This window comes from Phaseolus vulgaris, chromosome 10 (assembly GCF_051622355.1).
Source record: "Phaseolus vulgaris cultivar YP4 chromosome 10, ASM5162235v1, whole genome shotgun sequence".
Taxonomy (NCBI): domain Eukaryota; kingdom Viridiplantae; phylum Streptophyta; class Magnoliopsida; order Fabales; family Fabaceae; genus Phaseolus; species Phaseolus vulgaris.
In genome coordinates this window covers 20,755,105-20,827,193 of record NC_143507.1, presented here as the reverse complement: position 1 = coordinate 20,827,193, position 72,089 = coordinate 20,755,105, and the positions used below count along the sequence as shown (strand labels likewise).

Here is a 72,089-nt window from a genome sequence, read left to right as displayed (position 1 = left end):
AGCATCCACTATCCATGAACCAGCTTCCCAAATTTTCTTAGGTCCTTTCATATTAGCTTTAGGAAGCTGCCTCTTGTGCTTACATCTAACACTTGTTAAATGCATGTTTGGAAGACGAAATCAAAGGATTTAGAGCTCTCAATTTTTTTTATCCTCGTAAAAAAGATCATTCGCATAATCTTCATCAGACAAAGAACATGATGATTCTAAAGCGATATAAAAAGAAAAGTTGGGATTTGAGAGTACCTCTTCCTCTACATTTGCCATAAGACATATTTACATGCTCAACATTTGATCCTAGGTTTGAATCCTCCCAGGTTTCCATCAAACTCATTTTCTTAGATGAGGCAGTTTCTATAGTATGGAATTTATGTCCTCATGTGCCTAGACTTTCAGAACTCATAACATACCATGCCTTGCGAGTCTTCATTATTCTTTCTTCGAACGAAGCTTTATTTTCTTTTATAAGGAAACTTCTTATTTCCTTGTTGTTAAGGAAAAGTCCAACACCTATATTTTATTTAAATGTTAAAATCAACTAAGTGTAAAACATGGTCATGTTTTGTCTATAAGACGATAATATTCATTCAAAATAGATTATGTAAGCCACAAGTATATAGTCAATCAGATGATATAACACTTTGTATTCTTATTTTATGTTAGATAAAACATTTGACATGCTCAAACAATACATGTATAGATTTAAGCTAACATCGTCCTTTATGAACATTTATTTGCTTATTCTATGTTGCAAGGAATGTTTGTTACTTCCGTCCACCAAAAAGATTTGTTCAAGCATAAGTCACATCAAATGATCTTTTGGATAAAGAACTAAAGTTAATTTTTTTTCAATAACTCCCCGACACTAGCATTGCCAACTTTGGAAAGGCGACATGCTTCGTATGAATATGTGTTTTACAGAAATTGAATTAAAGGCACAAAATCCAAGAAGAGACAAGTACATCCAACTATTGGAATATTGTGTAAAGAATATAAGAGAACTTAAAGTTGCATGAACTGCATTTAATGCATCTTTCATGTTCAAGTTCATCAAATGAACAAATGACACTCAACTAATAAAGGTGTTAAATGGCCCATAACAAATTAAGCCACAACTATATTTTTCAGCACCTATATAAAGTCATTATTCAAGTAGAAGAAGATAGAGATAATGTTGCATAGTGCTGAAATACTAATCAAATTTTTGTTCCCTAAGAAGCTTCATAGATAACACTTTCCGTGTTCACTTAACCAACTAAAAGAGGGAGCATAAATCTTGTATATGTCAAAAGACATTATCCCTCTCTATTGAGCAACCATGTGATTTGTTGATAACTATTCAGATGGATTCTTAATCTTAGCTAGAAGAGGTTGTTTGGCAAAGAATACTTGGTTAGCCAAAAGTGATTGTTGTTCAAAGAATATTATTAAACGGGTTAGCCAAAAATGATTACTGTGAGAAACAAGAAGGAAATGTTCAATTGTGTTTTTAAAATTTTCTTTGTTTTTGTAAAATTTATTTGATGTTCTACATTGAGACGCTAGCTTTAGTTTTCAAGCAGACAAAAGAGTTTGAAATTTGTAAACTTTGTTTTGACAGTTTACCTTCTTTAAGTTAGTTTTGTAGATAACATGCAATTTACAAAGAGATGAAAGAAGATATTTACACGATATTTCTATATTGGTTCATCTTTCACAACAGGCTATATCTAGTGTTTGACCAATCAATCATGTTTTATTGGGCAAACTATCCTTGTAAAGTACAAATGGGTACTATTTGATCAAGTCACTCCTAGTTGATATTGAGTATTATTTGGGTTCATTGCCACTCCTGACTAACCTCAATCAAGTATTCGTTACCCAAGCCACTTCTAGTTGACCACTGAGTATTTTTTTTAACACTAGCCATTTTTGGTTGACAACTCACGTATTGTTTACCTAATAGTCACTCCTAATTAAGATATAAAAGATACTCTAAAGGTTATCAATAGATCACTTTGTCTTGCTCACTAGGGAGGGTAGTGCCTTTCAATGTGTACAAGGTAAAACACTCTCTTTTAGTTTTCTATTTGAATACAACAATGTTCTTTTAAAGCTTTTAGGGCACAAGGAGATTTTATTAGAGTTTCAACACTTTACGACGTATATTTTCTTCTTTTCCTTGAGTTGTTTATATAGGCTTTAAAGTAAGTAGTTTTTGTACTCCCTAATTTGTTCATTGAGTAACTTTGGACTCTTTTCAACATATTTATCTTCTTACTTTATCGTTTATCGAGCCTGAGCATTGAGAAACTTTAAATGTGTTTCATACAACATTAACTTCTCTTTTTTTCTTAATGCGATCTCTCTTATAGCTGACAATAGTTATCTTTCTAAATAGCAGAACCTTTTACACCAAATAAGGTAAAAGTGCACATCGTACAGGACAAATAGTTAAACCATGGTTGAATATTTCATGTGTCGGGAGGGTTGGCGGACATTGTCGGTTTAGCTCGAATCCCATGAGATATTTGAATGAAGCTTTTAAACTTGGCACAAATCTCTTGATGATAGTTGGTGAAGACATTCCCTACTTTTCAGACTTAAGCCTTAGGAATATTTGTTGATCTTATGCCAACTTAGAGTTGTGATGGATGTGTAGTCCATGTTTAGAGATTTTGCATTATTTGAATAAAGGAGTGTAGGCAGCAAAAGGTTTTATAGTTGAAGAAGGAGTGATGCATGGTGCGGAATAAGGAATTGCTTCTCAAGGAAGTTAGTTGAAAAAGAAGTTCTTCTTCTAAGGACCCTAGGTTATGGTTTGAGCCTTAACAAGAGTTAGAGTGAGACTTTGAGAGATTTTTGTACTAAATCCAGCAGAGTTTCTTTACTCATTTCAAGTTGTTCCTGCCAGTTGACCTGGGTACGTCTTTCTGTGCGACCTTGCCCGTCTGCTAGGGACACCCTTTCCTGGTAATATGCGAACACCTGCAAAGAAGTGAACAAATGGGCGCCCTAGCGGCCGTTTGCACTCCGACGCTCAAGTAAGCTAACAAGAAACACCAAAACTCTGCACCTTCGTATCAGAGCACCGTCAAAGTCGCTCTGAAGGTGGTAAAGGACTGTGTATTGTGTGCTGTTTTCTCGTTCTGGCAAACAATCCTTCTCTAGTCCCTTGTGCGTAGCCTGAGGGTTCGAGCAAGCAACTAGAGTGTGTTCTGGGGAAAATTTGCCAAAAGTCCGATCTTTGCTTTTGAACGTTCAAAACCCCTTTAATGCCACCCTGCATTAAACACGTCTTAAAGTGCATTTAAGGCGCTTTAAGGCGCATTTAACACGTTTCCTTAATTTAATGGAGGCATTTAAAGTGTTTTTAAAGCGTTTGAAACGTTAACTGGAATAAAAACATACCTGATGAGGAAACATTAACGTTCCCTCATTTACTGCCTTTCCTAACTTCTCGCTGACTTGATTACTATCACACGTGGAGGGCCTCTCGACGCCGTATCCCAATCTTAGGGACATTCTGTCGTGTGAGTTCCCCCCTTCTCGAAGTGCCGCTGGCGCAGGGGGTGACATTCTGGGTGCCAACTCATGCTCCCCAGGTTTCAGTCACTCACCCTGGGAGTGTATCTACCTTCCTCTCGCACCACGCACCTGGTTCGTCCCTGGGCATGACCCTCTCTTGGGTCGTAACTATCCCAGGGATCACCCTGAGGTGGCGTGGGCTTCACGAGTCAGGATACCCCCCACTGGTACTGGAACTATGGCCTTGAAGCCACCTTTATTAGTATTATAACTACGGCCTTAAAGCCATTTTTCTCTTCTCCCTAACTTGGCTTCTGGTGATTTCGTCCCCTCCACATCTTTCCTACCCGTGGGTATCGGGGGGCGACGCCGTCAGCGCCTTATACTGGCGACGCCATCAGCGCCTTATCCTGGCGACGCCTCTTCTTCTTGGCGACGCCTCATCCTCCTTCCTCGGGCCCCTCACGGGGTCCCACCGTGTCTTTAACTTTGACTTTGACTTTGACTTTAGTCAACGCCCGGGGACGGGACGGTACACAAGTATACATTTTACATGAGGCAAAGTCCCTATTTATAAACTAAATGAGGGAGAGAAGTGTATGGGAGAAGCTACCTAAACCTTAACTTACATTAGAAGTTAGGGTTAGGGTTTGAGCCTTGTTGTCAAGCCTCGATAAACCCTAACTTGTCATGCAAGTTAGGGTTTGAAGTTTAGTGTTTATGGTTTAGGATTTATGGTTCAGTGTTTTGTGGCTTAGGGTTTATTGTTTAGGGTTTAGGATTTATGGTTTAGGTTTTTATCATATGCATCTAGGGTTAAGACATTTATCCTATGTTATCTTGTGACCCAAAATACATGGTCAAAGAGAAAGTAAACCCTAGTCTACTATTTACATTTATTAAAGAATAGAAGAATGTATTGTGCATGCAATAAAAGTCTTCAGATGAGGCTCTTCTATTTGTATTCTTCTAACCATTGCTCTGGTCAAGGGTTTTATATGTGTCTTCATGGATGATTCTTTATCAATTTGTGTTGAGCTTATCATTTTATCCTCATTACTCATTTATTAGACAAACTGGATGGTCTTAATGATGATATTTTCACGTTCATCAATACTTATTACAAAGTGGAAAATTTCTATACTGATCTATAGTATGTCAAATGCAACTTAATGCTTTGTTTGTTTAAACACTTAATCAAAAGCACATGGTGTTGTATTTTGTTATAAGAACTATGATTCGAAAGAATACTTGATTTTAGTCAGGAGTGATTAGGTGTCAAACAATACCTAAAAGGGGTTAACCTGTACTCTTTTTTGAAACATCTACTTAAATTTTTGGGACATAGGCGAGATTTTTTCATCGACTGACATACTTAACCTCATATATATTTGCTTCTTAATATAAAGCCTTTAGTTCTCTAGTTCTTGTCCTTTGACCTATATCTGCTTCATCTTAGCTTGAAGAAATTTGTAGACAAGGTGAATGCTTCCTTTTGATTATGATATTGAAGATTCACCTCATGCACTATAGAGATTTTCAAAAGGTCATCCCAAATGAGTTTCTTTAGATCACAGGAATCTGCAATAGTCATTGTTTTAGACTTCCATACGTTTGACATAATATCCAACAACTTTAGGTTTATTAAGAAATCGAGAAACTTTAACCAACTAGAACCTTTTGAGAAAAAATTGTATCCTTCCAAACATATCATTCATAATTTTTCCATCATTCATGATAAAAAAAATTGATTTGTCTTAAGAGAATAACAACTTTCCTCAAATGAAAATTAAAATTAAAATGTTAAATATCACGACAGACCATTTAAGAAAAACTAAAACTATGAAATAATAAAATTAAATGATGAAAGTATGTATAAATAAAAACTATAAATATTTCAGATTACTTTAACTTTATTTTTCTTTATATAACTTAGAGTATAATTAAAATTTATTGTACAATGGCTCTCTATTATAGTATACAAATTAAAAACAAATAAAACTAAAACTTTCATATTATATTGTGCTCTATTACATTATATTATGTATTGGTCGGACGTGCCCGAGGCTCCAACCTGAGCACTAAATGTGTTAGCTCGATTGGGCAGGTCAATTTGGGGAGGCACCTATCTCGACCCAAGATAAATGATAAGCCCAATGATACGTCAAGAGGTCAACCCAGACAACTGGGAGTCCGTATTGAAAAGATAATTAAAATAATAGAGGAATAACTGAATTAGTTAAGTACAAATGTCATTCTAAAATTAGGTAGAAATAAACAACTAGAGATAATGTTCTACATGTAACCATAAAATAAAGGTACACATTAACGAAATATTCTTGCTATTGAGATTATATTCTTGTTGTTTAAATTGTATTCTTGTTGTTGAAGTAATATTCTAGTTGACATAAATGATTATTATTTTTTAAGTTTGTTGTGATATTATTCTGAAAATGATAGATATAATTGTTGTTATTTAAATTTGTTATCATATTATTATGAAAACTGCATATATATGTAAATATATCATCATGTTATTCTGAAGATAACATAAATGATTAATTATTATCTTTAAGTCTGTTGTGATTTTATTTTGAAGATAACATAAATGATTATTATCATTTAAATCTGTTGGGAAATTTTAAATTTGTTATCATATTAGTCTGAAAATCATAGATATATTTAATCTGTTATCATGTTATTTTGAAGACAACACAAATGTTTATTATCATTTAAATCTATTGTGATATTATTATCATCATCATTATCATGATCTCTCACATGAGAGAAATTATTCTTGTTAATGGATATAGAGCGTAGTAGTGTGTAAGAGTACATGTCTAGGAAAGTTCTGACAAGGAAAGACTTGGTATTTAAGTGCGTCCATTGGTGACCCACCTCTCCTTCCTGGGAACTTATCTGGTATACTAGTTCACGATCTACTATCGTTGTTCTAGTTGACACTGAGATGCCACTTCATTATCATTATCATGAACTCTAACATGAGAGAAATTATTCTTGTATTGGATATATAGCGTAGTAGTGTAAAAGTACATGGCTAGGAAAGTTCTGGCAAGGAAAGACTTGGTATTTAAGTGCGTCCATTTGTGACCCACCTCTCTTTCTTGGGAACTTACCTGGTGTGCTAATTCACGGTCTACAATCATTGTTCTAGTAAACATTATTATATGCCATAACATTATTACGGCAAAAAAAAGAGATATATGCAACAAAGATCAAACATTTTGACAAATTTACCATAACTCATGTAAGAATGACAAATGATTATGTCCTACCGTAGCTCGACAGTAAAAGGCAGTACAACACCAAACTTTTATACTATATATGATCATAGAAGTGTTGGGCGATGGAGCTTATCAACTGGAAATTCAAGACGGTGTCATCCCACGAACGTGGAATGCAGCAAGCTTCAAGTTCTATTTTCAGTTAAGAAATTTATTCATAGTGTATTTTATTCATAGTGTATTTTATTCATAGTGTATTTTATTCATAGTGTATTTTGAGACATTTTAAAGTTTCTTTGGTGACGCTCTTTTTCCCTAAAAAGGGGTTTTTTAATGAGGTTACCAAGTAATAAATTTGTTTATGGGAAATTTACAGGGGTAAAGTTGTCCGATCTGACACATGGTAAGATGACCTAACTCGAAACAAACGAAGTTACCCATGTATAGATGCCCTGTGAGATGAATGGATTTGAATAGCTGAAGTTATCCGATTTAGCACATGGTAAGATGACTTAACTCAGTTACCCGATTATAGGCGCCCTGTGAGAGGAACGAATTTGAACAGATGAATTATCCAATTGAGCACTTGGTAAGACGACCTAACTCGGTTACCCGAGTATAGGCGCCTTGTGAGATGAACGAATTTGAACAATGAATTATCCAATTACGAACATGGAAAGATGACCTAACTCGGAACAAAAGAAGCTACCTGAGTATAGGAGCCCTGTGAGATGAATTGACTTGAAAAATGTGTGGTCATCTGAACTAGCACATGGTAAGATGACCTAGCTCGGAGTAGATGTAGCTATTCGAGCACGCGCCCTGTGAGATGAGTTAACCTGGAACAGATGCAGTGATCACATAGTAGGATAACCTGACTCGGGGGCAAGTGTAGTCAAAGTTCATCGTTCGACAAAGTTTGAGCTTAGATTATCCCGATTAAGTTGAAGTGATAGGTTGCTTGACCGACTAGTGTTAGAATTTCAGGGCTAAAACAGGAAGGGGGTGAATTGTTTATGCAAGATTTTCGCAAACTTTGAAGGTTAAATTTAAGTCAAAAGCAGAATCAAAGATACAGAACAAGTTCAGCCAAAATCAAATATGTTTTTAAATTGATTCCAGAAAATCAAGGTGTTTCTTCAATTCAACTGATTGTTTTTATCAGCAGTGTATAAAAACAAGGATTAAACAAATTTAAATGAGATAGGGGGAAGAGAAATCAACACAACAGGTTTATACTGGTTCACTCTTAACTAAGAGTTACATCCAGTCCCTAAAAACACCTGGGAATTTCACTAACAAATCAAACTCCTTTGATTTACAACACACACAATAAAGAGATGTTCTTGATCCCTTCAAGAACACGACCTTCTCCTTGCAAACATTACACAGATCAAAATACCATATTGATTTGTACCACACAACCTTACAAAAATACAAAGATTAAAAGAAGAGGAAAGAGTACACCTAGATCAATTCACATAATTGAAAAATGACTTAACACACAACAATCATATTCCTCTTGAAGAAAAGTCCAAAACCTTAGGCAATCTTGGAAAACTGATTTCAAAATTGCAATATGAATATCTTGTAATCGTATATTCAGTTAGGAGTATAAAACCCTTTTTATAGACTCAACGTAACCGTTAAAATTGTTAAAATCAAAAGCCAAAGTAGTTTGAAAACCAGCCAAAACAGATTTAGCAGGCTTAACAAAACTCTGTTAAGAAATTTCAAATATTAATCGGTTGATTTATCTAAACAACAGATTGAATTGGTTTGAGAGAAAAGTCAACCAAAGTCAAATTGTTTCAAACTCTTTCAAAAACTTCTAAGTGCAAAATAACCGATTGAAACGATAAATCAATTGGTTGATTTTCCACTTATCTTTGAAAACTTATATTTTTAAAAGGTTTCAAGATCAAATGGCATTGGATTAATTCTTGAAGTAAATTACAAATTCAAACACTACAAAATACCCAACTAAAGAAGCAACAACAAAACTTCACACAATTCTTCAAGATTTGGAGTCATCTAGCCGGTTGACCTCAGACAGATTGAATGCAAGCTCCTCTTCTGATTTTTCTGCAATTAGTGTTTCGAGGTACATGGTGCTCCACTGGAACAAAGGGGGGTTTACCTGTTGATCATACTCCGACGATCAAGTCAGTGAGAGCATTCAAAAGTATGAAATCAGCTTCAGTCTCAAGTATTCAAAAACAACATACATTTACTCGGGGTCTCAAGCCCCTTTTATAGATATCCCTTCAACAGTTTTCACTAATGAAAATATAATCTCAACAGAAAACATATAACCATAACAGAAAAAACTTCATGCTTCATGCACCTTTATTCTCGGGTGCTAACAACAATAAAACATTATGTTCACATGCACTTTTATTCTAGGGTACTAACTACTTTATTCCCAACAACTTTTATCGGTATTTAATTAGTGTATGTATTATAAACAATCAGAATATTCCTTCAATTTTAATTATCTTTTTCGAGCTGTCTAACAGCATCTGGGCCGAGCTCATGACACCCTTTGGGTCCATACTCGCCTAAAACCGAGCTGACCATACCTAAACGCTGGGAACGAGGTCCCGAGCACTCTTGGCCAATACAAAAACATAACACATTAATCAATCACATGATTCTAATATTTCCAACAAATTAAATACAATAATCAACTTCATCTTATTATCTTATTTTCAAGTTCAATTATGTATCATGTAAAAATTTGAATTGTGTAAAATTTTATTTTAAAAAAATATAACAATTTTAAGTTTATTTTAATATAATTAGTTTACACGTAATTAATTTTCTATTTATCTTTGAACAATGTATCATATGCAAGCTAATACAATTCATTAATAAAATTAGAATAGTAACAATTAACATCTAAAACATATTTGAAATTCTACGCTATTATTATGATCACATTTCAAAACCATCATGATCTACTAAATTTCACTCAAACATATCATACTTTTTTTTTTCTCATTATGTAATATAAATTCACATGATATTAAGTTAAAATTTAAGACAAATACTATTTATACTTAAAACTCAAATGGTAATTTAGAAAAAGATTAACTTCCTTTTTCCTTGCTTCCTAAGGAATTTAGGGATTCAAATCATCAAAATATACAAAAGTTAAACCTTAACTTAAAATCTCCCACTATTCTACACAACTTTCCATTCATGTCTCTCAAAGCAGAAGTGAAACTTGAAAACAAAAAGTAAGAAAATAATTACTAAGGTTTTGTTTGGATTAGAGGTTGTGGGGAAGTGAAAAGTTGAGGGTGTGGGGGAGTGGAAGTGTGGAGAAAGTTGAGGGTGTTTGGATGGGGATGTTAGAGTGAATGTGTGAAGAAAGTTTTTTGGAAAGCATCAATGATGTGATAGTTGTGAGAGTATTTTAATATATTTTAAATAGTGTAAATTGTAATATTACAAATTTACCCTTGTATATAAATAAATAGGAAAATGAAATATTAATTAATTTAAAGGACATTTAAGTTAATTAAAATAATTAGTATTATATTATTTAATTTTTATTACATTATGTTATATATAATAATAAAGTATACTTTTGTCCATGTGTGTAAAAAAATAATAAAAAAATATTATTAATTTTGTACATAATTTTGATAATTAAAATAATTGTAAGTTTCAATTATAACTTAAAAAATAATTTAAAATTGAAATAAATTAAAAAACAGAATATAGAAATGAAATATGATTTCTTCATTTTTAATTTTATTAATTGAAAATATTTGTATTAGTTAAATTTTTGTTCGTAGATAATTTTAATATTATTAATGATTATTTAATAAATGTTATGTTATATATATATATATAATTGTTATTAATTATGATTTTGATTACTATTAATAATAAAATTAATATAATTGAAGAAAAGATGTCATTAACATTAATTAGTTGCAAAAATATATAAAATCATTATATTTGTTGTAGAGAGAGATAAAGACATGTTAATTTGAAATTATGCAAAACTTAAAAACATAATAATGTTAATTAGAAAAAGAAAAGACATCCTCACTAATAACATTTTAATCCTTCTTGTGGAAACCTTCAAACGTGTTTCTAGAAGGCATATCTTATTCCATTGTTGATAATGATTGCATCTTTGTCATCGGCAACGTCTTCATTGCACCATTTGAAAAAAATACAGCCTAGAACAATGTCACTTGTAATTTGTTTTGAAGAAAAGAATAAAATTGAACAATGAAAAAATTTAAATAACCATAGTTAAGTTTGCATGAAACCAAATTGAATTAAATTTACCTTGTACTTGGGACAACCCCAAAATCGTTTTCCAGCATTTTTTTCAGTTGTTGTTGTTCTCAAAACAACAACGTGTCCACGATGACAAATAGGAGCAACAAACGCACTTGTGCTCCCAGCAGCATGGGTAAAAGTACGACGTGATTTTGCACCTCAACTAGTGCAACTAGAAGATGATGTCATGTCATGCGTAGACATTGAAGGTTACGTAATGAATGTTATTTATTTTTCAATTTAGATAATGGACCCGAAATATTTACTTTAATCATAAAAAAAACAATAAAAATAGCAATAATAATGTTCAACATGAAAAATAGAAATGAAAAAATGACAATAACATAATGCAAATAGGCAATCAATGGCCTTGATGACGATGAATCTGATTCAGAGTATCCTCCATTCTGTCCATCCTTTGATCAACCCGGTCCATCCTTTCATCAACCCTGTCAAAACGGATGTTAACGTTCCTCATGCTTTCTTTTATGTCTTGCATCCCCGCACAAATTTGGGTTAACATTTCAGTTTGATTGGGGATTGCAGGTTGAGGTTAAGCACCTTGAAGATGTTGTTCTGGCAATTGATCCTCTTCATCATCTCCTTCATCCTCCACTTGAGGCCTACCAAGTTGTCATAAACCATTAACCTGGAATATATTTAATTTGGTCATACTCTTTTTGCCGAAATAATGATTCCATCCAAGCATTACCGCTTGTTCATTTTCTAAGTCGAAGCCATACACCTGCAAGATGCGTGTTATCAAAATTGCATAGGGCAGCAACATGTTGTTATCCCGACATTTCATCATGTGTTGCATGATGTAATGTGGCCAATTAATGATTATGTTATTTTTTATGCACCAGAGCATGAAAATATCTTCATTTAATACTTGTGCGAATTTTCTTCCACGAGGGCACAAGATATGCACCCATGTGTAATGTAGTAGCCAGTCATTCATTTTTAGACTACCGACATTTCTAACATTCTGTCCCTGAACATCTCCACGGAGCATGGACAATAATGCTAAGGCTCGATCAAAATTACATTCCCCAGGGATCGTCCCAGGTGTTAACTTAACACCGTCATACCTCAGATCAGCAATATTCATCCAATCCATTTGATTGATGTGTATCCGCTTGCCACAAATCTCAATGGCTAGTTCACCAAGAGGTGGGATCTTCAGATTTGTATAAAACACTCGCACCAATTCCTCATAGTAGGGAAGTTTCATTCCAAGGAAAGGTTGTAAGTGTTGGAAGTTTAGAAGGTTTTGAAATTCAAACCCTACTGTAGCAAAAAATGGAGAATGCATGGCTTTCGGAGATATGACTGGTCTTCCATGAAACATTTTATCAAAGACCATCATTTGCCGTTTTGTACTAAAGTATCTTGAATAATCAAGTACTTCTTCAATCCCCGTTGGTGATGGAGGATTAACGGCATGACCTTCTGTTGACTCTTTACCCTTATGGGTTTTGTGGCGTTTCTGGGATGATGATGCCATCTATAATGCAAATAGTACAATATATAGAAAAAATGAAATATATGAAACTCAATTTTAAGTAAAGGAAAGTTATCACAATATCATAAACCAATTAAATGCAGTTATCAAACATAATAGTAGAAGTGCATAAACAAAATATTAGATGACGAATGAAAAGTGAATAGTTTAACTCCAAAAGTTCAATAATAACAGTTCTAGTGATAATTGTCCAACAAGAAACATACAGAAACAAATTACAGATCAAGTGAAATCAAATTAAGACATCATAAACTGAAGTAGAAGATATGGAGGAACCGTCGACGCATGAAATATCAAATCAATGGCTAGTCATGAATGCAAACAATTTGGTCATGCGACGCTCGTATGGCATTCCTAATAGTTGCTTAACTTTGGCTGGATGCTCACATAAGAACTCGTAGCATTGATCCATGACTTGTTCGTCCTAGATGTTAAGCTCCACGAGCATTGTTCAAATATCAGACCCTGAGTATTGGTATGAGGCATGGCGTCAATGGTGGTGTACATGCTCAGCATATAGGTCGTTTCTTCGTCTAATTTCGGCAGCTATATCTTGAGCTGTCATTGCCTGTGCACGAGCAATATCCACCAACTGAGAGGCATTTTCATTTCCATCCTTCATTGATGACACGCATTGTTGAAGATTAGTATTCAACAATGAAAAATGTTCATCAATGCCGTCCATAGTAGGGCCTTTTCTCTTTGATCCTCGAGATGAGGATGTGCCCGCAAAGCCAGTAGACGACATAGTAGGAGTGTTTGACGGCGTGTCAGAAGGAGTGTCACTAGATTTGAAGTGAGGAGCAGGTGATCGTGGGACGTAGTCATCTGCCTCCTCATAGTTCGGTTGGTCGGGGATATAATCCATATTATTGTCCCCAAGGTTGACACTGAAATTGCTCATGTTAGGAGGTGAATTGATGTCACGGGTTGTCCTGACCCGACTTCCCGTGGCTCTATCATTAGACCACAACTCCTCCATGAGGTCATAATGGCGAATGAGATTCACACTCCATTTCGCTGCAGATGGTTTGGCCTACATAGATGTCACATATTAGTATTTTATGCCAAATATGAAGTCAAATGTATTTGTTAAATAAAAAATACTTATCATCGTACCTTAATCTGCTCACTCCAAACTTCGTCCTCGGCTTCAAAACGTTTGGTGGTCTGGTTCCATGCGAAACCACTCAATCCACCAAACAAATCATGGACTTCCCTCCACCTGTCCTTGAGGCTTTTTTGGCGGTTCTTGACATGTTTTGTCTTAATACCTGATAAGCCAGCCTCATTTAAAGCCATAACTATGTTAGTGTATCCTTGAGTGGTCCAACTACCATCAATTCTACACCCTTTTCGTACCTTGTCAATCATTGCATTGAGCAAAATTAGGTCCATCTCCGTCGTCCACTTCGTCAACTCTCGATAAGAACCTGATGAATTTGAAGCAACATTTTTCTCGCGATCCATCTAATTAACTTAAATAAAGTTAGGATTACAAACATTGAAAAATATGAGAAAATATATTATTTCATGAAAATAATTGTTTACATAATCTTGCCACATTTCGTTTGCTATAGTGTCCCTAATATGACACCCTAGCCTATAATCATGTTCACGAGCATGGGCGGTGGTTGGTTGGACATCTTCTTGTAACAATTCATTATCTACTTCTTCAAGTAGAGACTCATCATTGTCGACCTCGCGTAGAAAGTTATGCAGAATACAACAAGCTAAAACAATTTTTGTCATATTATCCACATCATAATGTGGCTCAGTCCCACTGGCTATAATTGGAAAACGTTTTTTGAGCACCCAAAAGTTCTCTCAATTACATTTCTAAGTGATGAATGTCGATGATTAAACAACTCTTTTGCATTTTGTGGCCCTCTTCGCGAATATTCTTTCAAATGGTATCTAACCCCGCGATAAGGTATTATTATATTTGGTTTTAACATAAAACCTGCATAACCATGATAGTATTTTCCTACAAAGATTGTGGAAACCTGGGTTAGTATATAATACTACAACCTTTTAATTCTTCTGCACACCCAATCCCCTATAACTAACCTTATGGAATAACCAAAGGATCGTCTCGTACCAAAGCATCTTTCAATATCCTTTAATCGGAGGTAGTTCCTTCCCAACCGGCTAGGACATATGTGAACTTCATGTCAAAGTCACAACCTGCAAATATGTTTTGGGTTGACCAATCTTTTCTCCCTCGAAAACGAGGTGCATCAGGACGTGCAACCTTAACACGTACATGACTCCCATCTATGGCCCCTAAACAATCCTAATGTAAACAAAATTTCATAACTTTAATTCAACACAAAATAAATAAGACATTAGACATAATTTCAAGTAATGTTATCATCAACAAACCTTGAAGTAGGGAAAAATCGACTGTTGTTAAGGATGTGTGGTTTTATAACCGTTCCATTTGGTTGAATTAAGAACTCCCCCTCCAACCTTAAAATTGCAGTCAAAACATTATGAAAGTGGCGGGAAACTGTTTCTCCAAACTGATGGAAAAAGAATGACACACTTTGATTCTTCACATTATGCCCAATAATGTGCAGAAATTTCGCTACTTGTTCTTTCATGGTTGATCGATATGCATCTTTAACAAGTTCAGTTGCCCGTATTCGTTTACATAATTTAATGAAGGCTTCCGGTCCCATGCGAATAATATCACGAGATTGTTCGGTGTGAACCAAGTACTCCATCAATTCTTGTCTGCGACGCTCTTTTTGTGGTTGGGACTCACTCATACAGTTGCTTCTAGTAGGCACCGTGCGTAACAAATTCAATCCAAAAGCAATCATACAAAGGATGATCACTGATGCACCTTTATTATTATTTTTTATTTGTTCTTGGATTTCTGAAATTAAATTCATGTTCGCCGCAACAAGATCGTCATAAATTGCAACTGTTTCCTCAAAGTGTACCACCTTTGCCTCGTCATAATGTCTTTCCGAATTCATACCGAACACGATTACCGTTTCGGAGTAAAAGTACACCAATACAGTGACCCTAAAACATATTTTTAATTAATTTTAATCAAAATTTTATTATAAATTACTATATCATTTAATTTCGGTAATATATCAAAAATTATATAAATATATACATAAATTATATTTTTCAATCACATAATTTAATCAAACAACAAATAAATATAAAAAAACAAAATAAACAATAACATAAAATTAATCAACTATCATAACAAATATAACTATATACAAATATTCAAATTTTAGATATTTATGTCAAATGTATAAAAAAAAATCTAAAAATTTAAAAATTATATTTCATTTATTTCAAAATATTAATTTCAAATAACAAATTCTATTTTTTTCAAACAATTGTAATTTAGAAAAATTAAAACTATCTACATTTATTATTAAAAAATCATATTTCTTCTCTAAACTTTTACTGGTTTTTTTAAGTACTACAACATATTTTATAATGTTTTTAATTATAACATTAATAAATTATGTTAAATCTAAAAAAATTAAAACCGTAAACATTATAAATTTGTATTTCCATTCTGTCACAATTCTATTTTTAAATAATAATTTCTATTTTTTATAAACAATTCAAATTTTAATAAATAATAACTATCTACATTTATTATTAAAAAATTATATTTCTTGTCTAAAGTTTTACTATTTATTTTAATTACTATATCATTTTGTATAATGTTTTTAATTATAACATTAACAATTTATGTAAAATAAAATTAAAAAAGCCTTAACATTAGAAATTATTTTTTCCATTCTGTCAAAATTTTATTTATAAATAAAAAAATTCTATTTTTTAAAAGGAATTCAAATTTCAAAAAATAATAAGTAAAAATCATATTTCTTCTCTAAACTTTTAGAGTTTTTCTAATTACTATAATATTTTTTATAATGTTTTTAATTATAACATTAATAAATTATGTTAAATCTACAAAAATGAAAACCCTAAACATTATAACTTTTGAATTCCATTCTGTAAAAATAAATTTTTTAAATAAAAAATTCTATTTTTTATAAACAATTCAATTTTAAAAAAATAATTACTTTCTACATTTATTATTAAAAAAATCAGATTTCTTCTCAAAAGTTTTACTGGTTTTTTTAATTAATACAACATTTTTTATAAAGTTTTTAATTATAACATTAACAATTTATGTCAGATATAAAAAAAAACCTTACAAATTACAAATTTTTAATTCCATTCTGTAAACATCTTCATTTTAAAGAAATAAATATATTTACTTATAAATAATTAAATGTTTAAAACATAATAACTATCTACATTTATTACTATAAATTGAAATTTCTTATCAAAACTTTTTCTGCTTTCTTTACTTACTAAAACATTTATTTTTATTTTGTAATTTATAAGATTAATTTATAAAAACCCTACACATTAAAAATTTCTATTTCCAGTTGTAAAAATATTCATTTTAAATAAATAATTTTTTTCTTATAAACAATTAAATCTTATAAAAAAAATTACTACAACATTTTTTTTAATGTTTTTAATAATAACATTAATAATTTATGTCAAATTAAAAAAAATTAACTAAACATTATAAATTTTTATTTCCATTATGTAAAAATATTATTTACAAATAAAAAAACTATTTTTTATAAACAATTTATTTTTTAAAAACTAATAACTATCTACATTTATTATTAGAAATTCAAATTTCTTCTCTAAACTTTTTCTTCCTTTTTAAATTACTATAACATTTTTTATAATCTTTTTAATTATAACATGAATAATTTATGTAAAATAAAAAATAACCCAACACAATACAAATATTCATTTTAAATAAATAAATCTATTCTCTTATAAACAATTAAATGTTAAAAAAAAATAACTATCTACATTTATTATAAAAAATTGAAATAATATTTATCTAAACTTTTTCTGATTTCTTTAATTACTACAATTTTTTTTTAATTGTTTTAATTATAACATTAATAATTTATGTAAAATATAAAAAAAAAACTAAACATTATAAATATCTATTTCCATTCTGTAAATGAAATATTCATTTTAAACAAATAAATATTTTTCTCATAAAGAATTAACTATTTACAAAAGTTAAAAAAAAAAATCACATAAAGGACTTCAGAAACAAAATTAATTTACTAACTCATTAACATAATTAACTACTCTAAACCTAACATAATTAACTACTCTAAACCCCTGAACAAATTAAATTACAAAACCATAATCATCCAAACATAAATTTAAAACAAAAACCAAAAATAAATATAAAAATAAATAAATAAATAAATCTGAACAACAACACAATAGGATGAATAACACACCAGGAGAACACAATGCACTTGAAAACAACATTAACCAACACAAAAATTCACAAATATGAGAAAAAAATAGAACATAACCGATTATCCCATGAGTTATAAACACAGCATAATCGATTATACAAAGAAAATTTAACCCATAATCGATTATTGCAATAGCCTAAAAACAAACATAATCGATTATCAAACCTCATAATCGATTATCACCATATTTTAACGTTGAACATAATCGATTATGTTCCTCAAAATTAATAGATAATCGATTACTGCATATGCATAATCAATTATCAAATGGTTTAAAGCCCGTAATCGATTATGTGGGCAGAGCTTTTTCAACCATAATCGATTAACTACCATATGAAGCAAAGGCAATGCTCACCTGAGATGAACCAAGCACTACGTAAGTCACGCCCCTACTACACTCTGATGCCTTACGAATCTCTCCAAGCCCAATTAACCAATTTAGAAGTCATTACATATGAGGAGTAGGTTCAGTTTCTTTGATGAGTTAAGTGAAACAACAACCATGGTTAGTTTTATATAGTGAAACACCAACTTATTGCACACACCTACTCTCATCCGTCTCACCCACTGCATTCACAACCTTCAATGGTCAAAGGATTTCTGAGCCAAAGACAGGAATCTAATGTGCCATGCACAATGCATGCAGGCGTAGTGTTTTGTCGTGGCATGGATGAGAAAAGCAAGGATAGAAGGGTAAGTTGTTAGGTCTGACGTGGCATTCGCTGTGCTACTCTCTACTTTCTCTTCATTTTGGAGAAGATCCCATACCCCCTCCACTCTCTCTGCACTTCCTCCCTCACCCGCATGCAACAGTGGAAGCAAATGGGCTGGCACTGAGACTTTCGTCGTCGACAACAGTACCAAACCCCCCCAGAAACAAACAGGGCCTAAATGACAAAGAGTTTGCTCTGTTAGATTTTTTTTTTGAATAAAAATTTGCTATATACACTCCTATTATTTCTTCTCACACTATCTTTCTCACGCTCTTTTTGTTTTCTAACCCATCTTAAAGTCCACTCTATTCCCCTTTCCAATACTACTTAATTACTATTTTTAAATGTATTTTTTTAATAAAAACTAAACTAAAAATACTGAAATTTATTTCCGCAGTAATTAAAATTTAATTAAGCTATTAGTTAAACATTATGTGACCGTCACGAGAGCGAGCGAAACGACTACCCAACAGTGCGTTTAATAAGGTAGATTAGAACACGCAGCGCCTGTGTCCGTTGATTTTTCCTCTTCTTCTTCATCATCATCTCGAAACTCCGACCAAATAGCGTGATTGCAGCGATGGATTATTCGGGCTACAACTACCAGCAGCAACCGCAACAACATTCCTATGGCTATGACCCTTCTCAGATCCAAATCCAACCCTACGATCAGTCCTATGCTTATCAACAATACTACGCATACAATCCCCAATACGCCTATTTTCCCAACACACATCAAGGCCAGTTTCAATTCCAAGCCGAACCCGCTCCTCTTCACCCTCCCGGCGTCAACCCCACCGTTCCGGAGTCAGCCCCGGTAAAATTTTCCTTTGACCCCCTCCAATTATTGATTATGTTATGATTAAATTCAGCTGTTCTATTTAGTATTCATGTGCTTAGCTTGTTTGTGAAATTTTCATACGAAAGATTGTGTGAATGGGTCGTGACCTAATTGAAAATGTGGGTTGCATTGGCTGTGACTAGTGAGTTCGTGAAGTGTTTGATGTTTTTTAATGAAATAGGATTCGTTTAGCTGTAATTAGCAAGTTTTTGTTGTCGCGTTTGTGATTTGGTTGTGTTCATTGAGGCCACGATTGCCATGGAAATTGCAGCCACCATTTTGATCGTGATTTTGCTGCGTTCCTTGATATTATGGGAAATTGCAGACAAATGTGGTCGTTCTGGCAACAATTTTTAGTCAAAATTTCCTCCACAATTGTGTTCGTATTGCTGTCGGGGAAGCCTCAAAGACCTTGACATTGCAAATGAAACTGCGGTTGCTGATTGGTTTTTAAAACCTTTGGAATGAGTAGGGGTTTTTTGGTAGATTTAAATCGTATATTGGTGTTTGTCATCTTAAAAGATAATGTTTTGGTTGGGGTGAATTATGTCCTGCAACTCTCTGACTCTTAAATTTGACTCAGAAGTGGGATGGATGACCTACAAAATTCTTATGGGATAACGGTTTATGATTTTGTGACATGGTAGCATCATTTAAGTCCCATACCGACCTACCTATTTTCTTAGAGCTGGATGTGGTTTATAGGTACACAAATTTGTAACATCGTGTATTGTAATCACTATCAAATTAAGGGTTTAACTTCTAAATTATATAAAATTGCTGGCAGTACCCAAGTAGTGATGCACATTCCAGCTTCCATTGCTGTTCATTGTTGTCCCCAATTGTTTACAAAAGGCTTAAAAAAACTAAACTACCAAAACAAAAAGAGGCAAATATATTGATTTCACAAAGAAGAGAAGGAAGAATACAGCAAAGACTCTGGCTGTGAAGTACAAAGTCAGTGACATCCACACGTTGGCAGTTTTCCTAAGGCACAGTTTTGGCCAAAGAAGACATCAATTTTGCCACAACACAAGTCACATATACATATTCTCAATTGCTTAGGTCACTGAGCTTGTCCAGTGATGGTGCTGATGGCAAAAGACCCATACCTAGAGAGGCACAAGTTGGCTCAAAATCACAACTGCTTTCGAACTTGCTATGCTACGCTCCTCAGAGTCGCATAGCTTCAAAATATGTAATCACTATCCATGATTGGCCATGAAAGCAACGCAATTAGACTGCTTCGACTTTCTGCCAATAGCTGTCTTAGCTACCCATAACTCTCCAATTCTTATCTGTTGGCTCTCATGGATCAATTAATGTCATTAGGCTTATCAAAACTATTTTTTATGTATATTAATCAATGGTGGGATATAGTGGAGTATCATGCAATGCATTTGGCAACCGCTTTGGGGTTAAAACAGTGGAGTGGTTTTGAATTAAGGCCATTTTAGCTGCAATAGCGGCACTACCATGACAGCCTTTGAAAACACATTTTTAGCCTAGAACACTATTTAGGGTTTTTTGGGTAAAATTTTCCTCAAAAAGTTACCTCTGTTCTTTTGCACTTTATAAGACACTTCTTTTCCCCATGTGTTCTGTTTTTTTATTTCTTCCTCAGACTTCCTAAGTTCACATTTTGCTATTTTTTTTATTTAATTTGTTACATTCTTTTTATATTAATTTCTCCATTTTTGGTTAATTACTTTGTTCTTATTGATCCTAGATTGACGGTGATTCTGTAAACTGTGATATTATTTATCATGAACTTCTTTAATTTTTTTGGTTTTTATTTTGGAACTTGTATTATTACATTTAAAATAGTGGTCATCCTGTTCCTTTTTGCTTGTATCTCTTTTACTAAAGAAGATCAGTAGAACCAACAAATGCTATGGGTTTACACATCATTGTTTCAGATAAAGGCTTTGGCATAGGATATTTTACATACAGCAAACACTTTGTATATAATATTGCTCCAGTGACATCTTTGAAACTGTTGTATTATATTCTATGCCAATCAGTTTGCGCTTTTATTTAGCTCTTGTAAATTGCTTTGGTGTAGCTGAAACAAGATGACATAAGATAGATTCAGTCAAAGTTAAGCCATTTGATATAGTTTATTCCTCCTTGACTCGATTCAGCACATTTTCTGATACATCAGCATGTCAGTATCTTAATTTCCTAACAAAAAGGGGAAAATAACATTTGAAGAAGTAAATGGAGAAGGCTCATTGAAGATTTTGCAACACTTACTTTTTAAACATTTTCTTATGCTTTTAGAGCGAATAGCTTGCGGTGCTTCCTCAGCTTCTTTTGGGACCTTCTCTGGACAAAAGATCGTTACTGGATTAGGTATTATATCCTCAATTTTTCATTTAAAACCTTCAGAAGGTGTTGAGAATTCTTCAAACTTGGCCACAACACCCTAGAGTGACCAGATAAAGACAGGAGTTACATAATATAAGCACAAGCTATTATGGCTCATATCATATCTTTGAAGTCACAATAAGGCCTTATGGTGGTGGGTCTTTGCTGGTTGCTTTAGAGCTGATGTGGGCATCAGATAATTTTGTTTCTCTTCTTAACTGTTTGGCCTTTCAAAGTAATAATCAGTGCCTCACAGTTTAGAACTAGAAACTTATCTCTTTTTGTTATTCATTGACCATAACTTTTATTTGATATGGTTTGGTTTCTTTTGTCAGAGGATGTTTTTTTTTTTCAGTTTCAGACTTAGGGAAGCGTTGATGATGTTTTCAGGACCATAAATTGACAACTTATCAAGGATTGCTAGATCAACAGTATCTTGAGGCTCATAGAGATAGGCATGAATTGGGCCAAGTTCATGGTCAATGGGTGGGTGTATCTGTGAGCCATTTATGGTGTTATCTAAACCATAATGAGGGAATTACATGTCACAATGGCTTATCAGCAAGTATAATTTTCAATGAAGGGATAATAAAACAATTTGACAATGGCATATCAACAAGTATAATTTTCTATATTCTTCTTATAATAATGCTATTATGTTTGGAGATGAAATGGTCAAATTTAACTGTTTTCTTTGACATTTTTCTCTCTCAAGATTACCGCCTTTCTGATTTTGTATCGTTTGTGTGAAGATATTGTCATTCTAATAATTTACTCTCAAATTTCTCGTTCATTCTTTCCTGCTTACGGTAACCATATCAGTATATTCTTGAATTCGTATGTGAATTCTTGTTTACAGACTGGACCATCTCAATACAGAGGTAGGGGTGGCAGGGGTGGTAGACCATTTAGAGGGGCTGGTCGTGGTCGGGGCCACAGTAGGGGCCATGGAGTAGGGGGTGGTAGACACATACCATCTCATTCTTCTGGAGCTGCTATTTCTCATGCGGCAGGCGCACCTGTTGTTACTGGGACTGCTTCAGAGATAGAACCTTCATCAGTCTCTGTGCCAACACAATTACCTAAACCAGCTCGAGTGCAACCACCAGCACCACGTAAGGTGTGTTGTGAAATTTGTAAGGTTGAGTGCAATACTCCAGAAATCTTGGAGCAACACAAGAATGGGAAGAAACATCAGAAGAATATGAGGATGCATGAAGAATTGCAAAGGCGCAATGCTCTAAATGGACAACAGAGTGGGCAAATTCCTACTTCTCAATTGAATTTAACAGATGAACCTAAGCAAGTTCAGGAGTCTGAGAAAAATGGATGCCCAGCCGAAAATATGGGCTCTGGGGTTATAGTTAATAATCACAACGAGGAAACTCAACTGCAGAATAATGAAGGAAACATTTCTGAGGCTCCGGCTGAAGCACCTGAGGCAAAAAACATGGATAACTCTGCCGGAAGAGGCCGAGGATTAAAGCGGAAGAAGAAAGGAGGAAAAGGGGGTAAATACATGAGAACCAATGATGGTTTGAAGGCTGTGGAATCTGCACAAACCGTGTCTTTTAGATGTGAGTTGTGTGATGTTAAATGTGAGTCACAAATTGTTTACCAGAGTCATGTGACTGGGAAAAAACACTTATCGAAACTAAGGCGTGCTCATGATCCCCAAGCTGCATCTGGAGTAGGCCAGCCGCAACCTCTGTCTGGAGCACTCTTGGGGCTTCAAGCCCTTTACCCTCCTGACATCAATGCTCTGTCTAATGCAATTAATGCTCAAGTACAACAAGGTGATAATGATCCACAGGTACTTTTGGCTCAGCTCCTGATGACTGTACTATCTCAAGCACAAGTTACAGCAACAGCACAAGTGACAGGTGTCACATCTGCTCAGATGCCTGGACCCATATCTATGGCTGGACCAAGTTATGAATCCCAGTTGTTGCAGACACAAGTATCAGAAATCACAGCACATGCTAATTTAGAAAATCCTTCCGGGGAAGCAAAAACTGAGCTGTTACCTGTCCAACCACTGGAGCCAAAAGCTCAGCAAGGTTCAACTGTCAGCACCCAAATTGAAGGTGGTGGTTCTGAAACTAAATAACTGGTGTAAAATTCCCCCAATATATTGCAGTTGCGACACCCACAGCCAATTTCAGAATGTGAATCTCCCACCACTTGGTAGGCCAAAGATGATTCAATCATTCTCTTAAATTTTCCACTTTTTTGGGTCGCAAAGGGGTGGTTATTTAACTGTTGTTGGGAATTTCTTTTCTCTCAGGTAGATTTTAATATTGTAGGAATTTGCTCATATGGATGTTAGGATGTGCTAGAAATCCTTAATTCTATGTTTTACTGCAATGTGAAAAATACCTTTGAGTGATCGAAGTTGGGAGCGGATCAGTGAATGTGAATACGTAAGTATAATACAGTTTTAGCATTTATGAAATTTGAGGAAACGTTTGAAGGTAAATTTAAAAGTTTTTTACTGGGTAATGTATAAATTTAATTTCTAAAGAAGTTAATGTAAGAGATTTACAAATTAACTCATGTATAACTTTAATCTATGAAAAAGATTTTAAATTTTTTTTATCGATATTTATAGAGAATTTTATTCAACCGGATTCTAAAAAAGACTATAATTGGTTGTAAAGACGTGGAGAAAAAAGTATTTGTTACAATCGGCAACAAGCTTAAGGGTACAAGAATGCATGTTTGAACAATTTTTTATAAACTTAATTTAAAAAATTTGAAAAACCTAATAAGTAAAAAATTGTATAATTTTTCTAATGTTTATCAATTTCATTTTTTTAAGGAGAATAAAAATTTGTTGAAACGTATACCAACCATGAGTTTGGATCCCACACGACAAGTGATGAGATGAGAAAAGAAAATAACAGAAAAGAGAAAGAAAAGACAGAAATGTGAGTTGATAAATGCTATGGTGGGAGATCTTTCCATGTTCCCTAAACTAAGAAAAGGTTTTATGAAATTTTTAGTTTTTATTTTAATATATTTGATAGAATTTATTTGTTTATTTTTTGTTTTTCTCTCTTTTCTGTATGCGTAATTTATTTCATCTCACGGTACCACCACTAGGGGACATCTATCCGGTGGACAAAAAAAAGTAGCTTTATTTTATAAAAAATCGCAGTGGAATAGATTTATGAGATTCTAAAATTTGAACGTTGCTTTTATAAGAAATAATATTTAACAAGAAAAAAAAATGAAGAAATGAAAACCTAAAATAAGAAATTCTATTGAGGGCTTCACTAATCCTATAAATGTTGGAAAAGGTAAAAGAAAAGTGATGGCTTATGAACAGGAGAGATGAGGGGATAGTTCAAAGCATGTTGGTAAGAAAGAGAAAGAGAGGGAGATTTATTTTCATGAACTATTGATGAAAACTATTGACGAAATCTTAATAACAGTGATGAGAGAAACTCATTTATTTTCCTATATCTTTAGCTAATAACAGTGTTCAGAACAAGTTGTCCAATGCCTTTTACATTTCAACACTTTTAAGTATGTTCTTCACTGTCTTTTCACTTGCTAAGATTAGAGCCTTAGAAAATGGCCATTACAGTAAGTTGGTGAGCTGTTTCCAATACCAGTAGATCATAGTCTACGACGTTGGTGGCTTGAAAAAAAGCTAATTTGCCCTTTTCATATTAGTTTCCTTTTTTGTGTAAACATGTTTTCTATCATTTTAGAAAGTCAGAAAACATTCTTTCCTAGAAAGTTGCACACAGAAAGGTGTCTGCTTTAGCTACTGCCACAATTTACACTCTACACAAATGCTTTGAGCTTCTCTATAGAGTGTATCGTTGTGTAGAATTGAAGCCTTTTGTATCTATTGCATTTGTTTTCCAAAGAATTGTAAAGCCTTATCATCATGATTTAGAGGGTCACAACCCCATTTCTCTATATTCTAACAAGATTTCCACTTAGTTTGTATGTTTGTATATGTTAATTAAGGGAGGAAAATCAGTACATTTTAGTCGCTATTGCCTTGCTAAATTCAGGATGGGGCCGAATTGGTTCCTTACAGTAAAATAAGTTATAAATTTTGGTTCCTTATCTTAAAGGACGAATCAACAGGTTGATGAACTTGTGGATCGGCCTGTCAACTTTTTGTTTTGAATATTTAGAGACACATTTAATTATATAAATCTTTTTTATATTTTAATTGATTAATTAATAATTTTTTTAAAATAAATTAAAATGATTATTATCTTTTACATATTAAATTATTTTATTATAATTAATAATTAATAATTATAACTTAATTTGTAAATTTAATAATTTGTTACTGTTATATATTCATCTTTTAACTAATACAATAAAAATTTATTCTTTCAAACTATTTTAATTTTTAATTTGAAAAAAAATTGTACTTGTCGATACTCAACGAGCCAGTTTCAGTCTAGGTGACCGACCGTCCGAGTCAAAAGACACCTCAAGGCATGCAATAAATGGTAATAACAATAATTACAATAACACTTAATGAGTCTTAATTCGTATTCCAGAATACGTGAGAAGTATCTCCGACAAATCAGCTACAAACAAATTAATTGAAAGATGACACAAATATTCTTCAGATATTCCAACATACCCTTATACCAATATACTTCCCTACTAATCAAGGATCGTGAGGCACATCGGAGGTGTAAGGTACGCTTTTATCAATTATCAACATACACTATTTACACAGAGTACTTACTTGATCGTCAGAGTGCCTCTTTCAGGTCAACCCCAATCGAGCATCAACATTTGTGGAAGGAGACTCGGAGGAAGGAATCAGAGGATCACCGACACGTCAGTAATTGTACGATTAGTCCCTGTTTGGGGCCCACGTTGGGATTGAGATAGTAGTCAATTTTAGCATCGATTATAGATTGGCAACAATGGTGTCAACAAGAAACAATACCAACAACTTTCGGGTCACGGACGATCAGATTGCACTGATCCAAACACTCCAAGCCCAAATAGAGGAGATGCGACATAAAGGCATTGAAGATCAACGACAGAATGAAGAAGATCAACAGAGGAAGGTAGAAGAGGTGCGCCTTCATAAAAAGAAAGCATAATAAAGAAGCAACGACTCGATGGGACCGAATGAGAAGATTAATCTCGAACACAGACTCACTAGAGCTCCAGGCACACCGAGCCCCCCCCCCCCCCCCCCCCCGACCGATGACGATGATGATTCAAAAGGTCATCCTTTTACAGATGAAATAATGGAAGCACAACTCCCCTTCAAGTGGAAGGGACTAACTATCAGGCTCTACGACGGTTCCACAAATTCGGACGAGCACTTCAACGTTTTTAAGACGCAGATGAATCTCTAAACGACAAACAAGGTCGTGTGGTGCAATGTTTTCCCCACCTCTCTACAAGAGGGGACGCTAGGTTGGTTCACCCGACTCTTACCTAATTTGATGAATAACTTCAAGGTCTTGGCGACTAAATTCACCACTCGGTATGCAACAAGCAGACCGCATCACACTTTCTCCATGGCCTTCCTTAACATGAAACAGGAAAGGGGAAATCCTTGCGGGCTTTTATGGAAAGATTCAACAAGGTTTGCCTGGGTATTTGGAATATCATGCCTGAAATAGCAATCCTGGTCTCGGTGATCTGACCGTGTCGATTCACTGAAAGTTCGATCAAGAGACCTGCCAAGGATCTTGACGAATTGAGGAACCGAGCAACCAAATTCATGGAGATAGAGGAATTTACTGACTATCACAGAAGCGTTCGATCCAAGAATGGAGGAGATAAGGAAAAAGAGAAGGATGGAGGAAATCGACCTATATCTGGTCGGTCGGACAGGCACAAAGAAAATTGAGGACTTCGGTTTTTTACTTACACTCCATTGAATGCTTCACGGGGTAAAATTCTTGACAAAGCGCTGCAAGCCAAACTAATCCCGACCTTGAAGCAGTTGCAGAGTTTGAGGAACGCTGACACGTCTAAGCAATGCCAGTACCATCGCAAATTTTGCCATACGACCGAGGGATGTCAGGCACTGAAGGACATAATAGAATAACTCATCCAAGTTGGTCACTTGCGCAAATTTGTTCGAACTGATACATCTCATACCGATCTCTACAAAGGGAAAGGTACCTTCCTAGGGACCGAAAAGAGCAATATGATCGGCGTCGACGAAAAGGCTTACATCGTTTCAATGAAAACCAACGTCCGACCAATCAAAGAAGAAAGAATGAGAACTCAGTGTGTGTGAAGGACTCGGCTACAGAGCGAGAGTCCATGTAGGAGCGATAGAACAAAACATGGCGTCTGGGAGGTCATTAATATAATAGTCGATCCGATTCCATTCGGAAACGTTGGTCCGTGGGACGAATGAATCTATAGAAGTCCTTCCCTGGAAGATTGAGGCCCCAAGTACATAGCAAGACAGGTAAATACTATCGTTGGGGGATTCGCAGGAGGTGGAAGTTCAAGTTCCACTCGGAAAAAAATATCTTTGAGCCATTCAGTCAGTCCACTTGGTAGTCACCAAGAGTCAATTGAGGATGCTGCCAATCACCTTCATAGATGATGATTTCACTACCATCGACCTAGCATAGGATGACCCCATGGTAATCACCGTGGAAATAGATAAATTCGCCATCACGAATGTTTTTGGTGGATCAGGGGAGCTCGTCGATATTCTATATTGGATGACTTTCAAAACGATGAGAATTCCAAACTCAAAAATCCAGCTCTGTGACGAACTGATTGTTGGATTCTCCGGTGAGCAGGTGGAAACTAGAGGATTCCTTAATCTGTACAGCACGTTTGGGGAAGAGGTATTTTTGCAAGACAATTAAAGTCGTGTATCTTTTGGTAAATGAAAATACCTCTTACAATATATTGCTTGGACGGTCGTCCATAAATTGCCTACAGGCAATAGTGTCCACCCTGCACCTTGCGATGAAATTCGCAATGGCATCTGGCGACATCGTCACAATTCATGTCGATCAAAAGACGACTCGAGAATGCTATGTCGCAAGTTTGAAGATAGAATCGACCAGTCGGTTACACAAGACCTCACCGCGTGGGCGATCAATGGGAAAAAGAGGATGCTCTCCAAGGTGTAGAGAAACCATCAAGGAGTGATCCCGAGACAGAACCAAAGAAAATATGGTTGCCTTTGTCATTCTTAACCCAGCGAGAACCTTTGCCATCTACCTCTCCGAGATGACGACCACACGACACACATGGGAACGTCCCTAAAATCGGACGACAGAAAGTTGGTAAGCCAAACTTTGATTGATAACACTGATTTGTTTGCTTTGAAAGTTACCGACATGCCCGGGGTGAGCCTAGACATTATTACACATTGTCTCTCCATTTACAAAGAAGCCAAACCAATTTCCCTAAAAAAATGAAAGATGGGCGAGGAGAAGCGTGTGGCCACACGACAAGAGGCTGAGAAGTTGGTGAAAGTTGACTTCATCATAAAGGCGCACTACACTACATGGTTGGCCAACATGGTCATGGTAAAAAAATCAAATGGTAAGTGAAGGATGTGTACTGCTTATACCGACCTCAACAAAGTTGTTGATCAAGAGTGATCAAGAGCTTTGAAGAATCCAAATTCAAGGTGTTTGATGAAAGGCTGGTGTTGCTGCTGTGTGTTGGTGGGATATGGGTAGATTAAAGTGTGATCCACTCTTTTGTTGAATCTAAAACTGATGTGAATTGAAACCTTTTTGAAATTAGATGTTTTTCCAACTAAGTGAAAAACAACTTGTTGTTTTGCTCTTAGAGGTTTTGCAAAAGGTTGAAAGCTGTTTGACTTGGTTGACTTAACTGTCAAACCAAATCAATCGGTTGTTTCGTGTTTTCAACCGATTGTTTCTTTGAAAATCTTAACAAAATTCAGTTTTGATTGGTGAATCTGTCTTAAATGATTTCTAACTGAATACGCTCCTTCATTAAATGTTTTAACCAATCTTTGGAAAGTATATATAGTTTGTTATATGTTTCTAAAGGGTAAGAGACAGTTTTGAGAAATTCAGTTTGACAAATTTGATCTCAAGTTTTTCAAGATTCACATCAAGCTTTGGATTTTTAAGTGAGAGTGGAATAGGATTGCAATTGTATTCTTTTCAGTTGTACTTTGATAAGGTGTAATCCTTTTCTCAATCTTCTGTATTTCTATTGTTGTATTGCCAAGGAGTGTTGTGTGTTCTTGAGGTGTTCAAGATCAATACTCTTGGTGTGGTTTGCCAAAGGTAGTTTGTTTCTTGAGGGGTTTAAGGTCACTACTTTGGTGTGTGGTTTTTGTAATCTGGTTTGATTGCTTAGTGAATTACCCAGTGGTTTCTGAGAACTGGATGTAGCTCTTGTTGTAAGAGTGAACCAATATAAACTGTTTGTGTGCATTTCTCTTTCTCTGATCTCTTTTTAATTCTGTTTTTAAGTTGTTTAAGTTTTGACTGGTATAAACAACCGATTGAATTGAAGAAACAACCGTTTGTTTTTCTGTGTTTTAAAACACAGAAAAGCTTCAAATTCTGGATTTCTTCACTGAGTTTCATTAAACCTTCAAAAGTTTTCAAAAATCTCTTATAAACAATATATATTCTAACAAAAGCTTGTCCCAAAGATTCTTATCCTCTATCGAGCATTGACCGTCTCGTCGATGGAGCGAGCGGTCACACCATCTTAACTGTTTTATATGCATATTTTGAATATAACTAAATCTGGATGCATCCGGGAGACAAAGAAAAGACAGGGTTCATGATTGACTACAACAACTTTTATCATGAAATCATGTCGTTCGGTCTAAAAAATGTAGGTGCCACCTATCAACGACTAATGGATTACATTTTCAAGGGGATGATTGGCCCGAATGTTAAAGTCTATGTGGATGACATTATCGTCAAGTCTGACTCATGCCAACATCACATCAAAGACTTATAGGAAGTGTTTCAAGCCCTTCGCGACCACGACATGAGGCTTAACTCCGACAAGTGCGCGTTAGGGGTAGAGGGAAGAAAGTTCTTGGGTTTCATGCTCATTCATCGTGGCATAGAAGAAAACCTCGAGAAATTTAAGGCAATCACCGAGATGCGGAGCCCCGAGAACGTCAAGGAAATTCAAAGACTGATCGGGCGGCTTACAACACTCTTTAGATTCGTACCAAGACTAGCGGAGAAAACCAAACCCATCATACAGTTACTATGCAAGACGGCTAAGTTCCAACAGAAGACCAAATGTGAAGGGATTTTCCTCCAGTTAAAAGCTTTCTTGGCTTCTCCCCCGGTTATTCAAAAGTCAGACGCCATGTAGCCCATAATTGTTTATTTCACTGTCTTAGAGGATACGATAAGTGCATCGTTGGTTCAAGAGATTGAAAATGAGGAATGACTAGTTTACTTCATCAGCCGAGTACTTCAGGCGTTGAGGTCTGGTACCAGATGATTAAGAAAGTTGTCTTGGCCTTGGTAATAACAACACGGAAAATGCGCATGTATTTTCAGAATCATTGCATAATAGTCAAAACCGACTATTTGATAATGATGATATAACCAAAGCCAGATTTAGTCGACCGAGTAATCGGCTGGGTCATCAAATTGTCAGAATTCCATATTCGGTACCAGCCGAGAGGGGCAATCAAATCACAAGCTTTAGCCGACTTCGCAACCAAGCTCAGCCCCCGTTCGACCGAAGGGGAGAGCTCCCAATGGATCTTACATGTGGATGGGTCCTCTAATAGTAGATCATGTGGTGCAGGGGTAGTACTCAAAGGACCAAGTGGCGTTCTCCTTGAACAAGCCTTGAAGTTTGAATTCAAAACATCAAACAATCAGGCCGAGTATGAAGTCATCATAGGCAGTCTCAATCTAGCCCTAGATCTGGAGGTCACAAAGCTTATTTGTAGAAGTGATTCCCAACTCGTTGTCGGCCAACTAAAGGGGAATTCGAAGTCAAGGAATCGTTGCTTCGGAGATACTATCACTTTGTTCAAAACTTGATTACCAGGTTTACAGAAGTGACAATCCAGCACATCTGCCGGGAACACTATTGTTGAACAAGATGCTTTGATGTCTCCAAATCCAAGAGGAAAGCTTGAAGACCTTGCTGCTGGGTGTGTGTGTGTTGTCTAGTTGTTTGAAACTTGTTAATTCACTCCTTAAGATGATCCAAGTTCATTTGAATATTTAACCTTTTGAAAAGATGTGTTTTCTAAAAAGCTGTCAAAATTTCAACAGGTTGTTTTTCGAAACAACAGGTTGTTTTACCTTAGTAGTTTTTGAAAAAGGTTGAAAGTTGTTTGACTTGGTTCACTTTGCTGTCAAACCAAATCAATCGATTGTTTCGACAAAACAATCTATTATTTTCCTGAAAACCTTATCAGAATTATGTTAAGCGGTTTTAATATGTTTTAAATGATCCTAACTAACTTGGCTCCTTTATTAAATGCTTTTGACCACTTGGTTGGTCCATATAAAGGTGGTTTTACGCTCCTAATCTTGAAGTAAGAAAAAGAGTTTATCAAAAACATTTTTTCCAAGATTTGAAAGAGCTTTGGATCATTCTTAAGTGTGTGGAATAGGATTGGGTTGTATTATGAACTTTAAGCTTTGTAATACCTAGGTGTATTTTATTCCCTTCTTCCTTGATTACTGTATTTCTGTATTTGTGTTGCCAAGGAGTGTTGCGTGTTCTCGAGGGGTTCAAGATCAACACTCTTGGTGTGGTTTGCCAAAGGTAGTGTGTTTCTTGAGGGGTTCAAGGTCACTACTTTGGTGTGTGGTGTTTGTAATATGGTTTTGATTGCATAGTGGAATACCCAGTGGTTTCTGGGGACTGGATGTAGCTCTTGGTGTAAGAGTGAACCAGTATAAATTGCTTGTGTGCTTATCTCTTACCCTTAACTCTTTAAATTTTGTTTTTAAGTTGTTTATGTTCTAACTAGTATATGTTAGAAAAGATGGCTTTAAACTAGAGGGGGAGGGGGGGGGGGGTTTCGCAAACTTTTAAAACAAGAATGAATTTATCTCAGGAAACAATTGATTCAGAAATTCAGTTCGCCAAAACAGCAAGCAAAAGCTGTAGTACCAGAAAAACAATCGGTTGTTTCGCAGAAACAATCGGTTGTTTATACCAGCAAACAACAAATAAACTGAATTTAAAGAGTTAGAGATAGAGAGATTGTACACAGTTGTTTATACTGGTTCACTCCAAACCCAGAGCTACATCCAGTCTTCTCAGAACCCTGAGGAAATCCACTAAGCAATCACCATTTGATCATTTACACAACAACCAAGAGAATGACCTTGAACACCTCAAGAAACACACTCTCCTTGGTCAACACACCAACACTAAGATTGCTGATCTTGAACCCCTCAAGAACACACAACCAATCTCAGCAAAACACAGAAACAAATACTTGTTCAACAGAGTACAAGGATTACACTTGTTACAGAAGATAATCTGAAATCAATACAAGCAGAATCCTATTCCATACACTTTGATCAAACACAAACTTCTTAGCAATCTCAGCTCTTTGAAAAACTCAAAAACTCTTAACAAAAACTTGTCAAAGATTCTTTTTTATTCAAATCTATTTTTCTGAATATATTCAAAGATGTAGTTTGTTATCAAATCTTAACAAACTCTTAAATTGCATTAAAAGATTGGTCAAAGCATTTAATGACTGGAGCGTAAGCAGTTAAAACATTTAAAGCTCATTCAAACAGAAAACAGTTTTTCTGTTATGGTCCCAAAACAAACAATCGGTTGTTTCCTCGAATCAATCGGTTGTTTTGGTACTTAACAATTCAACCATTTTAAAAACAGTTTTCAATCTTTTTCTCAAAACACCTAAATACAAACAATCGGTTGTTTCGACAAAACAATCGGTTGTTTTAACTTAGTTTGAAAACATTTTACTTTCACAAAGATTGAGAATGCTAATGCTTTAGATTTAATCAAAGGGTGGATTACAACATATAAACTACCCCTGAACTAAGCTAAACCAGCACAGCAACATCAAGCACAGCAGAGGCTTCAACATCCTTCAAAGGATTTGGATTCTTCAAAGCTTGAACACCACTTGATTCAACAGTATAAACAACCGATTGTTTTGAAGAAACAACCGATTGTTTTTCTTATATCATCTTAAAACAGTTTTGGTTCTTTGTTTCCTTGATTTCTTTCTCTGTAATTCAACATTGAATTTCATTATACATTCAAAGTTTGTGAAAATCCTTTAAAACCAATTCACCCCCCTCTTGTTTAAGGCCATATATTCTAACAATTGGTATCAAAGCTTGGTTCTTGAAAGTTATTCAAGTTTTGATCCTAAATCTTTTTTAAATGGCTGAAAAGTTTTCTTTTGGGGAAGGTGCCTGTTTAAACAAACCACCTTTGTTCTGTGGTATGAACTATGAACTGTGGTGCATAAGAATGAAATTCTTTGTTGAATCTATAGATAGAAAAATCTGGAATGTTATTACAAATAGCTATCTCATGCCTATATCTGAAAATGTTTCTTCTGAAAGAGAACATCTTGATTGTGTAGCTATGAACATCATTGTATCTGCACTTGATTCTAATGAATTGTTCAAGGTTTCAGAATGTAGTTCTGCCAAAGAAATGTGGAATACCCTTGAAGAGTATCACAAGAATCCAAGGAGTGCCTTGATGGACAAAGAAGAATCTTCTTCTGAATCTTTCTCTTCAGAATCCAGAAAGAAGGTTTGTCTTATGACAAAAGAAGAATCTGGATCAAGTCAAGTTGCTGGAAAAAAAATTGTCAAGACTCAAGTGATGAGAGTGAAGAGGAAACATTTAGCTCGCTGTTTAAGAAATTCAACAAGTTCCTAAAGAAGAAAAACAACAAAAGTGACTCATCCAACATGTATGATAGCAAGAAACCTACTGAGTTTAACACTAACAAATATACATGCTTTGGATGTGGTGAACAGGGTCATATTAAAACTAAATGTCCCAACAAAGAGAGGAAAAACTTCAAGAAGCATGAGAAGAAAGGAAAAACAAGAAGAGCTTACAATGATGACTCATCAAGCTCCTCTTCAAGTGATGAAGAAGAAGCAAATTTATGTCTAATGACAAGACAAGAAAGTGACACAAGTAGTGTAAGTTCAAACACTTCTATTAATTTTGAGAATTATAGTCAACTTCTTGATGCCTTTAATGAAATTCATGAGGAAGCTAATAGGTTGGCCCTTTTAAATAAACGGTTGAAAGATTTGAACAACTCATTGGAAAATAGAGTCAAGATCTTGGAAGAAGAGTTGAACAATTCAAAAATTGATTTTGAAAATTTGGAAATGATTTACCAAAACTGTTCTTGTAAGTGTGTTGATTCAAATTTTTGTGAAAATTGTGAATCTCTTCAAAAGAAGGTTCACTATCTTTTAAAAACCATGGACAAGTTTTCCAAAGGCCAATCCAATCTTGAAACTGTTATTGCTTCTAAAAAATGTGTTTTTTTGGCAAGGCTGGATTGGGGTTTAATCCAAACAGCAATAACAGATCTGTTTCAAAACCCTTTTCAAGTTTCTTTGAAAAACAACTTGTTGTTTTATCGAAACAACCGATTGAAATTTGTCATTACTGCATGAAAAGGGACCACACTATTAGATTCTGCAGAGTAAGAAGGTTTTTTGTTCCCAAAGGTATTTTGAAATGGGTTCCTAATGTTTCTAAGGTTCCTAAGGCTCCTACTAACATCATTGGACCCAAATTTATAAGGGGACCAAATCTTGTTTCTTTACCTTTCTTGTAGGGATCTTTGGCAGCCAAGAATCATCTTTGGACTTGAAGAATGACTGCTAAAGGGAAAAGATTCTTTCTGGACTTCCAATTACTGTTGTGTACAAAGCCTAGTTTTCTTGAAGGCCAAGAGAAGTTACTTGATTATGGACAATGACTCATTAAAAGAACTACATTGTCAAAAGGATAAGACTTTCCTTGTTTTTATTTTCTTCTCTTGAATTTTTCTTTAATTCTGTAGTATGAAAAATATTGATTAATGTCTTTATCTATCATCTATGTAATGTGAATATGAAGCCTATCCTTCTGAATTATCTTTACCTGTCAATTCCGAATCTGTGAAATGCTTAAATTGCTGTCACAGAAAAACAATCGATTATTTTCACGAAACAACCGATTGTTTCCCTCTGACAGCACTGCATTAAATTGAATTAATTTGTTTTTGCATTCTATCTGTTGCAGATTCTTTCCCCTAGCAGTTATGGGTAAAAATGCATTTATCATGGGTCTGATTTAGTTTAGAAGGGTGTTACTTTTGTCATAAATGGAATATATTTCACAAATTCTTGGAAAATTAACCTTTATGACTAGTCAAAGTCTTCATGTGCTTTCATGTGAAATCTGCCACTGAGTGACGTGCCATTGTGTAGTCTTGGACTAGACTCTCTTTCTTGAAGACTGAAAGCCACTAAATGTCAAGGATTGGAACTGTTTTCTGTGAAAAAATAAACTCATATGCAGTTGGTCAAAAGTCTCATTCTGTTTTCTGGTTTTTCTCTTTGCCTTCATGGATCCTACACCTCCTTCATCAAAGAGGATCAATAGAAGGGCTTGAAGAATGTCTGCTAAAAGGAAGAACATCAAGAGCAGTGTCAATTCTTGTACCTATACTTTTCATTTGCATATGTCTTGCAGGGTTCTTTGAATGTCAAGAGACATCCTTGGCACATGCATAGTGTTGATCAAAAGAGAAACTTCAAAGAGAGACCTTTCAAGTAAAAGTGCTATGTTGAAGACTAATCAAAGTGATGCTTATAGCTCAAGAGCATACACCTTACTCATATTCTTGACAAGTCAAAATTCATGAGATATGTAAAGTAAGTTGTACATGTTCATCCTATGCTTTTGGCTTCATAAGACCAAATGAAATTCTAAACATGTTGAGGTAATGCAAAGGTATGAATGTATTTCATTATGCATTTCCCATCACTTTAAAAGATGATTTGCTTTGAAAAATAACTTTTTCTAGCTGTCTTAGAAAAACAACCGATTGTTTTCACGAAACATCCGATTGTTTTACCTCTGACACATTTGAATAAAGTTGTTATGAATTCTTATGCATGATTACACCTGTTTCTTTTCTTTCATAACCCATTATGAGTCAAATATGCATTCTTTGTGCCTCTGAATTAGATCATAAAAGAGATATATTCTTTATTTTCCTAGAAATTCAAAGCTTTTTATGAATGGCAACCACATTGGTGGTCATGAGGTTGATGAATATTTGTGAATGTATCTTTGGATTATCTGGAAGGTTTGCTCTTAACAGAAGAGAGAATGTGTCTACCAAAACCAACTCTTGAGCAATCATTTGACCAACTTGAAGATGAACTTTTTGAAGTACTCCATTGTTGGGTGCTGCTGGATGAAGAAAAGATTGGGGGAGAAACTATGGTCTCCTTGCTGAAATTTCTGGGGTCTATGGTACTTTGATTCTGCTTCTGTCATAGCTCTGATACACCATAGATTTTGTTGCAATTTTGATATGGTATCAAATATTTGTTGTTGCAATGGTGCTGCTACACACACTAGTTTTCTGGTTTATTATGTTGTTGCTATATGCTGGTTTTCAATGCTGAAAATTCTGTTGTTTGTATCCCTTCTTTCATTCTATTTGTGAAGACAAATAGGGGGAGAATGATGTGGTTTTATGTGTTGTGTTGTTGTTGCTACACTATGGTGTTATCTGTTTTTATCATGGTTTAAATTCTGTTGTTGCCATGCTCTTATTCACCATAGTTTTGTTGCACACAATACTGTTTGGCACTGGTTTTCTGGTTTTCTTTGCAAATGGCTTATGCAGAAAAGTGGTTTTGTGTGCCTCGGTATCCTGCTGGTATACTTGCTTTGTATATGCACAAATTCTATTTTGCAGGACCTTTCAAGTTCAAAAACAACAACACAAACAAACCAGGGATTTGTCTTCATCAAATAGGGGGAGATTGTTGAACAAGATACTTTGATGTCTCCAAATCCAAGAGGAAAGCTTGAAGACCTTGTTGTTGGGTGTGTGTGTGTTGTCTAGTTGTTTGAAACTTGTTAATTCACTCCTTAAGATGATCCAAATTCATTTGAATCTTTAACCTTTTGAAAAGATGTGTTTTCTAAAAAGCTGTCAAAATTTCAACAGGTTGTTTTTCGAAACAACAAGTTGTTTTACCTTAGTAGTTTTTGAAAAAGGTTGAAAGCTGGTTGACTTGGTTGACTTTGCTGTCAAACGAAATCAATCGATTGTTTTCCTGAAAACCTTAATAGAATTATGTTAAGCGGTTTTAATATGTTTTAAATGATCCTAACTAACTTGGCAACTTTATTAAATGCTTTTGACCACTTGGTTGGTCCATATAAAGGTGGTTTTACGCTCCTAATCTTGAAGTAAGAAAAAGAGTTTATAAAAAACAGTTTTTCCAAGATTTGAAAGAGCTTTGGATCATAATTAAGTGTGTGGAATAGGATTGGGTTGTATTCTGAACTTTAAGCTTTGTAATACCCAAGTGTATTCTATTCCCTTCTTCCTTGATTACTGCATTTCTGTATTTGTGTTGCCAAGGAGTGTTGTGTGTTCTTGAGGGGTTCAAGATCAACACTCTTGGTGTGGTTTGCCAAAGGTAGTGTGTTTCTTGAGGGGTTCAAGGTCACTACTTTGGTGTGTGGTGTTTGTAATATGGTTTTGATTGCATAGTGGAATACCCAGTGGTTTCTGGGGACTGGATGTAGCTCTTGGTGTAAGAGTGAACCAATATAAATTGCTTGCGTGTTTATCTCTTACCCTTAACTCTTTAAATTATGTTTTTAAGTTGTTTATGTTATAACTGGTATAAACAACCGATTGTTTCGAAGAAACAACTGATTGTTTTTCTGATATCATCTTAAAACAATTTTGGTTCTTTGTTTCCTTGATTTCTTTCTCTGTAATTTAGCATTGAATTTCATTATACATTCAAAGTTTGCGAAAATCCTTTAAAAACAATTCCCCCCCTCTTGTTTAAGGCCATATATTCTAACAACAATACCCAGACAGATATGCTTTCACGATTAGACACAGTTAAGAATAAGGGACTCCATCGGTTGGTCATATACGTTATCTTGAAAAATACAAGCGTTGGTTCGGACAAATGCATGACAACTAAAGTGCAACCAAACTAGATGACTCCCATCAAACAGGTTTTAGCCAACGGGGATCACGGAGCACAATCTGAAAAGGCAATGAGACAACTGACAGCTAGGTTTCTTCTTATTGATAAGGATCTGTATCGTCGAGGATATACTCGACCACTCTTAAATGTATCACCCTCGACCAGGTTGATTATGTCATGCGGGAGATACACGAGAGGGTATGTGGGGAGCAAGAACAATGGTCATGAAGGTATTAAGGGAAGGCTATTATTGGCCGATTTGCAGAGCGATTGCACAAACTTTGTTCGAAAATGTGTTAAATGTCAAGAGTACGATAGTTTATCTCATCAAAGGCCCGACAATCTTCTTTATATTCTCTACCCATGGCCATTTGTAAAATGGGGAATGAATATAATTGGAACCTTTACGCCAGGTAATGGGCAATGTAAATTTCTTCTAGTCGAGATAGACTACTTCACCAAGTGGATAGAGGTGAAAACCTTGGAAGCCATCACAGCCCGAAATGTGCAAAATTTTGTATGGAAAAATATTGTGTGTCGTTTCGGGATCCCACACGTGATCATTATCGACAATGGCCAACAGTTCATCGACTGAGGACTAGCTGAATTTAATGAAAAGCTCAATATCAAGCATATCACAAGCTCGGTTGAACACCCTCAAACTAACGGCCAAGTCGAAGCCACCAATAAAGTAATTTTTAACGAATTGAAGAAGAGACTTGGCCCAGCTAAAGTTAAGTGGACCGAAGAACTATTTGAGATTTTATGGACATACAAGTGTACCCCACAATCCACTACACAGTAAACTCCATATAGCCTGACGTACGAAACGGAGGCTATGATCCCGATGGATGTTGGAGAACCCTCTCTACGGCGGCAAACACTAGATCTAGATCTCAATAAAGAAGGCATGTTGGTCAGCCTCAATCTAGATCTCAACAAAGAAAGCATGTTGGTCGATCTTGACCTAATTAACAGCTCAGAGACAAAAGAAGAATAAGGGAAGAAGCGTGCAAGGTCCGGGCGGCAAGGAGGTACAATTTGAAGGTAACTCCAAGAGCTTTTCAAAAAGGGGATTTGGTTTGGCGAAAGCATAGCGACGCCTGAAAAAATGAAGGCAAGTTCTCCAGCAATTAGGAGGGACCTTTTCGCATTTCCAACACAACGGTCGGCGGAGCCTATTAACTAGAATTTCTATTTGGCAAATCTGTACCGAAAACGTGGAATGCCACGTGATGGGTTGATACCAAAAGATGGTTTGTTCTTCTTGGAGATTTGAAAAGGGTGGCGGAAGCAATGGATGTGATGGATCAAGGAGGGCTCATATAGAGCTATGGGTTCCTTGTAGGTGCATGAAAGGTATGGAGAGTGATTGGTTGGACCATATCACTTGGAGAAAAGTGGAGGTGAAGATCAAAGTGTCTAACCTAGAGAGACTTGACAAGGGAGTAGAAGCTTGCAATATTTGGCAGCAATTTACTCATAAAATTGATCTTATTAAAACATGAGCCAAGCACCCCATTATATAGGTTCAAGTACCTTGGAGAACAAGGAGCAAGGGTAGGAAGGGGAATACACAAAAGAGCGGCTGCTAGGGTTTTGACTAAAGTCAATGTCACACCCTAGGAGCAAAGTTCTAGAAGCTAGGTTAACTTCTTACCCTAAAAGGCTTTACTCAAGCACCCCCCCCCCCCCCCCCCATTATGCTAAATGAACCCTATTCTACTGAAATTACAAATAAAGAAACTAGCTCTCATGGCTTGGGCTTTACTTCTTGTGGTCCTCTTTGAACATATAAAGAAACATTTCTTTGCCATCAGTAGCAGAACCCCAATCTTCTTGAATCCTCTTTACCATGGACCTAGTTGTTGGGCTTGAACTAGGACCCAAGCTTGGGCCTCTTCCATCATCCCTTCCCTCTAGAAGAGGATTTGTCCTCAAATCACATGCTTTTGCCTCTTCATCTTCACTACCTGCAAAAGGTGTTAGATCCATAACATTGAAGGTAGTATGTACTCCATATTCTTTAGGCAGGTCAATTTGATATGCATTATTATTGATTCTTTTGAGAACTTGGAAGGGGCCATCACCCTGGGGACTAAGTTTAGACTTCCTCTGATTAGGGAATCTATCTTTTCTAAGGTGAAGCCAAACCCAATCTCCCTCCTCAAAAATCACCTCTCTCTTCCCCTTATTGCTATGTTTCTTGTATTTCTCTGTTTGTTGTTGTATTTTGTATTTAATCCTTTCATGCATTTTCTTTACAAATTCAGCCTTTGTTACTCCTTCCTTATGCACAAAATCTTGTGGATTAGGTAGAGGTAACAAATCCAAAGGAGTAAGAGGATTGAACCTATACACAGCCTCAAATGGAGAAATGTTAGTAGTTTTATGAACTACTCTATTATATGCAAACTCAATATGAGGAAGGTACTCATCCCAAGATTTGTGGTTTCCTTTCATGATTGACCTAAGCATAGTGGAAAGAGATCTATTTACAACTTCAGTTTGTCCATCCGTTTGAGGATGACAAGAAGTTGAGAAATTCAACTTAGTTCCAAGCCTTTCCCAAAGAGTTCTCCAGAAATGGCTTACAAATTTAGGATCTCTATCCGAAACTATGGTCTTAGGTAAACCATGTAGTCTTACCACTTCTCTGAAGAAGAGCTTAGAGATGTTGGTAGCATCATCCACTTTATGGCAGGGTATGAAATGAGCCATCTTGCTAAACCTATCCACTACCACAAAGATGGAATCAAAACCTCTATGTATCCTAGGAAGTCCTAATATGAAATCCATGCTTATATCTTCCCAAGGAGCACTTGCAAAAGGTAAAGGAGTGTAGAGACCGTGAGGCATTGTCTTAGATTTAGCTTTTAAACATGAAATGCATCTATGACAATGTCTTTGGACATCTTTCCTCATGTGTGGCCAAAAGAATTTTCTTTTTAAAAGCTCAAGAGTTTTATCAACTCCAAAATGGCCCATGAGTCCTCCTTCATGTGCTTCTTTTACAAGGAGTTTTCTATGTGTTCCTTGGGGTATGCAAAGTTTTCCTTCTTTAAATAAGTTCCCCTCAGAAACATAAAAACCTCCTTGTGCTCTATGTTGACACTCAACAAAAGTGGGTGCAAAATCATGATCTTCTTTATAAAGTTCAGGTATGTTTTCAAATCCAAGAATTTGGGCTCCAAGTTTAGAAAAGAGGGCATGTCTCCTTGATAGAGCATCTGCCACAATATTTGTATTGCCCTTCTTGTATTTGATAACATATGGAAATTGCTCAAGAAATTCCATCCACTTTGCATGTCTTTTGTTCAACTTGTGTTGACCCTTCAAATATTTCAAAGACTCGTGATCACTATGTATGTCAAATTCTTTTGAGACTAGATAGTGTTCCCAAGTCTGCAAGGCCCTCACAAGTGCATAAAGCTCTTTGTCATAGGTGGGATAGTTGAGGGCGGCACCATGAAGTTTTTCACTAAAATATGCAATTGGGTGCCCACCTTGCAACAACACAGCACCTATTCCTACTCCTGATGCATCACACTCTAGCTCAAAAGTTTTTGAAAATTTTGGTAAAGCTAGAATGGGTGCATTAGTGAGTTGAGCTTTCAACCTTTGAAAGGCTTGCTCATGCTTCTCCGTCCAACAAAATGGAGTGTCTTTCTTCACTAACTCATTGAGTGGTGAAGCTAGACTTGAGAAGTTAGGAACAAATCTCCTATAGAAACTTGCTAGACCATGAAAGCTCCTAACATCTCCTACATTTTGTGGGGTTGGCCACTCTTGGATGGCTTTGATTTTCTCGGGGTCAACATGTACCCCATTTTTGTTTACTATAAAACCTAAAAACACTACACTATCTACACAAAAAGTGCACTTATCTATATTAGCAAACAAACTATTTTTCCTAAGCACTAAAAGAACCTCCCTAAGGTGACTTAGGTGGGACTCTAGGCTTTGACTATATACTAATATATCATCAAAATAAACTACTACGTATTTACCTATACAATCCATAAGGACATGATTCATAAGCCTCATGAAAGTGCTAAGTGCATTAGTGAGTCCAAAAGGCATCACTAACCACTCATATAATCCAAATTTGGTCTTAAAAGCAGTTTTCCACTCATCACCCTCTTTGATTCTTATTTGGTGATATCCGCTTTTGAGATCAATTTTAGAAAATATATTTGGTGTTCTATACCTCTAACAGGTGGAAGTCCAATGGGTCCTTCCTTAGGGAATATATCACCAAATTCTTTTAAAAAATTTTGGACTTGAGAAGGTAGCTCACAAACTTTAGAAAGTGTGGCAGTGCATATAAGTGTTCCTTTACAAAGAAGGAGGCCTGAAGGTTGTTCAGATAGAAGTATCTTTTCAATCTTATTTTCAAATTTTTCTTCTTTCTGAATGACCTTGTGGGAAGGAACACTCTTCTCCCACGCCTCAGCTTTCTCTCTAAGGTCTTTTTCTATTTTATTTTTTTTTTCTCTCATTTTCTCTTTTTAGTTTCATTTGTACTTGGTCCTTTACCACTTGTGAGGGTGTTAAAGGATAAAGTAAAAATTTCTTTTCCTTATGAGTAAAAGTAATCTCGTTGGTAAGACCATTATGCATAGCTTTCTTATCAAATTGTCATGGTCTTCCCAATAAGATATGACAGACTTCCATGGGTACTACATCACATAAAATCTCATCTTTATAGTTCCCTACAGAAAGACTAACTTTTACTTGCTTGTCTACAGTTAGTTCCCCATCTTCAATGATCCATTGAAGTTTGTAAGGTTTTGGATGAGGTACTAATTGTAGATTAAGTTTTTCAACCATCCTAGTGCTACAACAATTGCAACAAGAACCACTATCCACAATGAGAGAACAAATGTTTTCTAAAACTTTACATCTTGTATGAAAGATGTTCTCTCTTTGTGTTTCATGGTTCACACTAGGGTGATTGTTGAGGGTTCTTCTGATCATCATTAATTCTCCCTCACAAGGATATGCCTCCTCACTATCTTCTTTCTCTTCTTCCCCACTAGACTCGTCATCTTGGCTGCTATACTCACCCCTCTCTCTTAAGATCATGGTTCTCCTATTTGGGCATTAGGATGCTATATGACCTCTACCAAGACACTTAAAGCACTGGATACCTCTACTGCGGGGTTGTGAGGTAGACACATCTTTTCCTACACGTTTGGGAGTTTCTTTGGGTTTATCTTTTGAAATATTATCCTCCCTTTCTCTTCTATACTCTTTCTTGGGATAAGAGTTAGAGTAAGAACTCTCCTTGCGACTTGATCCTTTTCTCAAATTTTGTTGCTCAACTTTTATACAAAGTTGGATCAAGTCATTCAAGTCCCTATAGGGCAAGAGTTCCACTTTATCCCTTATCTCAAGATTGAGACCACTGAGGAACCTAGCTATGGTGGTGGTTTCTTCCTCCCTAATAGAGGCTCTCATCATGTAAAGCTCCATCTTTTGCCTGTACTCCTCTACACTCATGTTTTTTTGGTGGAGTCTTTGGAGCTTGTCCATTAACTCTCTATTGTAGTATGAAGGAATATGGCGGCGTCTCAAGGCTCCCCTAAGGTCATTCCAATATTCTATGGGAGGGTCCTTGTGGAGGCGCCTATCTCTCTCTAGTGCTATCCACCAATACATAGCATTCCCTTGGAAGCTTAAGGTGGCTAGGGGTGCTTTCCTCTCTTCACTAACATGGTGGCAAGCAAAAAGTTATTCTACCTTCATCTCCCAATCTAGATAGGTTTCAACATTTTCTTTCCCATAAAAATGAGGCAAGTCTACCCTAGTCTCCTTTGGGTGTTCCCTTCTAGTTCTTCTAGGTGGAGGTTGATAATAATCATTAATTCTCAGACTCCCCTCAGCATGTGACTCACTCGACCTAGAACTAGATGCATGTGATTTTTTTAAGTTTCTAATATATTCATCCTTTTCTTTCACAATTTTCAACTCCTCTTCTAACATAGCAAGATGAGCATCCCTTTCTTTTTTATCTTCTATGATTTGGGCCTCATGTTGCAATTGTCTATGTGATAGTGATTGAAAGTCTTTGGCTAATTGTTTTAAAAGAGATTTTATAGAATTTCTATCACTTTCACTTGGACAAGAAGAATGAGAAGACATGTTGAAAGTTATGTGTTAGAAACAATTTACCAAAAGAAAGATAGGTGGAGTACCGTAGGTAGATTCCCAGGAAAGGGAGGTGGACCCCTTGGATCACTTAAGTACCAAGCCTTTCCTAGCCATATTCTAATCCACAATACTTTCACAAACCCTTCTCTAAGTAATTCACTTAGAGCACAATGAAAGATGAAAACAAAGTTTTATGCAAGAAAACAATGTAAAGCAATAAAACACACAAGAATATTGCTATCTAGAAAGCTTTAAAACTAGTCGAATCCTAAGGTGAGGCTTCTTAGCACTTTGGAACCTTGAAGACAAACTCACCGACTAAAACGTATTAATCCACTAATTAATCAAAGTTCTTGCAAATTACAACTCAAAGAAATACAATGAAATTAGGTCAACAATTTTATTTTTTTTGATGCACAAAAATTAAAGTCCTATTCTTTGCACTCCTTCACTTGTAGCTCCTTTGTGCATATTTGTGTATTTTTCAAGTGAGGTCCCTGCTTTGTCTCCTTAGGTTATTCAACCTTGAGTCTTTACTCCAACTCCCTTTTAGTGATATAGCTTTCACCAAAACAAAATTTTAGCTCCACTACTCACCAAAACACTTTTTAGGTAAATTCCACCAAAGAAAGGTCAAACAAGTTTTAAAGCAACAAAACTCAAATTTTAAAATCAAGGACTACTGCAAATGGAGTTGATATTTGACAAGACTTAAGAGTATTCAATAAAATTGATAAGCAAAAAATTAAGGCACACAAGAAAAGGTAGCACACAAAGTAGAATCCTAGTGAATGGAACTAGAATAGATGAATGAAACCAAAACAACACTACAGAATTTTTTGTGTGTAAATTTTTCACAACTTCCCAAATTTATGCTGGACAGAATACTTCAAAATTGAGCTTGAAATTTTAACCACAGAAACTTCAATGTCTTAGCTCAAAATAGGCGTTGGAATTTTACCAAAACAGTGAGCCAAATAATTTTAATATTTTTTTCAAGATCACTGCCGCATCACCGTTTTTCCAGAGTCAGAATTTTTGCACTCTGTTCGTATTTCATTTTTCATTTTTTTTTTATTTTGAATTTTTATGTACTTTTTTTTTCACTTTTTCTCAACAGATAAAAATACTCAAATCCAAAATTTCAGAATTTTTCACCCACAGAATTAATTTCTAGGAAAGATTCCAGCCAGCACAGTAACAGTGAAAACATAGAAGTCCTAAACTGGAAATAGAAAACAACAAGGAAACTTCAAAAACACAATGAAAATTATAGGAAAAGAACTTGTATTGAACTAACACACAAGTATGAACTCAAATATGAAAATATAAAAGGCACGAAAGCTTCAAAAATAGAAATATAAGCTGCACTCAAAATCAAAATCAAGCAACCAAATCAACAATAAAAGGCACCACTAGGAATTTATGACATTGTAGGATGAACATGACTTTGACAAAACTTGTATGGATTCAAAAATAAAAAAGACTCAACCACAAACACTTTGTACCGATTAAAACATCAATAAGACTCAAATAAAATTAAAAACAAAACAGCCAACACAAAATAATCAATGGAACCTAAAAACAGTTTAGAAGCTCAAGAACAATTTGAACCAATTTTAAAACAGCAACACAATTAAAATGACATAAAAAAAACAGCAAGACAATCAAGGCAAGATGAACAACATGGATTTGAAGAAAACTAAAAAAAAATAAAAATTAAGAGGACACTTATCTCTTGAAGAACCAAAACTCTGGATACCAAATGATGGGTTGATACCAAAAGATGGGTTGTTCTTCTTGGAGATTTGAAAAGGGTGGCGGAAGCAATGGATGTGATGGATCAAGGAGGGCTCATATAGAGCTATGGGTTCCTTGTAGGTGCATGAAAGGTATGGAGAGTGATTGGTTGGACCATATCACTTGGAGAGACTCGACAAGGGAGTAGAAGCTTGCAATATTTGGCAGCAATTTACTCATAAAATTGATCTTATTAAAACATGAGCCAAACACCCCATTATATAGGTTCAGGTGCCTTGGAGAACAAGGAGCAAGGGTAGGAAGGGGAATACACAAAAGAGCGGCTGCTAGGGTTTTGACTAAAGTCAATGTCGCACCCTAGGAGCAAAGTTCTAGAAGCTAGGTTAACTTCTTACCCTAAAAGGCTTTACTCAAGCACACCCCCCCATTATGCTAAATGAACCCTATTTTACTGAAATTACAAATAAAGAAACTAGCTCTCATGGCTTGGGCTTTACTTCTTGTGGTCCTCTTTGAACATATAAAGAAACATTTCTTTGCCATCAGTTGAAGAACCCCAATCTTCTTGAATCCTCTTTGCCATGGACCTAGTTGTTGGGCTTGAACTAGGGCCCAAGCTTGGGCCTTTTCCATCACCACGCACCTCAAATTCTATTACAGTTGAAAAATTTCAATAAAAATAGTGTACTCTTTCTTCATTCGTTTTCTTATGCCTAAGGAGGATTTTTGACCGGGAAGGTTTTAACGAGGCACTTTAAAATTATATTCTTATCTTGCTTATTTATAGACTGTTGAACAGGAATTACTCAGAAACGACAACTGCTTAAAAACTAGCAACTCCTACTGACCGCATTGTTACTTGTCGATTGCACGACTATTAGCGCCCTGTGCAACCAGAATAAAATAGGAGTTTTCACTCCAACTGAACTCATCGAGGACAAAGCCTCGACCAGGTAAAAATATTATTGCCCCGCACGACCGAAATAAAATAGGAGTTTTCACTCCAACGAACTCATCGAGGCCGAAGCCTTGACTAGTTAAAAATATTATTGCCTTGCACGACTTAAATAAAATAGGAGTTTTCACTCCAACAAAACTCATCGAGGACGAAGCCTCAACCAGTCAACAATATTATCGCCCCATGCGACTATAATAAGATAGGATTTTTCACTCCAACCGAACTCATCAAGGACGAAGCCTCAACCAGTCAAAATTATTATCGTTCCGTGCGACCAGAATAAAATAGGAGTTTCACTCCAAACGATTTCATCGAGGATAACTCCTCGGCTGGATTGGCTTATCATCGCCTTACGTGATCAAAATATAATAAAAGCTTTCACCGAATTCATCAGGGTCATTAACAAAAAACGTTCGTCATTAACTAAAATTATATATTATATAGCATCAATCGGCCATGCTTATTCGCCATGCGATTGGTGGCCATAGAAGTCGTTTCAGACACGTATCAACTACATTCAAACAGCGTTTACTTGAGAATTTCTTTATTTTTTGACCGACTTGTTTGGATTCACCAGGTGGATGAAGTTATTACAGCGTGCCAATTGAGTTATTTTACTCTCTATGCTTGGCTTAACATATGACATCTACTATTTTAACGATAACTACAAGTTATTTGAGGAACTACAGGCTCAGTCAGCCGTTACCAATTATATTCTCGTATACTTTGTTAAAACCACCTCATCTATCTCGATGATTAAAAAGCATTGTTAAGAGCTCTAGCTACAAGTTAATATAGGCATAATGCAAGAGGCTCGGTCAGCCAAGTTCAAGGATTACAGCAAAGGAATGGGAGTTAAATATCGAAATTTTATCGACAAGGTCAAAAGTTGCAAGTATTTAAAGTATGCGAGCATAAAGTAAAAATGCATAAATTAAAATTTCAATGCCCACATCCTGGCCCTAAGAAACTACTAATATTTTTATAAGTGTTTTAATTACAAAAGTTGGACAACCTCCCCTAAGGAGGGTTCGTCTTCCATGTGCGCGGCTCCAAGGTTATCTCCTTGGTCTTCTGCATTTTCCATGTCGTCGTCCTCCTCGTCTTCGCCAACCGGCAGCAATTTTTCATCCTCGACATCTTTATTCATGTCATAACGGTCATCCTCCAAGGAACTCCATGAAAAAAGGCCACATGACGGAGGCCTTGGTAAAAGAAATTCTTACTTATGCGTAAAATAAAGGATTGACACTTCTCCAACTCAATGGATAGTGCCTTTTCCCTTTTTGCGGCTTCGCCTTCCATTCTGATAGGGATGGTCTTTCTTGCCTCAGCCTCGGCCTTTCACACATCTGCCTCCTTCTCCGCCTTGTCGACCTCCTTGGTGACTTGGCGTAGTTTTTCTTCCAATGACCCCCTGGCTTCAAGGGTAGTCTTGAGTGAATTGGACAATTCGTTCAGCTTAACCTTTAGTTTAGCCACCACGATGGTCAAATTACTCTTCAGCTCTTCTCCCAAAGTTCAGCTGACAACCAATGCACGACTATGTAACTCGACCAGCTCTGCTACTTGGTCGTTCGTTGGGACGACCGCCAAGATGTCTTTTCTTCTAGAGTCATCGCTGTTGAACCAAGTGGTGTTCAAGTTTTGAAGAATCCAAATCCTTTGAAGGATGTTGAAGCCTTGACTGTGCTTGGTGTTGCTGTGCTGGTTTAGTATAGTTCTGGGGTAGTTTGGATGTTGTAATCCACCCTTTGATTAAATCTAAAGCATAAGCATCTCAATCTTTGTGAAAGTAAAATGTTTTCAAACTAAGTTAAAACAACCGATTGTTTTATCGAAACAACCGATTGTTTATACTTAGGTGTTTTGAGAAAAAGATTGAAAACTGTTTTTAAAATGGTTAAACTGTTAAGTACCAAAAAAACCGATTGATTCGAGGAAACAACCGATTGTTTGTTTTGGGACCATAACAAAAAAACTGTTTTATCTTTGGCTGAGCTTTAAATGATTTAACTGCTTACGCTCCAGTCATTAAATGCTTTGACCAATCTTTTAATGCAATTTAAGAGTTTGTTAAGATTTGATAACAAACTACATATTTGAATATATTCAGAAAAACAGATTTGACAATTAATCTTTGACAAGTTTTTGCTAAGAGTTTTTGAGTTTTTCAAAGAGCTGAGATTGCTAAGAGTTTGTGATTGATCAAAGTGTATGGAATAGGATTCTGCTTGTATTGATTTCAGATTATCTTCTGTAACAAGTGTAATCCTTGTACTCTGTTAAACAAGTTTCGTTTCTGTGTTTGCTGAGATTGGTTGTGTGTTCTTGAGGGGATCAAGATCAACAATCTTAGTGTTGGTGTGTTGGCCAAGAAGAGTGTTTGTCTTGAGGTGTTCAAGGTCATTCTCTTGGTTGTTGTGTAAGTGATCAAGGTGTGATTGCTTAGTGGATTTCCTCAGGGTTTCTGAGAAGACTGGATGTAGCTCTGGGTTTGGAGTGAACCAGTATAAACAACTGTGTACAATCTCTCTATCCCTATCTCTTTAAATTCAGTTTTGTTATTTGATAACTGGTATAAACAACCGATTGTTTCGGTAAAACAACCGATTATTTTTCCAGTGTTGTGGTTTTGCTTTATGTTTTGAAAAACTGAATTCTTAATCAAGGTTTTATTGAAGTATTTTCATTCTAGGCTTAAAAATTAACGAAAATCTTTCTTAAACAATAAACCCCCCTCTTGTTTAAGGCCATACATTCTAACAATTGGCATCAAGGGCTTGGTTCTTGAAATTTATTCAAGTTGATCTAAAAATCCTTTTTCTATGGCTGGAAAACTATCTTTTGAGGAGGGTGCTTCAATCTACAAACCACCTTTTTTCTGTGGATTGAATTATAAGTTTTGGGACGCAAGAATGAAAATCTTTATTGAATCTATTGATCAAAGAATTTGGGATTCAATTGAGAATGGTCCTTACATTCCAAAGTTCAAAAAGGATAATTCTTTCATTGCAAAACCTTTGTCTAAATGGACAAATGATGAATGTAAGATGGCTTAGCTTGATCGGTCTGCTCAAAACATTATAGCTTCTGCACTAGATACTAATGAATTTTTCAGGATATCAAAGTGCAAAACTGCCAAGGATATGTGGGAGACTCTCAAGGTTGCTCATGAACCAAAGGAAGCAATGACAAAGAGTCAAGCAAGAAGGAAAAGAAGGCAAAATAAGAAAAGCCTCAATCTTTGCTTCATGGCCAGAAGGGAGGATGACTCAAGTAGTGTAAGTTCATCAAACTCCTCAAACTCTGAAAATTATGGTCAATTGCTTCAAGCCTTTCAAGAAACACATGAAGAAGCCAACCGATTGGCTCTCTTGAACAATCGGTTAAAAGAAAAGAACAGCTGGCTTGAAAACAGAGTAAAGGCACTGGAAGTGGATTTAGAAAATTCAAAAACAGATTTTGAAAATCTAGAAATCATTTACAAAAACTCCTCTTGCAAATGTGATACTCTAGTTTGTGAAAATTGCGAAAATCTTGAAAAGAAGGTCCACTATCTTGTTAAAACAGTGGATAAGCTTTCTAAAGGTCAATCCAACTTTGAGAGTGTTCTAGCATCTCAAAACTGTGTTTTTGGAAAAGTTGGATTGGGTTTTAATCCACAAAACAAACAATATAGATTTTCAAAATCATTTTCGAAAATGCCAGAAAAACAATCGATTGGACCATCGAAACAACCGATTGTTACATGCTTTTATTGCATGAAAACAGGTCATTCTGTGAGGTTCTGTAAAATCAGAAAACATGTTGTTCCTAAAGGTCTTATGAAGTGGATTCCTAAGGGAAATAAAGCTTTAATTGATGAGTATAAACCAGATGGACCCACATTCATAAGGGGACTAAATCTTTGTACTTGAAAATCTCTTTTGTAGGAAATCTTGGAGGAGAGCAAGCAACTATGGTACTTGGATAGTGGATGCTCCAAGCACATGACAGGGGACAAATCAAAGTTCTTGTGTATCTCCTTTAAGCAAGAAGGTCATGTCACCTATGGAGACAACAACAAAGGAAGAATTCTCGGGAGAGGATCCATAGGAGATGAGAACATCTTGGTAATCCATGATGTACTTTTTGTTGAAGGCCTAAAGCATAATCTGCTAAGCATTAGCCAACTTTGTGACAAGGGATATCAAGTGATGTTCAAGTCAAACACATGTGAAATCTGTCTATCCAACACCAAAGAGGTAATGTTGGTAGGTAAAAGAGTTAATAATGTGTATCTTCTAGATATCTCTTCACCATGTTCAATTGGATGTCTTGTATCCAAGCAAGATGAATCTTGGCTTTGGCATAGAAGAATTGCTCATATTCACATGAATCATTTGATCAAGCTAATCTCAAAGGATCTTGTGATTGGGCTGCCAAAACTCAAGTTTGAGAGGGATCACATTTGTGAAGCATGCCAAAAAGGGAAACTAGTGAAAAGTTCTTTCAAAATTAAAAATGTTGTTTCTTCTTTGAGACCTCTTGAACTTCTTCACATGGATCTTTTTAGACCCTCAAGAACTATGAGTCTTGGTGGAAATTATTATGCTCTTGTTATTGTTGATGATTTTTCTAGGTACACTTGGACTCTTTTCTTGGAATCAAAGAGTGATGCCTTTGTTGCATTCAAAAAGCTAGCAAGAAGACTACAAAACACAAAGAACAGCAACATAGGTTCTATAAGGAGTGATCATGGAGGAGAATTTCAGAATGAGAAGTTTAGCAAATTCTGTGAGAAGTTGGGAATTCTGCACAATTTCTCTTCCCCAAGAACACCACAGCAAAATGGAGCGGTAGAGAGGAAGAACAGGTCTCTTGAAGAGTTAGCAAGGACATGCTTAGTGAATCATCTCTTCCTAAGTAATTTTGGGCAGATGCAGTGAGCACCTCATGTTATGTGATGAATAGGGTACTTATAAGGCCCATTTTGAAGAAAACTCCATATGAACTCTTCAATGGAAGGAAGCCTAACATCAGTCATCTCAAAGTCTTTGGCTGCAGCTGTTTCGTTCTCAACAATGGAAAAGAAAACTTGGGAAAATTTGATGAGAAAGCGGACCTCGGTATCTTCATTGGTTATTCACTCACAAGTCATGCATATAGAGTATACAACAAGAGGTTGATGACTGTAGAATAATTAATTCACGTTGTCTTTGATGAGGTAGATCGCAGAATCAATCAAATCCCAAAGACCAGTGCTGAGGAAGATGAACAAAGCATCAGTTTGGAGAAGTTGGAAATCTGTGCAGAAAAATAACCGGTTGATTCGCAGAAACAACCGATTGAAATTCTGCAACAGAGTGAGCTGCCCAAGGAGTGGAGGATTCCTAGAGATCTGTCAGTGGATAACATAATAGGGCAGATAAAGGAAGGTGTCTCCACACGTAGCTCCATCTCAAACTTCTGCAGGCACACAGCTTTTGTCTCTCAAATTGAACCAAAGTCAATTGAGGAAGATCTCAAGGATGAGAAGTGGGTTGAAGCTATGCATGAAGAGCTGAATCAGTTTGCAAGGAATGAGGTATGGTTTCTTGTCCCTAAAACTAATGAAATGAATATTATTGGTTCGAAATGGGTTTTCAGGAACAAGCTAGATGAGGATGGTGTGATCACAAGAAACAAAGCAAGGCTAGTTGCCAAGGGCTACAATAAAGAGGAGAGCATAGATTATGGTGAGACCTTTGCTCCTGTTGCTAGATTGGAGGTTGTGAGGCTGCTGCTGGCTTTTGAATGTATGAGTGGTTTTAAACTCTTCCAAATGGATGTCAAGAGTGCTTTCTTAAATGGCTACATCAATGAGGAAGTCTATGTAGATCAACCACCGAGCTTTGAAGATCATAAGTATCCCAACCATGTCTTCAAGTTGAAGAAAGCTTTGTATGGACTGAAACAAGCTCCAAGGCAGTGGTATGAGAGGCTTAGCAACTTTCTGCTATCTCATGGTTATGAAAGAGGAATGGTAGACAAGACTCTCTTCATCAAGAAGTCAAATGCAGAAATAATTCTTGTGCAAATCTATGTTGATGATATCATCTTTGGTGCTACACAAGATAGATTGTGTGAAGAATTTGTGGCTGCAATGAAAGGTGAGTTTGAAATGTCTATGATGGGAGAACTATCTTTCTTTCTTGGATTGCAGGTTAAGCAAACAAAGGATGGGATCTTCTTAAGTCAATCAAAGTATTGCAATGAGATTCTCAAGAAATTTGAAATGGAGAGTTGTAAAGAAGCAAACACTCCAATGCCATCAAGCTGTTACATGGATGCGGATGCTGCTGGAAAGAGTGTAGATCAAACAAAATACAGAGGATTGATTCGATCTTTGCTATATCTAACAGCTAGTAGGCCGGACATCATGTTTGCGGTGTATCTATGTGCAAGATATCAAGCAAATCCTAAAGAGTCCCACTTCAAAGCTGCAAAAAGAATTCTGAAATATCTCAAAGGAACATCATCTGTAGGATTATGGTATCCTTCTCACTCCCCAATTCATTTCATTGGTTATTCAGATTCTGACTTTGCAGGTTGCAAGCTAGATAGAAAGAGCACAAGTGGCACTTGCCACCTTTTTGGCTAAAGCCTAATCTCATGGCATAGCAAGAAGCAAGCATGTGTTGCTCTCTCTACTGCTGAGGCTGAATATATAGCTGTTGGTAGCTGCTGTGCACAAATCCTGTGGCTCAAACAACAACTTGCAGACTTTGGATTACAAATCAGCAAGGTTCCTTTGATGTGTGATAACACAAGTGACATCAATCTTACCAAAAATCAGATTCAGCACTCAAGGACCAAACATATGTTGAACCAAGTGGTGTTCAATGTTTTGAAGAATCCAAATCCTTTGAAGGATGTTGAAGCCTCTGCTTTGCTTGGTGTTGCTGTGCTGGTTTAAGCTTTGTTCTGGGGTAGTTTAATGTTGTAATCCACCCTTAGATTAAATCTCAAGCAATTAGCATCTCAATCTTTATCAAAGTAAAATGTTTTTCAAACTAAGTTGAAACAACCGATTGTTTTGTCGAAACAACCGATTGTTTACACTTAGGTGTTTGGAGAAAGTTTGAAAACTGTTTTTGAATGGTGAAATCTGTAAGTAACAAAACAACCGATTGATTCGAGGAAACAACCGATTGTTTGTTTTGAAACCATAACAGAAAAACTGTTTTCTTTGACTGAGCTTTAAATGCTTTAACTGAATACGCTCCAGTCATTAAATGCTTTGACCAATCTATTTTGAATAAGATTTGATAACAAACTATATCCTTGAATATATTCTGAAAAACCGTTTTTAAGGATTAAGAATCTTGAGACAAAGTTTTTTAACTAAGAGTTTTTCAAAGAGTTCTGAGATTGCTTAAGAGTTGAGAGATTGATCAAGGTGCTGGAATAGGATTCTACTTGTATTGATTTCAGATATTCATCTGTAACAAGTGTAATCTTTGTAAACTGCAGAACAATTCGTTTGTATGTTTTGCTGAGATTGGTTGTTTGTTCTTGAGGTGTTCAAGATCAGCAATCTTAGTGTTGGCCAAGGAGAGCGTGTTTCTTGAGGTTTTCAAGGTCATTCTCTTGGTTGTGGTGTAAGTGATCAAGTGGTGATTGCTTAGTGGATATCCTCAGGGTTTCTGAGAAGACTGGATGTAGCTCTGGTTTGGAGTGAACCAGTATAAACAACTGTGTACAATCTCTCTATCCCTAACTCTGTAATTTCAGTTTGTTTGTTGTTTGCTGGTATAAACAACCGATTGTTTCGAAGAAACAACCGATTGTTTTTTTTTTCTAGTATTACAGTTTTTGCTTGCTGTTTTGGCTAACTGAATTGCTGAATCAATTGGTTTCTGAAATAAATTCATTCTAGCTTAGAAAATTTTGCGAAAACCCCTTTAAACAATTCACCCCCCTCTAGTTTAAAGCCATCTTTTCTAACAACATATTGAGATAAGGCATCATTTCATCAGGGATCTTGTAAACAATGGGAACTGTGAAGTGAAGTTTGTGGAGACCAAACTGCAGTTAGCTGACATCTTCACAAAGCCTTTACCAAAAGAGAGGTTTTTCTTCTTAAGAAATGAGTTAGGTATCCTTGATCTTAATAATCTCTCCTAAATCTGTTTTTTTATACATGCTAAAGTCTATCTGTGAAGACAAATAGGGGGAGAATTAATTGGTTCTTGTATATCTTTATCTGATATTGTATAAATTGTTAAAAATCTCTGATATGAAAGTGTTTTCTGCTGTTGCTGATAGAAACAACCGATTGTTTCGTGTAAACAACCGATTGTTTATCATGTTCTATGCTTTGAATGAGTAATAAACTAACTTGTTGCTGTAAGAAGCTTTGGACAGTATAAATGCTATTTTTTGCAGAAACTCCTTCAGATTCAATCAGAACGAACACAAGCACCAGGGATTTGTCTTCATCAAATAGGAGGAGATTGTTGAACCAAGTGGTGTTCAAGTTTTGAAGAATCCAAATCCTTTGAAGGATGTTGAAGCCTTGACTGTGCTTGGTGTTGCTGTGCTGGTTTAGTATAGTTCTGGGGTAGTTTGGATGTTGTAATCCACCCTTTGATTAAATCTAAAGCATAAGCATCTCAATCTTTGTGAAAGTAAAATGTTTTCAAACTAAGTTAAAACAACCGATTGTTTATACTTAGGTGTTTTGAGAAAAAGATTGAAAACTGTTTTTAAAATGGTTAAACTGTTAAGTACCAAAACAACTGATTGATTCGATGAAACAACCGATTGTTTGTTTTGGGACCATAATAAAAAAACTGTTTTATCTTTGACTGAGCTTTAAATGATTTAACTACTTACGCTCCAGTCATTAAATGCTTTGACCAATCTTTTAATGCAATTTAAGAGTTTGTTAAGATTTGATAACAAACTATATCTTTGAATATATTCAGAAAAACAGATTTGACAATTAATCTTTGACAAGTTTTTGCTAAGAGTTTTTGAGTTTTTCAAAGAGCTGAGATTGCTAAGAGTTTGTGATTGATAAAAGTGTATGGAATAGGATTCTGCTTGTATTGATTTCAGATTATCTTCTGTAACAAGTGTAATCCTTGTACTCTGTTAAACAAGTTTCGTTTCTGCGTTTGCTGAGATTGGCTGTGTGTTCTTGAGGGGATCAAGATCAGCAATCTTAATGTTGGTGTGTTGGCCAAGAAGAGTGTGTGTCTTGAGGTGTTTAAGGTCATTCTCTTGGTTGTTGTGTAAGTGATCAAGGTGTGATTGCTTAGTGGATTTCCTCAGGGTTTCTGAGAAGACTGGATGTAGCTCTGGGTTTGGAGTGAACCAGTATAAACAACTGTGTACAATCTCTCTATCCCTATCTCTTTATATTCAGTTTTGTTATTTGATAACTGGTATAAACAACCGATTGTTTCGGTAAAACAACCAATTGTTTTTCCAGTGTTGTGCTTTTGCTTTATGTTTTGAAAAACTGAATTCTTAATCAAGGTTTTATTGAAATATTTTCATTCTAGGCTTAAAAGTTTACGAAAATCTTTCTTAAACAATTCACCCCCCCCCCCCCTCTCGTTTAAGGCCATACATTCTAACAATCGCAACTTGGACACCTTGAGCCAACTAAAGATGCTGACCCCGCCTCAGTTCTTTGTTGCCCGGATTTTGTTGGTAGACCTCTTTTACTAGAGGCACAATTGTCTTTGGAGACACCATGCCTTCTCAATTGTTTTAAATAGTTTGCAGACTCTAGATCTACAGGTGACATAATGGTTGCAAAACACAAACGAATTAAGCACCTCGTCATCATAATGAATAAAACCGTGTACAAAAGAAGTTTATATACCAGTAAAATTCGTCCACCTCTTGGACGACTCGTACAACGCTACCAACTCCCGAGTAGGTAACTTATTCTAAAGTTGGTAGAGCACACACAAAAAATCTTTGTCCTAAAGAATCATCGAAGACCTCGTTAGGGAGACATATCTCATCGGGGATTGGGTCCAATGAAAAGGAAATTTGGTTTTCCCTTCTGCGTCATAAAAAAAGGGTTGCCATCCGGCTCCACAAAAATTTTGAAGTATTTTTCTTTGAAGTGTTTATACGACGAAGTTTAAGGTGCAAAGCGAATACTCCCTGGTCGACTTGTCAAAGAGAGCCAACTCAATGGAGTACTGAGACGGGAGTTATAATAAAATAAAAAAGATTGAGGAGTGGGTTGTAGCTTAAAAATATCACAGAGGATTCTAAACGCTTGAAAAGTCGCCCAAGAATTGGGATGTAATTGGATCGGCGCAATGTTGAGAATCCGAAGGACCCCCATCGTGAAATCATTAAACGGCAGGGTAATGTGTAAATAATTAAAAAAAGGTATTATATACTAAAAAGAAATAATGTGGAGCGTCTTCCCGACTGTGGCAAACATGATCGATGTGGTTGCAACTATCGACTACCACCGCATCCGAGGGAGAGTCGGGCTTTAAGATGGACACTTTATAAATAAAAACCCATATAAAGCATTTGGGCCCCTGAAGCAAGTAGCGACATCCAAGATGCGTGGATCGACCCACTCGTAGCTCGAACAGTTTGACGTAGGGTCGACCGCATGGTCCAAGCCACTCACGTCTCCCGCACCGCCAGATGCGGTGCTGGTAGGTTCAGAAGACTCTATATTAAAAATAATATCGAAAAGATCGATAGCAGAAGACATTACTAACCTTTTTGAAAAAAATGTGAAAGAAAGCTTGAAGACTCGGAGCAAACTAAGTGAACTCTATTGCACAGTGATAAAGTGGTAAACCTCACTTCATTCAAATGTGGTTCTATTTATAGAAATCCAAATAGGAAGAGATTGGAGTGTAACCCACTCGACATCGTTAGATCAACACTCATCCAATGGCTCATGCCACTCAGCATCTAAAACGTCACTAATCCTCAATCGTTAGATCTCTCCGATTGAACAATGCTTACCTAACGACGGTTTTTTGAAAAAGCATGTGTCACATCTCTGACAAGCATTAATTATGCCCCAACAAACACATCTCCCCTCGGGAAGTCCAATGGTTATTTTATGACTCTTCGAAAATTAATTTCTTCAAGCCTGGGTGCAAGTGTACCGGTCGGTACCGAACGAGTCAGTCTCGGCGTAGGTGACCAACCTCCCGAGTCAAAGGATACCTCAAGACATGCAATAAATGACATATTACAATAACAGTTAATGAGTCCTAATTCGTATCCTGAAATACGTGGAAAGTATCTCCAACAAATTAGTTACAAACTGATTAACTGAAAGATGGCACAACTATTCTTAAGATATTATAACATACCTATATACCAATATATCTCCCTATTATTCAGGGATCGTGAGGCAAATCAACAAATAACTGAAATTCGACCCATCATAACAAGAGTCCATGACCAATACTATAAATAAACTCTTTGTGGAGGTATAAGGTACGCTTTTATCAATTACCAACATACATTCTTTACACATACTTACTTGATCGTCAGAGTGTCTTTTTCAAGTCAATCCCGACCAAACATCAACATTTGTGAAAAAAAAACTCAGAGGAAATAATCAAAAGATCACCAACACATCAACAATTATACGACATGTCCCAGATACTATCTAAGTACTCTTTACCTATTCCATAAATTAAAGTTTATCTATCTTACATAAACTAAAGTTTGTCTATCTTGATTTTTACCCATCAATTAGCGTAACAAATTCATCCATCAATTTAGCAACTTAAGTGTAACAAATCAAAACGCATTAACGACTTAAAAAGATGAAGCCAACAATACCTATTTTGATACTTCTAATACTAATCCACATCCTCGTAAGCCTATAATTTTGATTGTTACGTGATGATTTTCACAAAATTATATCAGCCACATAACTTGAAGAAGTACTTTCCCTTACAAAAGAAAGGATAATAAAAGGATTGAAAATTTTATTTTGACATCGAAAAAGTAAAGAAGATATAATTGATAACCTATTATAATAATATAGTAATATTTTAAATTAAAAAATAAATTAAATATAATTAAAATATTAATTTATTTAATTGTTATAAGTGAATATTTTCACTATTTACAATGTCAATCTATCACCATCCTACCCTACCCTTAAATATCTTAATGTATAAGTCTCTTTTTAGTTGTAGAATCTAGAAATGTGGGGATAGCCTCAATTCCCAAGATCTATTTCTAGTACAACATTCTAGTTCATGTAAGGTGTGTGACACGATTGGTAGGACCATGTTGTGGTTTGGTATGTGAAATGCAAGCCATATAAGACTTTCTACATAAAAATAATACTTTTACATCCTTATAAAAAAAATACACTCATTTGAAAACTAACCTTTTATAATATAATAATATATATTAAATTTAAATTAAAAAAATAAATATAATTAAAATATTACTATTTTGAGTTGTGAAATAAATGTATTTACTATTTAATAATGATAAACTTTCACCATTTTTTTAATATCATAATGATAAAAACTCTCTGCAAATCATGACACATAAATACCTGCAAAATGGAACAATTCTCAAACTAAGGTTTCCTAGTGGATCTTTTTAGAATCGTCTTAGTATAATCAGAGCAATGAATAAGTTGCTTTTAGTTGGGCGCTTATGAGCCATTTTTAGGGTTGGGTGCATAAAAAACTCTTGTCATTATTATTTTTAAATAATTAAATTCTTTATTTAATTTATTTTTTCCTTAAATGTTGTACCGATCAGGTAGTCGGAAGTGATGACGTGGTAGCAAGCGATAATATAGGCGTGTTGAGCGGAACACCTGGCTGACAGAAGGGAAGTACATCGGGAAGTCTGTGTAGTCGCCAATCGTTGAGTTGGCGTTCTCCGATCTATAGCATGTATAACCGGCGGTCACCAGGCTTGTGACATGGTCGCCGTATGTGAAGTTTAGGTGATCAAGTGGTTAGAGACCGCCTAAAGGGGGACATCGCTGAAAGATCAGGAAGGCTTGCTTCAGGCTTTCAAGGGGTACAAGTACGAAGGATGAGGTTATCAGATGATCATTCCCTGGCCAGAGGTCGAGGCAAGGGAGCAGTTTACCAGAACATACACGATGTGCAAGTGAAGCAGATCGTGGCAGCGGCAGGCGAGACCACAGAGAAGGTGTGCATGGTGACACCCCGTACTCGCCGCTTAAGGGGTCGCGCTCCAAGGAAGCTGTAGTTACTCCTCGCATGGGTAACTTAGTCGAATAGCTTGAAGAGTAGAAGTAACGCTCAAGTGGAGAGGGATCCAGATGGTGACACGTGTACAGTTGGATGTGAGCCACGTGTCCAGAGGTGTAACCGTCAGGAGAGAGAAATGCTCAGGTATATAAGGAACTCTTAACAGATTTTGAGGTACGTTTTCCAGAACACTTGAGTACGCTGAGAGAATACTTGCACGGTTCCTTGAGTTCAGATTTTCTTCTCTTAGTATTTGGTGATTCCGTCACTGACTTGAGCGTCGGAGCGCGATCGGCCGCAGCGGCGCCATTCTGTGTCTTTGTTTTCTTCAGGTTCTTGCAAGGAATTGAGACGTGAAGATCGAAGGCTAACGTGGTGCGAAGCTGATCGAGAGAGGATACCTTTGACGTGGCAAGACTCTTGCACTCGAGTCAACCGGCAGGATCAAATGTAATAGTTAAAAGAATATCTTAAACTTATATTTTAAAAATATTCAACACATTAAAATTTTTATATTTTATCTATATAAAATTTAGTTAAGAAAATAAAAACTAGTCTTTAAGAAGAAATATAATCAAATAAAATTGAAATAATATTTAAAAAGTTGTTAAAATTTCCTTTAACTCGTAAATACTATCTGCATAATTTATATTAATTTTGAAAAAAAAATATTTACTGGTACAGTTTTTATTAAATGATTGGTAATTTTTAAAATAATTTGCTTGTATGTGGAATTTAAAATTAAAAAATAACTTGCTTGCACATCAAGTTTTCCATAAAAATAATAATAAATAATAAATAAAATAAAATAATAATATATTGAAAATAAGGTAAAGGAGTGTTGAAGATTACGTATTCCCACCTGAAACCAAATTAATTAACTGAATATTAAAGTACTAATACAATATTATTAAAAAATCTAAATTGTCGATCTCTTCCTTCATTTTTTTATTCTCTCTTTACACATTCTTTCAAAAGATAAATTATCTTTTTTTTTTCACTTATATTACCGTCTTCATAGTTTCAACGTTAACGTTATAAAAGTTGTACCTGAGTGGAGAGATGGGACCCAGGCACGGTCGGTTGACGTAGTGTAACTGCTGACGTGTTGATCTTCTTCTCCTTCGGTCGTTCCTTCTTGGTGTCTCCTTCGGTCGGGCGGGGGAGGGTACCTGCGAAGGCACTCCGACGCTCAAGTAAGTATGAGATTCTAAGTATGGTTTAGCAAGTGAATGAAAACGTACCTTTCTCTGGCTTGAGCACCGTATTTATAGGATTGCCTAATGGGCTTTCTACCCCTTGGACTCAGGGTGGTTATGGATAGGTCTTACCAATCGTGCTCCGGAATACCCGGGGAACATATCTTCTTTAAACGCGTATTCCTTATTCTTCGGAGGTGTATCTTAACCACCTTAGTTTTGTCACACGCCCTCACATTTTTTATGCGTTCGGTCGGTCGGCCACGTTCGTCCGGTGCAGTCGTAATGATTGTTGTGCCTTTCGAGGTGTCAGGCATTAAATGTAACGGAATGACGGGACGTTCGCTTTTTTTCGAAGACGGCGGAGATGGATCCGGCGGTGTGGATTAAATGACGTTTCGACTTCCGGCTGATATGGGTCGTAGGATGAGCGGGAATCTAACGGATGAGGGTGAGAGGGAAATGCTATAAATAGCGTCCCCAGTTGTAGAGAGACCACGTTTCCTTGAGTTCGGCATCCGAGTTGCTCCGATTACCGAGTCCACTTTGCGAGTTGTTGCGCTGTACGAACCATAGTTGCCGACCGGGGTGTTAATTTGTGAACGAAAGGTTAGTTATGTCTCAACTTTCTTCAAATAGAGTAGGTAGTAGGGAGTCGAGTGAGAGTGTGGAGTCATCGTCCGGAAGTGACGAAAGTACGAGTGGGTCCATGGGTCCGAGCTATGAGTGGGTAGATATTAGTGTTAGGAATATACCCACTGTTTTTAAGAAACCGGACGACCTGGATAAAGTGATAGCTAGGGCCCTTGTCGTGCGGTCGGATTTACCTTCAGATATTCTTATTGCCGAAATATGTGGGTATACCGACCGTGTCTGTCATGGAAGGGAGAACGCTCCGGTAGATTTCTTTTACGTTTATAGTACGTTATTCACTGATTTGAAAGTGACGTTGTCGTTCGATGAGTTCACGATGGACGTGCTACGGTTTCTCAACCTAGCTCCAACCCAACTTCATCCGAACTCATGGGCGTGCATGCAGGCCTTCCGAATGGTGTGTCAACTTTTTGACTTGACGCCCAGAGCGGAAGTGTTTTTATTTTATTATAACACACATTCGTCCAACCCGGTAAGTTGGGTGTCATTGACCAGCCGTCCGGGGAGTGTGCGTTTTGCGGCCTTCACCACGTCCTACAAGAACTTCAAGGAACGATATTTCAAGATATTTGTGGAGCCGGACGGCCGAGAATATTTTTATAATGATGATGTTACCAAGTTTCCGTTCCATTGGACCCAAAATCCGACTGTGCTTAACACGAGTTCCCGTACGGCCCTGTCGGCTTTGGATAAGGCCGTTATGGTGGTGTTTGACCAACTCCCTCACAAGTTACCTACGAGGGAGATAATTTCGTTATATGCGTCGTCCGATCCCTGGGCGGATTTTATTGGTATGTGATTGTAAATTTGGTTTGATTGAATAACTTCATTAATAGTGTTTAATTCCTGTGTGTTTTGCAGAAATCATGAGTCGGGCGGACGCTTCTTTGCATGAGTATATGAACAAGTTGCGCCAGAGTAGGGATGGTCAGTCGGCCTCTGTCGACGCGGCCGGGGCGTTGGCGGCCGTTCCGTCTACAACGGTTCCTGCGGCGGGGGCCTCAGCTGCTGCGAAGAAAAGGGGTCGGCCCCCGAAGGGAAATCAGGACGGCCGAGCTGGGCCATCCCGAACGACCTCTGAGCCAACGCTGTTGGCGGTCGGCCTGGACATAGCGGCCCACCTGCAGGCGGAGCTGACCCCGAAGAGAATGAGATTTTTGCCACCATCCCTACAACTAAACTGATGGTGGAAACATTAGAGTTACAAAGTCGGGCGCTTATGGCCAGCCGGACGGTGGTTGAAGAGCTCGAGAGAGTGACGACCGTTACCATACCCCGGTTAAAGAAAGATGTGACCGAGGCCACCCAAGCCACCAAGATGTCGACCGAGAAGGCCGAGAGGTTGAAGGTCCAGTTGGAGGAGAAGCAGACGGCCTTAAAAGCGCAAGAGGAACTCACGAAGAGTCTTGAGGCGCAATTGAAAGGAGGAGCCGACCGGGAGGAGGCTTTGAAAGCGGAAGTGGCCAAGTGTCACGACTTCATGCTTCGCATTAGCGAAGAATACTTCCGGTTGGGCATCCAACAAGTGGCTTGTCTGCACGGTGCGCCACTGGAGGACGACCGGTATGACATTGAGAAAATGGTGGTCGATGGAAAACTTGTGCCGACCAACCCTGGCGATATGTATGAGGAGGTTGAGGCGGAGACTCCGGGACCACAGCCGGACGCCTCGTTTGAAGAATTAATGAATATCCCATAGATAATTGCTGGACCCGGCATGTGGGCATCGTACAATGATGGTTTTATTTTGGATGTAATATTTGATTGTTGATCAACCGAATTGGTATTTTTGAACCTTGTTTGTTTGTTGTAAGTATATTTTATTAATTGGGATGCTGGACGAGGCGTAGTTGATTTCGTTAGCAATAATGCGAATGCCGAACGAGGTCTGGATGATTCTAATAACGTTAAAAGTAGTAAGTTAATCCTGATGCCGAACGAGGCATAAATAATTGTGATTTCGTTAAAGTAATAAGTTAATTCTGATGCCGAACAAGGCATAAATAATTCTGATGCCGAACGGGGCATAAATAATTTCGATTACGTTAAAGAAATGAGTTAATTCTGATGCCGAGCAACGCATAAGTAATTCTGATGCCGAACGAGACATAAATAATTCCGATTACGTTAAAGTAATGATAGTTTTGATGCCGAACGAGGCATAAATAATTCCGATTACGTTAAAGTAATGATAGTTCTGATGCCGAACGAGGCATAAATAATTCTGAATAATTATGATGCCGAACGAGGCATAAACAATTTCGATTACGTTAAAGTAATGATAGTTCTGATGCCGAACGAGGCATAAATAATTCTGAATAATTCTGATGCCGAACGAGGCATAAATAATTCCGATTACGTTAAAGTAATGATAGTTCTGATGTCGAACGAGGCATAAATAATTCTGAATAATTCTGATGCCGAACGAGGCATAAATAATTCTGATTACGTTAAGGTAATGATAATTTGAGTGTTGAATGAGGCATAGATTGAGTAATAAAAGGAATAGGAGACTTGGATTTCAATTTATAGTGCCTCGTTAAAACCTTCTCGGTCGTAAACCCTCCTTAGGGAAAAACCGATCGAGCAAGGAAAGAGTACACTTTTATTATTAAGTTCAACTGTAATAAAATTTGAGATGCGTGGCATTCCACGTTTTCGGTATGTCCTTCCCAGATAAATGTTCTAAGTAATAGGCTCCACCAGCTGCCATATCTGCTATGCAGAACGGTCCTTCCCAATTGCTAGAGAACTTGCCTCCTTCCTTCCTGGCACTACTCCGCATTCGCCATACTAAGTCGCCTTTGTGGAACAGTCTCGGTTTGACCTTGGAGTTGTATCGTCTGGCCGCCCGAATTTTGCATGCTTCTTCTCTAATTCTACACTTGTCCCGAAGTTCGTTGATGAGATCGAGGCCGACCGAGAGACTTTCCTTGTTTAGATCAAGATCAAGGGTTTGTCGGCGGAGAGAAGGTTCTCCAATCTCGACGGGAATCATAGCTTCAGTGCCATATGTGAGGTTGTATGGCGTTTCTTGTGTAGTCGTCTGAGGAGTACAGCGATATGCCCATAAGTCCTCTAAGAGTTCTTCAGTCCAGTTACCCTTTGCTGGGCCGAGACGTTTCTTCAGTTCGTTCAGGATGACCTTGTTTGCAGCTTCTGCTTGTCCATTTGTTTGCGGATGTTCGACTGAACTGGCGATGTGTTTGATGTGGAGTTTCTCGTAAAATTCAGCTAACGTCCGGTCGGTGAATTGCCGACCGTTATCGGTGATGATGATCTGTGGAAGCCCGAAGCGGCAAACGATATTTTTCCATACGAAATTTTGAACATTGCGGGCGGTGATCGCAGTCAGAGGTTCGGCTTCGATCCACTTGGTGAAGTAATCAATGCCGACCAGTAAGAATTTACACTGGCCTTTACCGAGGGCGAAAGGGCCAATGATGTCCATACCCCATTGGACGAACGGCCAAGGTGATAACATAAAATGAAGTTCCTCAGGTTTTTGATGGGACAAAGTGCCAAACTCTTGGCATTTAAGACATTTTTGGACGAAATTGGTGCAGTCGCCTTGGACGGTCGGCCAGTAGTACTCGGCCCGGAATACTTTGGCAGCCATTGTTCGTGCGCCGGAGTGAGTTCCGCAAATTCCTCCGTGCAACTCTTGGACGACATAGGAAGCTTGGCCGGGTGTCAAACATTTAAGGAGTGGTCGGGTATAACCTCGGCGATAAAGGTCGTGGCCAATTAAGAAAAAACGGGCGGCCTGCAGTTTCATGGTTTTTTCGCCGAGAGGACTACATGTGCCGTCGAGTAAATATTGCTTAATTGGGGTAATCCAAGTAGATTCCGCGTCGGTCGTTAGGCATTCCTGTAGGTCGATGCTTGGGCGTGCAAGCGTAACATGGATGACCAACCTATGCATTCCCTTACACTTCGTGGTTGCCAACCGGGACAAGGCGTCTGCACGATTATTGTGATCGCGTCGAACGTGTTGCATGGAAATTTCAGAAAAGGTGCTCATCGACTGTTTGACTAAGTGATAGTATCGCTGTAAAAAGATTTCTCGGACTTCATATTCTTCATTAAGTTGACCGATGACTAGCCTGGAATCACTTTTACAAATTAACTTAGTGATTTCCAATTCTTGAGCGAGGCGTAGACCGGCTAAAATGGCTTCATATTCGGCCTGATTGTTTGAAGTTTTGAAGTCGAATTTTAGGGCTTGCTCGATGACAATCTCGCCGGGGCCTTCCAAAACGACTCCAGCGCCGCACGACCTTTCGTTGGAGGAGCCGTCCACGTATAGGATCCACGATGAGTGTTCAGTCTCGGCTGAGGAAGGAGTGAGTTCGGCTGCGAAATCAGCAAGAGCTTGTGACTTGATGGCTCCTCGTGGTTGGTACTGAATATGGAATTCGGATAGTTCTATCGTCCATCCGATCATTCGTCCGGCTAAATTTGGCTTAGTGAGAATCTTAACAATGGGGTAATTTGTCCGAACAATAATACGATGATTTTGAAAATACATACGCATTCGTCGGGCGGTAATGATGAGAGCCATAGCTACCTTTTCGATCGTTTGGTATCGGATTTCGGCGCCATGGAGGGCGCGGCTGACGAAATAAACTGGCCGTTCTTCAAAATTAATTTCTTGTACTAAGACGGAACTGACGGCTTCGTGTGAAACGGCGAGGTAGACTATAATGGGTTCTCGGGCGTCCAGTTTCTGGATGACCGGCGGGGAAGATAGAAAAGTTTTCAATTGGAGGAAAATTTCCTCGCATTCGGCCGACCACTCAAAGCGGGATGCTTTTTTCAATAATCGGACGATGGGTCTCGTTCGTTCTGCAAGTTTAGGAACAAATCTGGATAGGGCGGTGAGTCGGCCGATGAGTCTCTGAATTTCCTGAATGGAGTTAGGACTTCTCATTTCGGAAATAGCTTTACATTTCTCAGGGTTAGCTTCTATGCCTCTATGGGTCAGCATAAAACCTAAGAACTTCCCCCCCCTCGACGCCAAACGCACACTTGTCAGGATTGAGTCGCATCTGGTGCTGGCGGAGGGCCTGAAAAACTTCTTTTAGGTCAACAATATGTTGCTTGCATGAGTCCGACTTGACAACAATGTCATCGACATAGACTTCAACATTCCTGCCGATCATGTCGTGGAATACATGGTCCATTAGTCTTTGATAAGTGGCCCCGACATTTTTGAGTCCGAAGGGCATAACTTCATAGTAGAAATTATCGGAATCAGTCATGAAGGCTGTCTTCTTTCGGTCGGCCGGGTGCATTTGGATTTGATTATAACCTGAGTAGGCATCAAGGAAGCTGAGGATGTGATGTCCGGCTGCCCCATCAACGAGACGATCAATGGTAGGCAGAGGGTAAGAGTCTTTTGGGCATGCCTTATTGAGGTCCGTGTAGTCAACGCACATTCGCCATTTTCCGTTTGCTTTCTTTACCATAACTACGTTGGCTAGCCATGTGGTGTAATGGGCTTTCCGAATGAATCCAGCTTGTAACAATTTATCGGCTTCGTCACGTGCGGCTTGGCGTTGGCTCACTTTTCAAACTTGCGACATAACATTCTCTAGCGGTTTTTTGATCGACATGGATTGTTGCAATGTCGTTATTTGCCGAAGGGAATTTCATGGCTAAGTGTGGGGTGGAAACAATGGCTTTCAATCTGTTGATGGACGGACGACCGAGTAGGATGTTGTAGGAAGTTTGGGCGTTCACCAGAAGATATCGTACGTTTATTGTTTTGTGGAGACCGTCTTCCTCACTAAAGGTTGTATATAAGTCTATATACCCCTTAGTGTCGACCCGTTCACCTGAGAACCCTACAATTTGTTCGTTATAGGGTTGAATATCTGATTCTGGGATGCGCATTTTCTTGAAGATTTCCCAGTATAATATGTCGACCGAGCTACCTTGGTCGACCAAAGTCTTGGCAATCGCGAACTTGTCAATTTCCACGGTGATTACCATAGGGTCGTCCTGGGCTGGATCTATGGCTGTGAAGTCGTCGTCAGTGAAAGTGATCGGAGGTATGTGTGGACGCCTCCTCGTGGTAGCATGAGCGGACTGGATGTCCCGGAGATGTTTCTTTCGGGCGGAATTTGAGCACCCGCCACCGGCAAAGCCCCCGGCTATGTAATTTGCTTCGTGGTTCGGTTCGCCCAAGGTAACGGGTCCAGCAATCATGTTGTTGACTTCGCGGACTCGTTGGCGAGGGCGGGCGTTTCGGTCGGGACTTGTGCTGCGGGCGCGTGTACGCCGAACGGGGCTTTCACTGCGTTTCCGCGAAGCCTGGCTATGGTCAGTTCGGCGTTTGTAATCGTTACGGTATGACCGGTCGACACCACGGGATGGACGGTCGGTACTCCGTGGTGGGGATCTTGAATTCCTTGTCCTCTTGACGAACTGCCGCAAATGGCCAGCCTGGATGAGCTCTTCGATTTTGTCCTTCAACGCTTGACATCCTTCGGTCGTGTGACCGAAATTCCGATGGTACTGACAACGCTTAGCAGTATCTGCATTCGGTGGTGTTTGATACTGTTTTAGTGTCGGAATTAAATCCGTTTGCAGTGCTTCATCTAGGGCACGTCCCCTCGGAACAGTTAAAGGGGTGTAACTGTTAAACCTGGGGATTCGGCCTCCTCTGCTACGGTCGGACCTTGGGGTGGTTCGAACGGTCCGTTCGGTCTCGAATTCCCTTTCTTTGCTCGAGGTTTGATCTTTGAGGACTCCGGATCCGACGGCTTTGAACCGTTGGTGATAGTCAATGTGTTCCTCAATTTGCATGAATTTGGTTGCCCGAGTTCGAAGATCTTCCTTGTCTTGAGGCGGCTTTTTGATGAGACTTTCGGTAAAACGGCTCGGCCGGATGGCCGAAACTAAATGGTGTAACGCGACTTCCTGTTTGAGCCCTCGGATATTCATGCATGCCTTGTTGAATCTATCTAAAAAGGTTCTGAGAGATTCACCTTTTTCTTGTTGTACCGCTAGGAGAGACATGGAGGACATGTGATGCGGTCGGCTGGTGGCATATTGAGTGGAGAATTTCGCGGCTAGGATGTCAAAGTCGTCAATGGAGTTCGGAGGTAGCTCTGTAAACCAGGTAAGAGGTTCTCCCTGAAGCGACGTGGGGAATACTTTACACCACACATTATTATCTGTGGTATACAAAGTCATTTGCGTCTTGTAAACATTTAAATGCTCGTCCGGGTCGGTCGAGCCGTCATAGAGTTTAATGGCGAGGCCTCTCCATTTGTCAGGAAGTGGTGTGGTGATGATTTCGTCTGTAAAAGGATGACCCCTTTTACTTGACTTTCTTTCGACTGTTTCAGCTCTGGAAGCAAGATTGGTGTCGGTCGGTGTAGGTATGCGAGAGGCGGTTCGATCGGCCATATGGGATTGGCCTTCTCGTTCGGGATTATCGACCTGTCGCTGGAGTCGTGCATTCTGCTCTCTCAATAAGGCGATTTCTTCCTCTTGGCGGCGTCTATTCTCTTCCTGTTGACGACGGTCTTCCATCCCCTTTTGCCGCAGTTCCTCCATCTGAGTTTGGAGGGTTTGAATCATAGTCATCTGTTCTGCCATAGCGTCGTTGTTGTTCCTTGTCGCAACCATTATAGCTTTAAAAATTGAAATTTTGCCTCGGCCCCACGGTGGGCGCCAATTGTACCTGAGTGGAGAGATGGGGCCAGGCACGGTCGGTTGACGTAGTGTAACTGCTGACGTGTTGATCTTCTTCTCCTTCGGTCGGTCGTTCCTTCTTGGTGTCTCCTTCGGTTGGGCGGGGGAGGGTACCTGCGAAGGCACTCCGACGCTCAAGTAAGTATGAGATTCTAAGTGTGGCTTAGCAAGTGAATGAAAACGTACCTTTCTCTGGCTTGAGCACCGTATTTATAGGATTGCCTAATGGGCTTTCTACCCCTTGGGCTCAGGGTGGTTATGGATAGGTCTTACCAATCGTGCTCCGGAATACCCGGGGAACATATCTTCTTTAAACGCGTATTCCTTATTCTTCGGAGGTGGATCTTAACCACCTTAGTTTTGTCACACGCCCTCACATTTATTATGCGTTCGGTCGGTCGGCCACGTTCGTCCGGTGCCTGCCGGTACAAAAGTTTAATTTAAATTTTTTATATTAATCTTAATAAACTTACGCATATTTTATTAAATTTTTATTCATTTTATGTTATATACTGTTTTATTTTATTTTTTTATAATTTACCATTTAATTTATTTTTAATAATGCATTGTTATTTTTTATTTTTAATAATGCATTGTTACAATTTTATTATTTAGTTTATTTTTTATTTAATTAAATTTTAAGTCTTTCATAAATTAAGATATTTTCAATTGAATTTTTAGTAAAAAAAAATTATTTATTAAGTATGCAAAAAAATTATATTTTTTTTAATTTAGTCTCCATTATTTAAGTTTTTATTTATTATGCATAATAGTTGTTATATTATCGCATTGGCTTAGTTGTCTCCACTCGTGTTAAAAGATATGAAGTTTTATAATTAATGTAAAATGATATGGCGATTAATATAAAATGACAAATAATTTTTATTTTTTTCATTAAAAATGTGTTAAATAACAAGATACTATCATGGTCACCTAAATTAATAGTGATGATTATGACGGTGTCACTTTGTTATAGGAGATGATATGAAGGTCATCAAACGATCTCCTTATCCAATATTTTTTTAATAAAAGTCACTTGTCATTTATATTAATAATAATTAAATTTTATGTTAAGTACAAAATCTCATATTTCTTAACACTTGTATATAGGTAAGCAATATGATAGAGTAAAAAAGAAAAATATATAATTACCTTTTTAGTCCCTATATTAAGGGTTGATAGACAATTTGGTCTATTGGTTTTTTACAAAATTAATTTCGTCTCAAGATTGAGTAAAAAACATGTAATTTGGTCTCTCCTGTTAAATTAACATGAACGACGTTAACTAAAGATGATGTGACACGTTCAGTGGTACTGTTATGCACGGGTGGACTCCACGTGTAATTCAACATCCTTCTCTTCCCTTCATCCATTCTCCC

The 72,089-nt window shown here is 37.0% G+C and overlaps 2 protein-coding genes and 1 pseudogene across 7 annotated transcripts; 1 reads left to right on the top strand and 2 right to left on the bottom strand.

The window, feature by feature from the left end:
• The first annotated feature begins 19,097 nt into the window (after positions 1-19,097).
• Positions 19,098-24,257, top strand: LOC137818371 (uncharacterized). 6 transcript variants are annotated; one of them, XM_068621750.2, is made up of 3 exons: positions 19,102-19,469; positions 22,254-22,349; positions 22,723-24,257. In XM_068621750.2, the coding sequence occupies exons 1-3, from the start codon at positions 19,233-19,235 to the stop codon at positions 23,971-23,973; spliced, it is 1,584 nt and encodes a 527-aa protein (XP_068477851.1). In that variant the 5' UTR covers positions 19,102-19,232; the 3' UTR covers positions 23,974-24,257. The 6 variants fall into 6 exon arrangements, 4 of the variants coding, with proteins under 4 accessions (XP_068477852.1, XP_068477851.1, XP_090152761.1 ...); XM_090296635.1 differs by having other exon boundaries at positions 19,162-19,469; positions 22,254-22,482; XM_090296636.1 differs by lacking the exon at positions 19,102-19,469 and adding an exon at positions 21,776-21,848.
• Positions 24,258-43,679: 19,422 nt separating this feature from the next.
• On the bottom strand, positions 43,680-44,812 carry LOC150024682 (uncharacterized; annotated as a pseudogene).
• A 20,876-nt stretch (positions 44,813-65,688) lies between these two features.
• LOC150024681 (uncharacterized) lies at positions 65,689-67,567 on the bottom strand. The gene is made up of 2 exons (XM_090296094.1): positions 65,831-67,567; positions 65,689-65,718 (listed from the first exon to the last, which is right to left on the bottom strand). The coding sequence occupies exons 1-2, from the start codon at positions 67,565-67,567 to the stop codon at positions 65,689-65,691; spliced, it is 1,767 nt and encodes a 588-aa protein (XP_090152220.1).
• Between the last annotated feature and the right edge of the window lie 4,522 nt (positions 67,568-72,089).

Coding starts and splice junctions, on each gene's coding strand:
- LOC150024681 (XM_090296094.1), bottom strand. CDS start 67,567: ATGGCTCTCATCATTACCGCCCGACGAATGCGTATGTATTTTCAAAAT. Junction 65,719..65,830: donor CCAGACGATACAACTCCAAG/GTCAAACCGAGA, acceptor TCTGCATAGCAG/ATATGGCAGCTGGTGGAGCC.
- LOC137818371 (XM_068621750.2), top strand. CDS start 19,233: ATGGATTATTCGGGCTACAACTACCAGCAGCAACCGCAACAACATTCC. Junction 19,470..22,253: donor CCGTTCCGGAGTCAGCCCCG/GTAAAATTTTCC, acceptor TGATGTTTTCAG/GACCATAAATTGACAACTTA. Junction 22,350..22,722: donor GCCAAGTTCATGGTCAATGG/GTGGGTGTATCT, acceptor TCTTGTTTACAG/ACTGGACCATCTCAATACAG.